The sequence below is a fragment of the Azolla caroliniana genome, unplaced genomic scaffold, assembly GCF_043228905.1.
Source record: "Azolla caroliniana isolate FFs.n. ecotype wild unplaced genomic scaffold, voAzoCaro1.0.p SCAF_21, whole genome shotgun sequence".
In the NCBI taxonomy this organism is placed as follows: Eukaryota; Viridiplantae; Streptophyta; class Polypodiopsida; order Salviniales; family Salviniaceae; genus Azolla; species Azolla caroliniana.
This window is the reverse complement of record NW_028230456.1, coordinates 8,461,827-8,533,915: the sequence shown is the minus strand read 5'-3', so window position 1 is coordinate 8,533,915 and position 72,089 is coordinate 8,461,827. Positions and strand designations below refer to the sequence as shown.

Sequence of the window (72,089 nt, the reverse complement as noted above, 5' to 3'; positions counted from 1 at the left end):
GAGGAATCCTTAGTGCAACTTCCGGCGAAATATCATCCTTACGCCGACGTATTTGACAAGGTAAAAGACGGTACTCTTCCTCATAATCGTCCCTACGATTGTCCCATCGATTTACAACCAGGAGCAGAGCCACCATGGGGACCAATCTACAACTTGTCACCCACCGAGTTAGAAGTCCTTCGAGCCTACATAGAGGAGAACTTGGCAAGCAGGTTTATTCGTCATTCGAAATCTCCAATCAGAGCACCCATCTTCTTTGTCAAGAAGAAAGATGGCTCAGTTTGTCTCGTCGTTGATTACCGCGGCTTAACTAAGGTCACCATCTGGAATAGGTATGCACTTCCTCTTATATCAAGTCTTTTAGAGCGAGTTAATGGTGCCAAGTTTTTTACAAAAATCAATCTATGAGGAGCGTATAACCTCGTTCGGATCCGACGGGAGATGAATGGAAGACCGCCTTCCGCACATGGTATGGGCATTTCGAATATACTGTTATGCCGTTCGGTCTAACCAATGCACCCGTAGTCTTCCAACACATGCCAAATGATATATTCAGAGACCTCTTGGATATCTGTTTGATCATCTATCTGGATGATCTATTGATTTATTTGAACACCCAGGAACAACACGATTCTCATGTACTATTAGTACTAAATCGACTCCATGAGAATGGTCTTTATGCCAAGCTAGAAAAATGTAGTTTTGACTGCAAGCAAGTGGAGTTTCTAGGCTACGTTATCTCCTCAAAGGGCATCTCCATGGATCCAGCTAAAGTCCAAACTGTGCTAGAGTGGCAAATTCCACGGTCAGTACGAGATGTACAATGTTTTCTAGGTTTCGCTAATTTCTACCGCAAGTTTATACAGGATTACTCGAAGATTATTTTACCTCTCACACAACTTACAAGGAAGGGACAAGCATTTCTTTGGTCCAATGAAGCAGACATGGCTTTTCGGCATCTTAAGAAAGCCTTTACATCAGCACCTATTCAAGCTCATGTGGATACAAGCGAACCATTCATCATGTAGGCCGACGCATTAGATTTCGCCCTCGGTAGCATCCTTTCTCAACAAGGACATAAAGAAGAGTTACATCCTGTGGCTTTCCATTTGCATAAATTCGATGTTGCGGAAATCAACTACGAAATACATGACAAGGAGTTATTAGCCATCGTGGATTCATTTGTACAATGGTGGCATTTTTTGGAGGGCTCTCCACATCAGGTCATCGTCTTCAGTGATCACAAGAATCTTTCTTATTTCCATAACGCTCGTGTGCTAAATTGACGGCAAGCTAGGTGGGCTCAATTCCTCACACGTTTTGATTTCAAAATCGCATATCGACCAGGGAAGCAACAAGGAAAGACAAATGCACTATCACGGCGTTCCTATCTTGCACCTCATCCTGGTGATCCAGTGTTCGATAATCAAAAGTGTTACCGGCCGGCAAAGGAGTCCAGAGTGTGAAACGGGGGGTTATTTAATTAGTAGAAATGGTTGTAAGTAAGCTACGAGTGTGGACGGACGGATCGGAATCGGTATGCTGTTCCGGATCCGAACCGATCCCGAACAGGTGCGGATGGCACTGTTCTATAATACAGACCGGAAACCTATTTAAAGGCCCGGATACAATGTAATGAATAGCGGTTAATTAATAAAGCTTAGTGTTGTTATCTCTCTGTGTTAATTGCCGTTCTGCATTCATTGTTATATCTTACGCGTGTGATTATTAAAGACGATCATGCTAAGTAACCTAATTAAGTCGGATTAATCGTTGAGTCTAATCTTGTTGCCGTAACACCCTTTGGTAAAGTGTCTTCCGTAGACACCCTGTGTTAGGCCATTGTTCGGCCCTAAGAGTTAACACAGTTTTTGGCGACCACGATTCCTGTTTTTGCAACGAACGACGGCACGAATGGATGACTAGATCAATGCACGACCTGGTTACAGATCGAACTCGACGCCTTGCCGAAAGGCAAAGGAGACGTGAGGCTTTCCAGCAAGCGGCCCAGGAAATTAGAGCGGATCGCTCGTTTTCCAACGTAATCCGGAGAGTAGCGGAGGACTCCCTCTGGTTACAACAAACATCGCACCCGGACGACAGCAGCAGCCTCCGGGAAACCGAATCCCTTCTCCAGGTGTTGGCAAACGGAGAAGGCGAAGCAGAAGCCTTTCCAGTGTATGAATCGGACTCCGAAGGGGAATACAGCGTGCACACGAACTACCGTCACAGCAACGAAACCCCGGGCGGACCGGAGAACGAAGGATCGGATACCTTACCGACACCGGAACCGGAAGTGCTAACGTTGGAACCCCCGGAACCAGCAGAGGAAGAGCGACCTCTGACACCGGAAGTCGAAGAGGAGAGGCCTCCGTCACCAAAAGAAGAGGAAAAACCACTAACGCCGGAAACAAATCGGGAAAGACCACCGACGCTGGAGAAAATCCTGGAACGAGCACCAACACTACCAGCCCGCGCACCGATACCGGACGATGACATGCCGTTCCAGTACTCCATGTATAGAGATGATCCAGACGCGGAAGCTCATGTGCACGCCTTTGAACAGACATGGGAAGCCAACCATGTGTCCCAGCGATTGACCCCGGATGAAGAGGAACGCTCTAAGATAGCGAAATTTGGTGTCACATTGGAGGGACCGGCAGCAAGATGGCGCCGGACGCAGGACCCGTCTACCATCAACACCTTTGCAGATTTAAGACCTAAATTCTTGCATTTTTTCCAAAAGGAGGTGGACCAGACCGTAATGGTAGGCTTATTTTATACCATCCGGCAGGAAGCAGGGGAGAGCATTCCCCAGTTTGTCATCCGGTTTCAACGGATGCATAGTCAGCTTGCCTGCGCACCCCCGGAGGAGGAATTACGGACTATATTCCTAAACGCGCTCCGGGAACCCCTACGCACGGTTTGCACGGTAATTGACTTCCACACAAGTACCATCGACCAGGTCATTGACCTGGTGAGAGAGATAGAAAAGACAAGCTCCTAGCTCACACTGGGAGCACTCCAACGGGCGTTACCGTCCGATGAAGACCTCCAGTTTCGGCAAGCAATACAGTGCACAACCTGCTTAAATTCCGGACACTCGGCTCTAGAATGCACTATGAGGACGCAATGTGTAATCTATCAATCCAAGGGCCATACGACGGATAGGTGCAAGTATAATCTATTGAACCATCAAGCACCGCCCGTCCGACAAATTGACCCACGCAGCAGCCAGGATGAAGAAGAGGAACGCTGGTGGCGAATGGACCGCGACCGACCGGCACAGGATGTCCGGTATGGCGATCGACGGGAGAATGATGTCCGGTACGGTGATCGGCGGGATAACTATGACCGGCATGATCAGTACCGGGATTACAATAGACGATACGAACATTACGACCGAGAGCACTCCCCCGGGTATCGTTAGCAATGGGAGGAATAGGGCAAATATAACGGGCAACCCCGTCAAGAGTACCGCAATAAGAAGAGCTATAAAAAAAACGGCATTTCAAAAAAGGCGGCTACCCACAAGATCCGGAACAAGGAGCTTCAAGCAGCCAACCGGCCCAAAACCCCGCGTGTACCACAGGACCTGCCTCGGGTACAACAGACAATGCCGAATCCAGCAATACCCGGAAAGCCTACTGCTACTACTGCTGACAAGAAGGCCATTATAGTAATCAATGCCTGGTGAAGAGCTATGAAAAACGACCGGCGGTAAATATGGTAGTCCCTGAGGTGGCAGATCTGCAGCAGGTGACCACAAGGTCGAAGGGCATGGCCAAGGAATGGGAGACGCAGGAGACCATCCGGAAACAAGCGACGGAATGGGTGAAGAAAGCAAACGAGCAGAATGTCACAGACTTACAATGGCAAAAGGAGAACACCGTAGGGCTTGCCAGCGGCAGTCACTCCGAGAACGAGACATGGCAGGCGTTGCAAGAATGCCAGACTACGTTGCCACTAGGAAGACTGCTGAAACTCGTGCCAAGATTCACGGAAGGACTGAAGACGGCCATGACGGCAGGAGAATCATCACCAGCACCGGTACTCTTCTTGAATCCGGAGGAGGGACCAACGGTGGTGGACACCAACAGTCCGGTAATCACTGCCATTGTAAAAGGGAAAGAACTCCCCGGCACAGTTATAAACGGAGGCTTTGGGGTGAATGTAATAAGCCTCCGAACATGTGATGCCCTAGGAATCCACGAGTGGGAGCCGTGTCCGTTCTGGTTGCGGATGACCGATACAAGCTCAGTGCGGCCGACAGGATTAATACGGAAATTAGAAGTCACCGTGGGCGGTCATACATTTCACATCTCGGCAGTAGTGCTACAATTATAGGCACAAGGTGCATACCCGCTATTGCTGGGGCGGCCGTGGTTGAAAACGGCACATATCAAACAGAATTGGAGGAAAAATATAATTACCTTCCGGCGAGGAAAAGCCAAGGTAAGGGTACCAACACAGACAAGGACGAGCACTGGCAAGGAATGTACACCGTTGTATGCAGAGCGCGTCAACATGCTAGAAGGGTTAACTGACAAAGAAGAAGCTCAGTACTTGCAGGAAAACCCGAAGATCATACCCCTCTTCGAAATTGACATTGCCGAAGCAGTAGCACCATACTTACCGCAACCAGAAGAGGCTGAAGCAGAACCGGATAAAGACGCAATCCGGGGGTTACGGCAAGCGCAGGAAGCGTTGGAACCCATTTGAGCAAAGGACCGACACCGATGAGGGAAACGGCAACCACCAAGACAGCAGAGACGGCAAGCCGGTAACTGGGGAGAATGAGGCCAGTAAGGGTCTGAGAGGACCAACGGACAAGTAACGTCACACTAGTAATCATGAAAAAAAAAACGAAGTAATCATGCAAAAGCGAGGAATGAATGGATGAAAGAGCGAGGAGCGAAAAGGTACGTAGTGGGCATTTAAAGCGCCACCACAGGACATAATGCTATTTTAGTACACAACGTGCACACACTCGAAAAAGGCGCCAGAATGCACAGAGAAAAAGCACTGCGCGTGGAGACCCTTTACTTTCGCTAACCCAGGAGCACAGAAGCAGCAAGGCGCTGCAAGAACATCAGATGAGAACCTACGCACAGAGAACCCCCGCCTTCTGAACTCTCTCTCTCTCAATCTCACTCTCATCACCATCCAACCTCGCCACCGCAATCCGACCTCGACACGGACATGGACCCGCAAACGCTGTCGGAAGCCGCCAAGACATGGCTAAAGCAACATGGGCTCGAGGGCTTCTTGATGATGACGGAAGTACCACCACACAAAGAAGCCGACAAGGTGATCAAAGAAATCGACACAGAGGTCATAACGGCGGAGGCGATTCGAGCGTTAACAGGCCTCCCAGAGGGAGGCATACTCACGATTGACAATCCGACCCCGGAGCAACTCATCAGGTATTTTGGTGAGTACTCCCTAGCCAGCAAGGGCTACCGGACACAGGGCGGCGGAGATATGTTGTTCCGCGAGATTGCTCGTGTGCTCCACGAATACGGCCATGTGTACCCTAGACCCCCAGTCATGCCGCAGAACCGGGCAGGGATGATCATCGCCACCTATGAAGGGATCAAGGTGGATTGGCCGGTATTGATCGCAGACGGGTTGTCTGCGGCGATTGAGATCGTCAGAGGCAAAGACGGCAAAGAAAGCCGAGACGGACGGAGGATATGGCACGCCGTAACGCAGTGGCTCACCTTGCTTGTGCCACCCGTCCAGCCCGTCCAGCCCAAGAAGCGAGGAAGAGTGGCGGACGGCACCCCAAAGACGGCTTCCAAACGACAACAGTTGTTGGTCTCTGAGGCCACTAAGGGGAAGGCGGCGGACGCAGAACAGGAGGGAAAGGAGAGCGGCATCCGGAAGCGGCCAACGGATGCGCAGGAGGAACCACCGGCACGGCCCGTAAAGGTTACACTCCGCCGACCGGTGAATAGAGAAGCGGACCCCTTGGTGGCAAAACTCAATGCCGGGACTCAGGAAGAGGAAATAGAGGAGGAGCCTACGGAGCACCTCCAGCGACGGTCGTCGGCAAGGACCGTTGAGGCAGCCGGGAAACGTTCGGACCCTCAGACGGAGGGAACACCGGCTCCCCATACTAAGACTCCCACGCCAAGGGAGGAACCAGAACCGGTGCGCATGGCACCGGAATCAGAAGCCCCGGCACCACCGGCAACACCGCCAAGTCCCATCCCGCCAGAGCCGGAAAGGTCAATGCAGCCTCCCTCGGCCAACCAAGAAGAAGCGCAAGGGGAACCAGGACAGCAGGGTGGTCCACGGGCAAAAACGGAATTGCAACTCGGCGCAACCAGATGGGACCACCCATCTACAAGTGAGCCCATCTGTCAAACCTCCGTGCAAGCACAACAATGCACCGGTAGCCTGTGGCTCCAGTGGATAGGCGAACAGATAGTCGGAGCAGTGGGGTATATTGAGGCAGAAGAAAGAGCGCAAAGCGAACGGTTGCTCGTCATAACCGAACAACTAGAGACGGCCCGGTCCAGAATCCGGTGCCTTGAAAAAGACTTGGATCAGGTCACGACAGAGATGGCCAAAATGGCCTTAATGGCAACACAGATCCAATCACCGGTGACTCCGATAAGTGTACAGAATAAAGAAACGGATCGACCTGTACATACCAATAAGACCCCGGCAACGGAAACCGTTCCGGCAAGAGATGCGGCGCAAGCCCAGGAGCTTGCGGAATTGAGAGATGAACTTGCCGCACAAGAAGCGCTAAGGAGCCGTGAACGGGAATTGAAGACAGCAGTCGAAGCCGAATTAAAGAATACTACTAAGAACCTCCGCCGGGCAGAGGAGAGCCTCCGGAAAGGCCATCAAGCGTACGACCGGCTAAGGGAGGAAAAAGACAAAGTGCTGCAGGAAAAGGACAAGCTGCGGAAGACGGCGGAAACGGAAATTGAACGGCTAAAGGAAGAGCTCCACCAGCAGAAGGACCGCGAGGACCAGGCCCGTCGACAAATCAACGCACGGCTCAAGCAAAAGACAGATGATTTTGAGCACCTGCACCGGGACTACAAACGGCTGGAAACGGAGCATAAGGAACGGATGGTCGAGCTCCAGCAGGAAGTTGATCGGGCCGCGACGGCGATCGCCGACGAACGTGCAGAAAATACAAGACGCTTGGACGAGGTGGAGAAGGTCCGGATGGAGCTCCAGAGGCAGCAGCAGGAAGAAAAGGAGAGAGCGTCAACGGTATTGCAGAAATTACAAAGCACATATCAAAGGCAATTGACGCATTACAGGGAGCAGGCGGAAGACAACGTCAAAATCATCAAGCAAATGAAGGAGGAACGACAAGCGGTGGAAACCAAATCGCAATTGGGAACGGGCCGGATTCAGTCCATTCTTCGGGCATGGTTGAATCAAACAAAACACTTGATTGACGAAAGCTCCGTAAGATGGTGGACAAAGTGGGCACAAAACGCGGCAGACCTCCAATTGCTACGGGCAGACGTGGCAAACCGGCGGAAGGAAGGAGATGATTGTTATACGTTGACTTCCGAGGACTTCACCGCCATACGGGACGAGCTGGCCGACGACTTCCAAGTCTTGGCGGATGAACAGCTGGCGCAGGTCCGACAACTCGTAGCTCAGCTAGACGATGATTGGTTGGACGCTCAAATCCAGTTTGAAAGCTACGAGCGGTCCCGAGTTCGGGAAGCGGCAACGGTTAACCTTAGTGATGAGGAACCGTCGCCGGCCGAGGGCCAGCCCGGAACCAGTCAACCGGAGACCACTACGACGGAGACGCCGGTGTCAGAGCAACAAACGGAGAAGCAGTCGCAGCAGCCACCAACGGACCCGTCGCAGCAGACATCAACAGAGCAGCAGCAACAACAACCAATTCCAGATGAACCATTGGAGACTCTCGAACGAAGCATTCTGGATATTTTGGACGAAGAATAGCAAGGGTCGGTTGTGGATTCGACGTACAAGGTACTGTCCCACGAGCATGCCATGTGTTACCGGCCGGCAAAGGAGTCCAGAGTGTGAAACGGGGAGTTATTTAATTAGTAGGAATGGTTGTAAGTAAGCTACGAGTGTGGACGGACGGACCAGAATCGGTATGCCGTTCCGGATCCGAACCGATCCCGAACAAGTGCGGATGGCACCGTTCTGTAATACAGACCGGAAACCTATTTAAAGGCCTGGATACAATGTAATGAATAGCGGTTAATTAATAAAGCTTAGTGTTGTTATCTCTCTGTGTTAATTGCCGTTCTGCATTCATTGTTATATCTTACGCGTGTGATTATTAAAGACGATCATGCTAAGTAACCTAATTAAGTCGGATTAATCGTTGAGTCTAATCTTGTTGCCGTAACACCCTTTGGTGAAGTGTCTTCCGTAGACACCCTGTGTTAGGCCATTGTCCGGCCCTAAGAGTTAACAAAAAGCAAGTAATCTTGGGACCAACACGATTGCACACAATGCAGATTTTTCACACCCCAATAGATTCCCAGATTACTGACACCATACGTGCAAACTTGAAGACGGACAAATTTGCTCAAGACATTCTGGCGCACATTGATAGCTCTCGGGCATCCTGTTCCCAGTCTCAACAACCAGGTATGGACTACCGACAATTCGAATATCATGATGGTTTGTTATTCTTTAAAAAGCTTGTATATGTCCCCGATTGCTCTTGTCGCCCTCAAATCGTCCAAAGTTGTCACGACACCCATATGGCGGGACATTTCGGTAGCACTAAGACATTGGATCTAGTTCAACGATCCTTTTGGTGGCCCCATATGCGACGTTTTGTCGACGACTACGTTCGGACATGTGATGCTTGTTGCCGAGCAAAGATGCCACGACACCATCCATACGGCTGGTTGGAACCCTTACCGATTCCAAGTAAGCCGTGGCAGTCTATTTGTCTTGACTTTATCACAAATCTACCGGTCTCAAAGGGGTTCGATGCTATCTTAACCGTCGTCGATCGATATACGAAGATGCCACATTTTGTGCCATGTATTAAGGCCATCACTAGCGAGGACACCACCGCCCTTGTCATCCGTGAGGTATTTCAGCATCATGGCCTCCCAGATAGTATCATTAGTGACTGAGGACCGCAATTCGTCTCCAAATTTTGGCAGCATCTCTTCAAGATGCTCAAGGTCTCTTGCAACCTCTCCGCCGGCTACCATCCTCAGACCGATGGGAAGGCGGAACGAACAAACCAAACGCTGGAGCAATATCTTCGGTGTTTCCTAAGTTATCAACAGGACGATTGGGCCCATTTCCTCCACTTTGCAGAGTTTGCGTATAATAATGTTGTTCACTCCTCGACTCGAGTCTCCCCATTCTACGCTTATACCGGTTCTCATCCTCGCTGGTCGGTGATCGACACCCCAGAGCTACCTACCAATCCTCGTGCCGAGGATCATTTGGAGAGACTACGCAAGATCCAGATGGATCTCTCTACTCATCTTCGTCATGCTCAACAGACACAGAAGACTTATGCGGATCGTCATCGAGTATGGCTTTTACGTTGTCACATCAAGACTACTCGACCGTGCGACAAGTTGGATTATCGACGATTCGGTCCTTTCCGTATTACCAGTAAGATTAATGATGTCACGTTCCTCCTTGATCTTCCTCCACATCTTCGGATACATCCGGTCTTCCATAGTTCTCTTCTTGAACCTTATAACGCAAACCCTATTCTTGATCGAGTTACACCACCGCCGCCCCCACTTGAGTTAGACGTCGGCCCGGTGTATGAAGTTGTTGCCATCCTCGACTCCAAATTTGTTCGCAACAAACTTTATTATTTGGTTGATTGGCTTGGCTATACTCCGAGCGAACGTACTTGGGAGCCCGTCGAGCATGTCGTCAATGCTCTTCTTGCTGAATTTCACCAATAGTATCCCGACAAAGCCGGTCCTCAATCAGCGTCGACTCGTTCCACTCGTCATCTTAAGGGGGGGATAGTGTCATGATATGGCAAGACTCGAACCCATGACCTTATGTTATATGGCTCGAGCTCTTGACCATTATACCATCTATTGTAATACGTAGCATATTATTTTCATTTAAGTTTTATTATAGGAAATTAATGTATATTCCAGATTTCTCTGGAACATTCTAGAAGCTTTAGGATTACTCCTGAGAACACTATAAAAGAAGGCACTAGGCATTATGTTGCACCAAATTGGTTCAACGCCAGTCTTAAGCCTCTTCGCCATTTTGTAATTATCCTTCACATAATATATTAGTTGTTATCATCATCATCTCTCTCTCTCATCCTCGCTATCTCTCTCTCTCTCTCTCTCTCTCTCTCTCTCTCTCTCTAATCTTACGCAGTCCCGTCCTCTTAGTACTAATAGTACTTCTCTTCTTTAGTACTAATTCTCTCTTTGCTTTAGTACTATTCCTGACACATAGAGAATACAAAAAATCAAAACAGTTGGACATGCAAAATAGAGAATATGAAAAATCAAAACATACCGTAAATGCGGCACAGTGAATACCTGGAGGTCGTACAAGTTGCAGATGGAATGATGCGAGCCAAGGTCAAGGCAGTGGTACCACACCGCGTTGATTTCTTCACCTTGGGAGCACACCAAGCCGAGGAAATCACCTATATGCAAGAGGTCGTTGACGAGGTCGTGCAGAGGAGAAAAAAAATCTCGTTGCTCAATCACTACAGAGGAGTTCACAATAGGCAATACAACAACGCAGAGGATGCATGTTGGCTGCAGAGCAATCTCTGCATATACAGAGTTAAGAGAACGTAGGGAAACAGCAGGAACAACGAGCACAAAGGGGAAACAACAATCTCTACATATACAGAGTTCAAAGAACATAGGGAAACAACAAGAACAACGAGCACAAAGGGGGAAAAGCAAGAACAACACGGGAAACAAAGAATCAAAGGTGGAGTGAGAGAGAGCAAGAGAGAAAGAGAGAGATAGGTAATATGTGCAATAGAAACTTTTTGTCATTGTCCGACTGACAACTTTGTGACAAGAGAGAGAGAGAGAGAGAGACTAACAGACTTACCAACTGACACGTTGTCGTGATGTTTCTAACACATAGTTTGAAACCACCCTCGAAAAGAAGCAAAATAGTAGTTTAAATAAACTAGTATTATGAAGTCAACTTTATTGGTAGCAAAAATACTTTTTCATTTTGCCAAAGATAATTCCTTATAAATAAAAGGTCAAAGGATTGAACCTTACAATAAATAATGATGAATATTAAGTTAGAGGCGGTTTTCAAAAGTAGACAAAAGTAGAGAAAAAAAAACACGTGTGGATATGAGGAGCACAGTAAAGAAAAAAGCTCATAATTTCCTCTTCAGATGTCGAAATTAGAAAAACAAAGATGCATAAGAAAGCTAACCCAAAGAGCTTTCCAAGAATATCTTGCATGGGAAATTTGGGGCTAGAAAACAGAAATAGTGAGGAAAAGAAAAGTTGACTCATATAGAAAAGCTTTTTTTTAGGGGGGAAAAGGCAAACAATCCTAAACCTATAAATAAGAACCTATTCTAGTGAAGACGGGGGGGAGGGAGATGGAACGCGGAAGCTCTACTCAATTGGAAGGCAAAAGAAGAAGGATTAACAACATCAAGATGCATCATCAACAAAGAATCACCTTCTTCTATATTCCACTCTCTTCTTTCCTCCACCTCTCTTCCCCCTTCCTTTATAAATTATTTCTCATATTCATATCAAACCCATTGTAGAATTTATTCTTATTTTATAAAAGAATCTATTATATTGTAATAAACTTGAAAGGACTACACGCTCTCCAAAACAACGCTCGTCCACAACCGAGTCTAGGATCAAACACAGAAAAACGGGTAATTGATGCACGACACAGTAAAGAGAAGAGTACACAGGATGTTTACGTGGAAAAACCCAAACTAGGGAAAAACCACGGCAGCCCACACACAACAAACTATCACTATATCACAATGTACAATAGTAAAGCACCGAGGCAACAACCTCGAGCTTGCTATCTTCGCCACAAGCGGCGGTTACAACAAAGGCAACGACCTCTTCCTCTCTCTCTCTCTCTCTCTCTCTCTCTCTCTCTCTGTACAAAGTTACGCACAGAATTATCGCAACAACGATAATCACACACCTCTCACTCTAAATTTGCCCTAAGTCATATTTATACTAATATGACTTTTCGGCTATTTACAAATATAGTCCCAATGGACTCTCAGAAACATATTTACGAATATGTCCCTTCATCCGGTGAGCACTCCTCACCGGGCCTGCATCATTCGGCTCTTGTCGGGCACTCGTCATCAGGTTCTCACCAAGTCTTCACCATCCGGCTCTTGCCGGGTACTCATCATCCGGTTCTCACCGGGTACTCCTATCCCATCCAGAGGAATCTGTTTCCTAACAAACCCCCCCTTCACTCTGGCATGGGATGTCTTACTAGTCCGATCCGCTTCCGACATGCATCCAGCTTGTCGGGTATCAGTACTTTGGTCAACATATCTGACCCGTTCTCGGCCGTGTGGATCTTCATGAGCGCGAACTCTCGATCTTCTACTCGCTCCCGAATCCAATGATACCTATGTTGGATATGCTTCGTCCTGGAATGGTACGTTGCGTTCTTAGCAAGGTGGATGGCACTTTGACTGTCGCAATAAAGCCGATATTCATCTTGTCGTATACCGAGGTCACCGATGAAGTCCTTCATCCATAATATTTCCTTGCCGGCTTTAACAGCCGCCATGTACTCCACCTCCGTGGGTGACAACGCAACCGTCTTCTGCAGCCTCAACTGCCACGAAACAGCTCCCCCTGCATATGTCATTACATACCCGGATGTAGACCGGCTGGTATCCACATCAGTAGACATATCCGAATCGGTAAAACTGTCAAGCTGGGGTTTACCGGAGCCGAATCGAAGACACATATTCGAAGTGCCCTTCAAGTACCGGAGTATCCATTTGATCGCGTTCCAGTGCTCCTTGCCGGGATTGCTCATAAACCAGCTCACCACTCCGACTGCGTATCCAATATCTGGTCGAGTACACACCATTGCGTACATTAAGCTCCCGACGGCAGAGGCATATGGAACCTTCATTATATCCGCCTTCTCTGCTTTCGTCTTCGGGCTTTGCTTACCGGTAATCTGCAGTTTGCCGAAAGTGTCAATCCGACCGGTTTCGCGTCTGACATGTTGAACCGCTGATGCACCTTTGTCACGTACTTCTCCTGTGACAACCACAATTGCTTCTTTGGCCGGTCCCGGATGATATACATCCCCAACATTTGTCTTGCCAAACCCAAGTCTTTCATTGAGAAAGTTCGGTTGAGAGCCTTCTTCAGCATCCGAATTTTGGCTTGGTCTCGTCCGACAATCAACATGTCGTCCACGTACAGAAGAAGTATCAGGAAGTTGCCTCCTTCGAACTTCTTCACAAACACGCAGTGATCGGCCTGCGTCTTGTGGTACCCTTGATCGGTCATGAAGGAGTCGAACTTTCGGTACCATTGTTGGGGAGCTTGCTTCAGTCCATACAGGCTCTTCTTCAACCAGCAAACCAGGTGCTCCTTCCCTTTCTCCACGAATCCTTCTGGTTGTTGCATGTAGATCTCCTCTTTGAGGTCACCGTGAAGGAATGTTGTCTTCACGTCCAGCTGCTCTACGTCGAGGTCCATGTTGCCGCTATACTCAACACCGTCCGGATGGAGGTCATCTTTACTACCGGGGCAAATATCTCGTCGAAGTCCACGCCCTTCTTTTGCTGGAACCCCTTCACCACGATCCTGGCTTTGTATCTCGGGGGGTTGCCGGCGTCTCCCAGTTTCAACTTGTACACCCACTTGTTTCGGAGTGCCCGCTATCCTTTCGGCAACTCCACCAATTCGTACGTATGGTTCTCATGCAGGGAATCCATCTCATCCTGCATGGCACTTAACCATTTGCAGCTTGGGCGTCACTTTTAGCTTCCTCGAAACTTTCTAGCTCCCCCTCATCGGTTAGCAGGACATGCTCTGCATCCAGAAATCTCCAGGGGGGCCTTCTCTCTCTGAGAGGATATCTCCGCATTTGGGCTTTAGTAACTGGCTCCTCTATTTGTTCTTCATCCGAATCCGATTCGGGGTCTTGACGGGTTCCGATTTAAGCTTCCTCTTCTTCTTCGGCCTGTCTTGTCTCCTTACCGTCACCGGCCGGTTCATCGAGTGCAAACCGGTCTCTTGCAGGTTGGGTCTGCTCATCGTAGAATCGATCCTTACCGGTCGACTTGGAGTTCATTATCTTCTTCTCCAACTCCCAGTCGGCGAGCGTCTTGTCCTCCATGAAGATAATATCTCGACTCCAGAATACCTTCTTGTCAACCGGGTCCCACACTCAGTAGCTGAACTCATCGTCACCATAACCAAGGAATATGCATGGTCGGGTCTTCAGATCTAACTTTCCTCTCCGGTCCTTAGCTACATGCATGTACGCAAGACACCCGAATACCTTCAGATGCCGGTAGGACACTTCCTTACCGGTCCAGACTCTCTGTGGCGTGTCTCCGTCCAAGGGTACTGAGGGTGATCTGTTTATCACATATATCGCCGTCGACAGTGCTTTAGCCCAAAACTTCTTGGGTAATTTTGCATGCGCCAGCATACTCCGGACCCTCTCCATTATGGTCCGGTTCATCCTCTCGGCCAACCCGTTTAGTTATGGCGTCTTCGGCACGGTAAATTCGAGTCGGATTCCCTTCGAGCGGCAGTACTCCTCGAACTGCCCCCGGTATTCACCTCCATTATCTGCTTGAACCGCCTTCAGCTTCCGGCCGGTTTCTCTTTCCACTCTCGCATGGAGCTCTTTGAAGATGGATAGCACCTGATCCTTCGTCTTCAACAGTGTGGCCCACAGCTTCCGGTTGTGGTCATCTATGAACGTCACGAAGTACTGCGATCCTGCATGTGACTTCGTGTCCACTTGACACACATTAGTATGCACCAACTCTAGTGGTGCATTACGTCTCATCGGTGGCCTTGGTCGGAAGGAGGTCCAGTTTTGTTTACCGGCCAGACAATGAGTGCACTTCTCCAAGTGCACGTTCTTCACTAGAATGAGGTTGTCGTTTGCAAGCCTCTTCATCCCCTTCTCGCTCATGTGACACAACCTCTTGTGCCACAGCTCACCGGCAGTGTCGGAAGCCACGTTCACTTCTTCCGGGCATAACCGGGCATTCATCATGTACAACGTGTTGACCTTCCAGGCCCGAGCCACAATCAGGCTCCCTTTGCTGAACTTCATGACTCCATTCTGGATGTTACCCGTGTAGCCTTCATCATCCAGCGGACCGACTGATATCAGGTTCAGTCGAACCTCCGGAACATGTCGGACATCCTTTAGCAGCAGCTTGCATCCAGTGGGGGTTGTCAACCCCACGTCTCCTATGCCGACAATTCGGCATGTACCTTCATTCCCCATTCGGATACAACCGTGTTCACCGGCTGAGTAGGATGAGAAGCATTTCCGGTTCGGGGTAAGGTGGAACGACGCTCCGGAATCGACCACCCAGGTCACCTCGTCGCTGGCAAGGTTTAGCTCACTCTCCTCAGTGATGAGCATCAACTCTTCTTCACTTGCCGTGATTGCCGTCGTTCCCTTCCGGTCCATTCCCCTCCGATCTTTACCGTTCTGGTCCGATGTTCGCTTCGAATCAGTACCATCAGTTTCCTTGTCTTTTCGGAAATGCCGATAGTTTTTCTGGAAGTATCCTGGCTTGCCGCAATAGAAGCAAGTAGGCCTTCCCCTTGACTTTGATTGTGTCCCTGACTTCTCCCGGTTTTGGGGACTACGGTTCCTTTGTCTTCCGCATTCTGATTCGGTAAGGAGCGCTTTGGAGTCAGAGCTCGTATCCTTATCTTTCCGACGCGCCTCTTCATCTAGCAAGCTCGACTTCACTCTTGTTAGGGATAACCATTTCCCTTCCGGCCCGGCATTGCCCAAAGTGACAACCAACGTCTCCCAGTTATCTAGGAGGGAACCGAGCAGGAGTAGTGCTAGTACCTCATCGGCGAGAGGTACTTCCAATGATGTTGCCTGGTAGATCTGCCCCTGGAAGGCATTCATGTGCTCCTCCATACTGGAGCTATCTTGGTACTGGAGTCTTACTAGCTTCCGAAATACCGAAACCTGATTAACGGCATTTTTGTTCTGAAACATAATGTTGATCTTCTCTAGAGCTCATGAGCCTTGCTCTCTTCATTGAAGTTGTTGTATAGACTCATGTCGATGAAGCACCGTATGTACGTCGTTGTCTTCATGTGCATCACCTCCCATATCATGGCATCGATTTTGTCCGGTCTCTTGTCCCCAAACTGAACCGGCAACCAAAGATCTTTAACCACGAGCATGTCCCTCATCTTCGACTTCCACACTGAATAGTTGGAGCCGGTGAGCTTGAACATGCCTCCAACGAATCGTCCATTTTTTGTGTCGTTTCGATCTGATACCACTTTGAAAGGACTACACGCTCTCCAAAACAACGCTCGGCCACAACCGAGTCTAGGATCAAACACAGAAAAATGGGTAATGGATGCACGACACAGTAAAGAGAAGAGTACACAGGATGTTTACGTGGAAAAACCCAAACTAGGGAAAAACCATGGTAGCCCACAGACTACAAACTATCACTATATCACAATGTACAATAGTAAAGCACCGAGGCAACAACCTCGAGCTTGCTATCTTCGCCACAAGCGGCGGTTACAACAAAGGCAACGACCTCTTCCTCTCTCTCTCTCTCTCTCTGTAAGTTCACTCCGGCCATCGTTTTCTACGTTCTATAGTTCGTTGGAAAGCTCTTTGAGAGAGCTTTCTAAAGAATGTTCATTTACTGAATTCCGTTACCGTGGCGAGAAGTTATGAGCATTTTCATCCGCAGCCATCTTTGCCCCACGGTTCCTCAAACGGAAGGTAGATTTTGAAGCCCTAAATCGAGTGAAAGGTACATTCTCTCTCCTTCCCTCTTTGTCTCTCTTTTCCCGTACGGTTTGTCCCTACAATGGCAAATACTCGTAAAACCGCCGCAAAGTTTGGGGGTATGATTGATAATGAGCCGAGATCACCAACAAATCTTGATTCTAATGCAATGGACAAAATGCTTATGAGTCACTTGATTTCTCTTCAAGAAACCATAAACAAGCAAGGTGAAGAGATTAGGATGTTAATGAAAGAGAATACTAAGCTCCAAAGTGTTGTCATTGAGAATGAAAGTCTTAAACAAGTGGTTGCAAAACTTCAAGAAGAGATTCAAGAATGTAAAAGAGCTTCATTTGAAACAAATGAGCGCCTTAACAAGATTGAGTTAAAGGAAGCATTAAAAGAAGAAAAATTGGATACGATGAGGCGGGATGTAAGTGAGATGAAAAATGTATGTACAACGAAGTCATGGGCCGATGTATGTGGTGGGGATGTGTTATCAAACTCATCTAATATGCATGTGATGCATCAAGAGAAGAATATAGAAAGCATAGATGTCCGAGAATTGAAAGAGCGCGAACGACGATCAAAGAACATTGTCGTCCGTGGGATTAAAGAAGAGAGTATGGAAACACCCGCATCCCTTGGAAAGGCCATTGGTGAATTTTTTAGCATGCATTATGGGATGTCAGATGTGAATGTATATGGGGCACACCGAGTTGGGAAACATGGTGTTACTCGCTCCGGAGAAAGGCCTATTGTATGCACAATGACAGATGATACAAAGCGGCGGATCATACTCGAAAATAGTTGGGTATACCTCAAAGGTACACAATGCTTTGTGAGTGAAGATCGTACTATCTCACAACAAAATGCTCGTCGTAAAGCATATGAAGAAAGATTGAAAAACAAGGTTAAGGATGTGCCTAAAGATGGAAATGTAGGCAAATAGGGACACGTGATCTATGAGACTAACCCACGCCTTTTACGACTATGCTTTTGGAATTGCAATGGATACCCATGGAATGCGGGATTTGGCATAGAGGAGTTCACCAATGACTCGGATATCACACTTCTTGTTGAAACATGGGAGCATGATACTCAAAGGATTCAAGGTTTAGGAAACTATAATGTACACTCTTTGATATGGAAGAAAAATCCAAGACAAAGAAGAGGACAAGGAGGGGTGGCATGTTTGATTAAGAAGGAAATAGAGAAATATGTGTCAATCATAAAAAATGATGAAAATAAATGCTACATATGGCTCAAAATAGAAACACCTAATGATTTGCCCACTTTTGTTGTTGGATGTTACATTCCTCATCAAGATTCTAACTTTTATGCTTGTTTGGATAAAGATCAACCGTTTGCCAATCTAGAAGATGATATTGCTTATTTCAAATCCAAAGGGGAAGTTATTGTCTTTGGTGACATGAATGCTCGTACAAGAAGTTTCCAACTTGATTCACAAGAATCTTTCATGCCACATATCTCAAGGATGCAAGAGGATATGCAAATGTATAACCGCTCTTCTAGCGATGAAAAAGATCCGGACCAATTTGGGAAACTACTCCTACAAATGTGCAATAGTACCGGATTGCTTATTGCAAATGGTATTTCCTTATGGCCCAACACTAATGGTTTTACATGTAGAAAATACAACGGAAATAGTGTGATTGATTATGTGCTACTTTCCGAAGGTATTTTGGATCGTATACATAAATTCTCACTTGGTGAATGGACACCGGAATCAGATCATAGGCCTTTATGTATTGATCTCAAATGTATGCATAGGTTTGATTGTGAGAAGGCTATTGAAGATAATAAACAACCGCACTTGAGCATGAACCTTAAGCGAGCACCCATGTATTCCAAGATGGTTGAGGATATGTTACAAATGACAAAGATACAACATGGTGCCACACTAGAATGCAAATGGGAAGCTTTCAAGAAAGTCATTCTCTCATGTACAAACAAATGTTTTTCGACCAACCGCACATCTTGGAAATGTACCAAGAAACTTAGGAAAAAATGGTTTGATAAAGAATGTCGTGAAGCTCGAAAGTGCCTTATGGTTTTGGATGTAGTTAAGGATAAAGAGAATTACCAAAAGCATTTGCATGAGTATAAAAGGCTTATTCAAAGAAAGAGAAGAATATGGGAAGTTACTCAACAATTTATCCAAACGCAAGAGAAAGCACATGCATGTGCTAAATTTTGGGAAAATCTAAAGGGAAAACGTGTTGAGAGTTATGGTGACTTAACTCTTCACGACTTATCTATGCATTGTAAGAATTTATATGAGTTATCTCTTGCCGGAAAGATGATGTGTTATGGTTCTCTTTCACATATGCCTTCCTTCTTTACAATTGAAGATATATGCATAGGACTTAAGAAATTGGCCTCTCGAAAGGCAAGCGATCTTCAATGTATAAAGGCTGAAATGCTCAAATGGACGGGAAAGGAAGCACATATATGGATAAGCGATATGTTTAATGATGCATTGCAACATGGTATGCCGTACGATTGGACTACAAATTGGATCAAACCTTTACATAAAGGTGGAGATATAAATAATGTAAACAATTATCGAACCATCATGGTTGGCTCATTAATGGCAAAACTATTTGGATGTATAATGGAATCAAAGATAAGTGTATGGGCTGAAAAAAGTGGTAAGAGAGCTTATGGGCAAGCTGGCTTTCGGAAACACCATAGCACCATTGATCACCTTATCACCCTTCGAGTATTAATGGAGGAAAGTCGCCTTAGAGGTAAAGGTTTATATTGTTGCTTTGTAGACTTCAAGAAAGCTTTTGATATGGTACCTCGTGAGCATCTTTGGAGGCGAATGGAAGAACTTGAGGTGCCAAGTGAATATATGCTTGCAATTTCCCGAATTTATGAGAAGGTTATATGTTGTGTGCGCATGAAAGATAAACTTTCAGATTTTTTCAAAATCACTATTGGTGTTAAGCAAGGATGCCCACTCTCACCAACACTATTTGGTCTATGCATTGATGAATTGGAAGAAATGGTTACCAAGTTTGCAAAGGAAGAATGTGTTGAAGAAGTTGCCATTGGGAATGTTGTGATTATGCTTTTGCTATATGCAGATGACGTAGTGCTTTTTGCAAATACTTTAGGAGATGCACAAAAGCTTATGAAGGCATTGGAAAAATTTTGCATGCATACTAAATTAAGTGTCAATAGCTCTAAAACAAAGATTATGCTTGTGAAGAGCCAAAAAAGAGATAAACCATGCATTATGTACAACAATGAGCCACTTGAATGTGTGGAAAGCTTCAAATATCTTGGCCTTGAAGTTCCTTCAAATCATAGATGGAATGAATGTGCTACACGCTGTCCTAGTGTAGGTTGCACACTATGTGGAAATTATATTTTTGTCCCTCCGGATAGAGAATGGAGTGCTCGGTGAGAACCGGAAGAAAACGGCATACCGGCAAGGAAGAAAACGGCATACCGGCAAGGAGGAAAACGGCATACCGGCAAGGAAGAAAACGGCATACCGGCAAGGAAGAGCCGGATAAAGAGACATAAATGTAAAAAGAAAGGAAATACTCACTACTACGCAGGGCGTGATTTGAACTCTGCACCTCCACGTTGACAAACCCCAACCTTACCATTACATTAACTTATCTTAAGTGTTTTAAATATAGATTTAATACGTATAAGACCTTTATTTATGCATACCTTTATTAAAAGGTAAATCGTGTATTTTTTTAATATATGAAAAAGAAAAACACGAGACACTAAAAATAACTCATGCACATCTAGCGTGCATGAGCCCTATACTTAGGAAATAAAAAAGCATCACATGCACATTTAGTGGACATGAACACTTTTTGTAAAAAAAAAAAAAAAAAAAAAAACATGAAGCCATGCTTAGCTCTTCCTCCCTTATATAAGGAGGAGAGAAATATGTAAAGGGTTGTTGATTATTTGGATTAAGAATTAATCAATACAAAAATTATTCGTGGGATTCACGATTTATACGTCTACATCTCTCTTAACACCCTAAGTACCAATTAATATAGTATACTCGCGTGATTCACGAGTTTCTTATCTTTCTCTTTGCTATTTACTCATAATTAATCTCTATCTCACGAACTTCTTTCTCCTAGTCCAAGACCTCTGTTTTTCCCACCCGACTCACGCAACGATCCGGAGTCGAAAGGCACGACACAGTTGGTGAACCCGACGTGAAAGCGGGTGGCAAGGAGATGGAGGCTCAACAAGCTAACAATATGATGGCGATGTTCGAACGGATGCTTCAAGAACAACGCACGATGTCGGAGATTTCGGCATCAGTAGAGCGGCTCGTGCAACGCAACGGGCAATTTAATGGTAAGGATGTGTCGCGATATTTGCAGGACTACAAGGCGGAGATGCTCCGGTGCCGGGCTTCGGAAGGACTGCAAGTGACATCCTTTAACCGGGTGGCGACCGACGGGCTTCAAGGGAGTATCCACGGGTTGTAACAACAAAATCCGACGTGGGAAGCATTCGAAGAGGCGTTAAAGACCACATTTGCCATCGAGGACTCCTCCAAGGCAACGCGGAGGGGATTCGAGGATTGGGTGGAAACGTCAGGTAAGGGGCTGAAGGTCCTCGAAGTGTTTTCGACATTCGAAAGTCGGTTCGGGAGGTTGTCCGCGAGAGATCAAACTATTCTTGCACCGGACAAAGTCATCATGTTTTTGCGAGCTGTGGACGTCCGGGACCGGAAAGATCTCGGAGTGCTTCTTGAGGACACGACCACCGAAAGCGGCCTCACCGAAACATGGGAAAGCGTGCGGGATATCGTCGCGCGTTACACGAAGAGGGGGCAATGGCTTGCCAACGAAGAAAAGAGGGTTTCGGAACCGATTCCGAAACCGAGAACGGGACTGGAAGACCATCAACCGAGGGCTCGAGAGATTACGGCCGAGAAGGGAGTCGACGCGTCTACGGTGGAGCAGCTGCTGAAGGAGATGGAGAATCTAAAGATCGCGATGGTGAAGAAGTCGGATGACCGCCCCACAAGCTCCAAATATACGGATCGACGGTGCATATGGTGCGATAGCGCCGAACACGATCGGAGGGATTGCGACGACCATAAGGAGGCGCTACGATGGGATCTCATCTACTACGAGGGAAACCGGATTCATTCGATGGACTCTCGGAAGCCACTCCGACCGAACTTCCGGAAAGGCGGCATGAAGAAGGTGCTCGAGGAGGAGTTAGCGGCAAGAAGCAACTATGCGACAACCGCGGGAATATGTGTCGGGGAGTCAACGGGAGCGAAGGCGTCTTTCTGGCCGGAGGTGCTAGGAAACACCGAGAAAACCGACTCCAACGATATCCGAAACACCGTGGAAGGCGTCCGGGAAGCTACGGGATGGGAGTGCCCTGTCGACAAGAATAGCATATACGCCCTGTGTCAATTACATGAGGTGTATGTGGACGAGAAACGACGGCGCACGGAGGATGCGGCCGGACCATCGAAGATACCGGAAAGCTGGAACTCCGGAGGTAAGGGAAAAGAAAAGGCGACTCCGGCATTCAAGCTCGCCTCGGACATAGAACAACAAACCGACTTGAAAAGAGTGTTCGAGGAAAGAATCTTGGATAGCCGGGTCGATTTTTCGCTGCGGGAACTACTCGGAATAGCGAAGAAGGAGTTTCACGATCTTCTCATGGATCTTGTGAAAAGGAAGAGACAAAGTACGGAGGAAAATGCTCCAAGGGTGAATGCAAATACCGTTTCAATGAACGACACCGAAGTGGAAGGCGAAATTCCGAACTCCCACTATACAAGGCCACACTGGGCACGTGCGACTACGGAGACTCCGGTCCGAATCGGCAACATCAAAGAACCCATGCTAGCATTGATTGATCACGGATCGGAGATCAACTTGATGTCCAAGGAGTTCTACCGAAAGGGGAAGTGGCCTATAAACACCAACCATGGATGGAAGATTCGGGCAGCCACGAAAACGACAGAAGACCTATTTGCGGCTTGTCCGGATGTGACGGTAAAGATCGGGGATGTCGAAATTGACCAAAATTTCTTTGTGCAGGATGAGGTTTCACATTCTGTCATCCTCGGCCAACCCTTTATCACGGCTTCACGGATGGAGACGAAGGTGCTCGATAGTGGTGCGGCTTTTGCGCGAATTCGGAGCCAAAACGGAGGGAAATCCGTCCAATTCCTAACGGTGCCGGCAAATCACGAAAGGAACAAGAGGGAACTCTTGTCCCAAGTGAGAATGGATTTTTAAAGCGGACTATTGCGAAGTGGGGAAGTGATAGTCCGAGAAGCCCTGATACCCCACACAGGAAGAAAACTCTCGGAGCAAAACAAGTACGAATCGGCCCGGATGGGGCATCTACGTACACGGCCGTAACCGAAGGAATGAAGAAACAATACCGACAAGTGGAGGATAAGTTACGGTCGGCATCAATAATAAAAGAAGACGAAGAAATCGTGGGAGTGATCAAGGAAGTGTTCTATGGGAATACACTACAACGGCTTGAAGAGCTTGCGGAAGATAAAAGCCAAGGGAACCGGGTAGTCCCGGTGGAATCGGTCGAGATGTACGAGATCGTTGCGAAAATGGGGCCGGATGCGCTCCGCAAAGAAGAAGCAATGGTAAGTACGAAATACAAGACCGTGGAGAAGAAGGTGAAACCGGCCGCGGGACCACTACCCGCCGATAGCGAACAAAAGAAGAAAGAAGTCTCGGGAGATCCGACACTTCGGAAGTCCGTGGATATCGGACATGCCTTCACAGATGAGACCCGGAAGAAACTTCGGATCGGTGGAGGTGGGTTCCTCTTACAAGAAGAAGAAAAACGGTTTCGAGAGATGTTGGAGCAACATGGCAAAGCATTCGCGTTCACATCGAGGGAGATCGGATGCATTGATCCAAAGATAGTGGAGCCGATGGTGATTTTCACGATTGATCATGTACCGTGGAACCTGAAGCCGATTCCGGTGCCACGGGCGCATATTCCGAAAGTCATCGACTTGCTCAAGGAGAAGGTGGCGATGGGGATTCTAGAGCCATCAAGTGCTCCGTACTCAAATCGATGGTTTACGGTTCCGAAGAAGAATGGGTCACTCCGATTCATCCAAGACTTGCAACCGGTGAACAAGGTCACGATCCGGAACTCGGGAGTCGGTCCGATAGTGGACGAATTCGCGGAAGCTTTTGCCGGACGTGCGATATACTCCATCGGGGACCTATACTCGGGGTATGACCAATTCCAACTAGCCGTGGAGAGCCGAGACATCACTACCATGCGGACACCGATAGGACTAGTTCGAATGTGCACACTACCACAAGGAGCGACAAACTCGGTTGCACATATGATGAACGCGATGAACAAGGTGCTTCGAGATTGCATCCCGGAGATAACGATGCCGTTTCTAGATGACATTCCGATGAAAGGATGCGCGGTGGAAGAAAAAGATGAGACTATGGATGATCGGGGATGCCGAAAGTTCGTGGTCGACCATATTCATGATTGCGAGAAAGTGTTGCGAAAGCTAGAAGATGTGCACCTAACACTTTCCGGGGAGAAATCGGCATTCGGGCAAGAAGAAATATTGGTGGTCGGACATCTATGTGGACCCTACGGCCGAAGACCGTCACCAACAAAGATCGATGCGATTCAAGCTATGAAGGAAGTATGTGAGTCAACATCGGAAGTCCGAAGGTTTCTGGGTGCGTGTGCATTCTATCACATATGGATTCCGCACTATGCACATATAGCGGACCCGCTCTATCACTTGTTGCGGAAAGGTAAGAAATTCGAGTGGAAACCGGAACACACTAAAGCCATGAGGAAGCTCAAGAAGACACTATGGAGGGCGGAATCACTTAAGAAGCCAAGCTACGAGCGGCCAATCATAGTAACGGTTGATACAAGTCCAACCGGTATCGGGTGGGTCATCAATCAAGCCGACTCGGATGGTTCGCGGTATCCGATCCGATTTGGAGCAAAGGTCCTCAACGAAAGGCAACGCGGATATGCACAAGTCAAAAGAGAATTGTGGGGAGTCGTGTCGGCGATAAAATCGGATCGGGATTATTTGATCGGAGCTGAAGTGGTGATCGAGACGGATTGTCTTCCGATACTCGGGATGATGCGGTGTTGTACGATACCGGATGTGGCTATGCTAAGGTGGATTGCATATGTCAAGTCACTTAATCCGGAGGTTCGACACATCTCGGGGAAGGACAACGCGGTAGCGGACATGTTATCGAGGGCGCGGTTTGAAGACGACATAACCGAATCAGATAATGAAGAAGTTTCCGAAGACTACTTCACGTCAGAACACATATGCCGAGTGAACGTGATCCGAGAATTCCGGGAAGAAGAATACGAGGGGGAAACCTTGATGATCGGGAAGATGCTACAAGAGGTCGAGGATTCAACCAATGATAAAGAAAGGAGAGCCGAGATCCGAAGGAAGAAGAGGCAAGTCCAAAAGTTCTTCTTGGAAAACGGTTTAATATGGAGGGCGCCGAAAAGACCGGATGGGATACCACTTCGAGTAGTCGGGACGAAAGAGCAACGAAACCGGATAATGTCCGAGTTCCACGAATCCGATTGGGCTGGACATCGAGGAACATGGGCAACTTTTGTGAAAATCAAGCAAAGATATTGGTGGAAGAACATGTATAAAGATGTCGCGGAGTTCACAGAAAGCTGCGAGAAATGTCAAGTCTACTCCGGGGTCCGACACCGAGATGAGCTGCATCCGACATTCTCACCGACAATCAACTTCAAGTGGATGGTCGACATTGTAGCTATGCCGACCGGGATTGGACAAAAGAAATACTTGGTGTTAGCTCGAGAAGATCTCACAAACCAAGTTGAAGGTCGAGCGCTTCGGAGGAAAACGTGTGCCGCGGTGTGCCAATTTCTTTTGGAAGAAGTGTTTTGTAGGTACGGCTGCGTAGGACAAGTGATTGCGGACCGGGGAGAACTCGACTCGGACAAAGCTAGGGGATTCTTCGCCAAACATGGAGTTCGGTTAACGTTGACAACGGCCTACAATCCGGAGGCCAACGGGAAGATCGAACGAGGACATAGTCCGATCGTGAAAGCACTTGCGAAGGCATGCGACGGAAGGGTGAAGGATTGGCCACAAATGCTTCCGTATGCACTATGGGCGGATCGGACGACGCATAGCTCCGTGACCGGTTACATGCCGGCAGAACTCATGACCGGACAAGCACCGGTAATGCCAACGGAAACCGCAATCGCGACATGGACAATACTACCGTGGAAGGAAGAGATGAGCCGGGAAGATCTACTAGCGGTCCGGATACGACAACTGGAGGGAAGACCGAAAGATGTAGCGGAAGCGTCACGCCGACAACAAGAAGCACGATTCCGGAACAGAAGCCGGTTCGACACAAAGCACCGACTACGACCGAGGAGGATTGAAGAAGGAGATTGGGTGATCGTCTATGATAGTAGCTTGGACCATCAACATACAACGATGCGGAAATTCGCGAAAAGGTGGTTCGGGCCGTACGAGGTTCGGAAGGTCTTCGACAACGGGACGTACCGACTGTCCGAGTTGGATGGAACAATACTATGAGTGCCTATAGCCGGGAAGCGGGTGAAGATTTTCAAGAAGCGGACCGACGACAAACCTTATGTGATCCAAGTCGAGGCCGACAACGAGGAGCAATCGGACGAAGACCACAATGATGCGGGAAGCGAAGAAAGTGGATTACAACTCATAGTCGACATAAGGGGAGAATCGGAGGAAGCTTCGGATGAAGACGGATACGAAGAATCAAGAACTTCGGCACATACCGGAGGATGTGCGGGTTTGGAGGGGGCGAGTGTCGTAGTGTAGGTTGCACACTATGTGGAAATTATATTTTTGTCCCTCCGGATAGAGAATGGAGTGCTCGGTGAGAACCGGAAGAAAACGGCATACCGGCAAGGAGGAAAACGGCATACCGGCAAGGAAGAAAACGGCATACCGGCAAGGAAGAGCCGGATAAAGAGACATAAATGTAAAATGAAAGGAAATACTCACTACTGCGCAGGGCGTGATTCAAACTCTGCACCTCCACGTTGACAAGCCCCAACCTTACCATTACATTAACTTATCTTAAGTGTTTTAAATATAGATTTAATACGTATAAGACCTTTATTTATGCATACCTTTATTAAAAGGTAAATCGTGTATTTTTTTAATATATGAAAAAGAAAAACACGAGACACTAAAAATAACTCATGCACATCTAGCGTGCATGAGCCCTATACTTAGGAAATAAAAAAGCATCACATGCACATTTAGTGGACATGAACACTTTTTGTAAAAAAAAAAAAAAAAAAAAAGCATGAAGCCATGCTTAGCTCTTCCTCCCTTATATAAGGAGGAGAGAAATATGTAAAGGGTTGTTGATTATTTGGATTAAGAATTAATCAATACAAAAATTATTCGTGGGATTCACGATTTATACGTCTACTTCTCTCTTAACACCCTAAGTACCAATTAATATAGTATACTCGCGTGATTCACGAGTTTCTTATCTTTCTCTTTGCTATTTACTCATAATTAATCTCTATCTCACGAACTTCTTTCTCCTAGTCCAAGACCTCTGTGGTTCCCACCCGACTCACGCAACGATCCGGAGCCGAAAGGCACGACAACGCCGCTTAGAGGCGGGCAAACGAGCATACTATGCATTTGAGAACACATGCAATCTTGGAGATATTAAGTGTTGGGTCCTCAAGAAATATCTTTTTGACACTTTGGTGACACCAGTTCTTCTCTATGGGGTGGAAGTATGGGGCGGTAGCATCCCTAAGTCTATGTGGAAAGAGTTTGAAAATGTCCAAAAGCATTTTCTTACCAAGTTTCTACAAGTTAAGAAACAAACGCCCTACACCCTCCTCCTCCTTGAGACGGGATCGCTTCCCATTGAGATCATGGCCATGGAAAGGGTTGTTGAATACATGCTTAAGGTTCAAAAAAGTCCCTCACATCGACTTCCTAGAATTGCGTGGGAAGCAAGCAAAAAGATCCAAAAGACGCATAAAAGCAAAATTTTGTGTTCCGGTTGGATGCAAGATATAGAAAAATGGTTTGGTAGATGGGATGCGAGACACTTGCTTCATGATGCATCATTAGATTCCTCTGTAAATGAGGCATTTTTGCAACGCCAATGTATCATGACATGGGACAAATGTGGAGGCTCACGCTTCACACATTATACTACACATGTTGCACCTAACTACAAAACCATATTCTTTGCGGAACGGGGAAATCGTACACATCCATACATGTTAGAGCCCATACCGTTATCTGCCATTCGAACCATTGCTTCCATGCGACTTAGCTCACATGCATTGCGATGTGAAACAGGGCGTTGGGGTACAAGTGATGAGAGTGGTCGGCTATGCACACTTTGCCCTAAACAAGTTCGCGAGTCTGAGTATCACACTTTGATACAATGCTCTGCCTTTGATCATATTCGACCATGCTTTCCACATCTCTTCAATCGAGCCCAATCTTTGCATGAATTCCTCTCACAACCACAATGTGCACTCTCGATTGCAACATTCATTGGTAAAGTTCTTGAACATCGAGAGTCACTACTCACTTTCACACGTATCACGTGAAATGTAATATTTTTGGTCTCATAGGTCATATTTGATCTCCGAAGACGATAATATAATCTATCTATCTATCTATCTATCTCTCTCTCTCTCTCTCTCTCTCTCTCTCTATACACAGTTACGCACAGAATTATCGCAACAACGATAATCACACACCTCTCACTCTAAATTTTCCCTAAGTCATATTTATACTAATATGACTTTTCGGCTATTTACAAATATATTCCCAATGGACTCTCAGAAACATATTTACGAATATGTCCCTTCATCCGGTGAGCACTCCTCACCAGGCCTGCATCATCCGGCTCTTGCCGGGCACTCGTCATCCGGTTCTCACCGGGTCTTCACCATCCGGCTATTGCCGGGTACTCGTCATCCGATTCTCACCAGGTACTCCTATCCCATCTGGAGGGATCTGTTTCCTAACAAAACTAATGTTTGGTTTGACCTACGTATCTTATATGTTATTGTCATTTGTGCTTATTTGTTTGTGTGTCTTGTGACAAGGGAGCGTTTCAGGCTAGCCCACCGGGTCTTCACCATCCGGCTCTTGCCGGGCACTCGTCATCTGGTTCTCACCGGGTACTCCTATCCCATCCGGAGGGATCTGTTTCCTAACAAAACTAATGTTTGGTTTGACCTACGTATCTTATATGTTATTGTCATTTGTGCTTATTTGTTTGTGTGTCTTGTGACAAGGGAGCATTTCGGGCTAGCCCATGCACCCCTCCTTTCACAAAGGCATTCAAACTTACGTATCTTATATGTTATCATCATTTGTGCTTTTTTGTTTGTGTCTTATGACAAGGGAGCGTTTTGGGCTTTGCCCATGCACCTCTCCTTTCACAAAGGCATTCAAACTTACGTGTCTTATATGTTATTGTAATTTGTGCTTATCTATTTGTGTGTCTTGTGACAAGGGAGCGTTTCGGGCTTGCCCATGCACCTCTCCTTTCACAAAGGCATTCAATCTTTCATGTCTTTCGTGTTAGTGTAAATCTTGCTTGTGTGATCCTGAGACTTGTGGCAAGGGAGCATTCGTGCTTTCCCATGCACCTCTCCTTTCACAAAGGCATTCAAAATTGTGTCTCCCGTGTGTAAACCTTGCTTGTGTGTTCGTGTGTCTTGTAACAAGGGAGTGTTCAGGCTTGCCCATGCACTACTCCTTTCACAAAGGCATTCGAAACATTGTCTCTCGTGTGTGTATGTAGCCTTTTCCTTGTGTGTCCATGTGTAAGCCTTTCTCACGTGCATTCGTTCACCTTGTGACTAGGGATTGATTTGGGCTTGCCCATGCACCTCTCCTTTTCACAAACGCATTCGAAACTTTGTCTCTCGTGTGTGTAAGTAAGCCTTTTCCTTGTGTGTCTGTGTGTAAGCCTTTCTCACATGCATTCATTCACCTTGTGACTAGGGGTTGATTCGGGCTTGCCCATGCACATCTCCTTTTCACAAACGCGTTCGAAACTTTGTCTCTCGTGTGTGTAAGTAAGTGTTTTCCTTGTGTGTCCATGTGTAAGCCTTTCTCACGTGCATTCGTTCGCCTTGTGACTAGGGGTTGATTCGGGCTTGCCCATGCACCTCTCCTTTTCACAAACGTGTTCGAATACTCATGCCTTGTTTGTGTAAAACTTCCTTGTGTTGTGCATGTGAGCCCTATTTCCTTCTCGTCCATAACCCCAGCAGTTCCGCCTCACGATCTGCTCATAGTGACGGATTTTCACGACAACGTTCGAGATCTTCTCCAGCTTGGCTTCCACACAACTCTACCTAGGAGAATGAAGTTATAATTAATGTATTAAATTCAATCAGGACACTTTGACTGTGAGCTATAATATCCTTGTACATTCGTATAGTTCTTACATTTGAATTTGTTATTTGAATTTGAACCTCGTTCAATGGATGATGATCCACTATTTTTTGCAGTAATTGTTTTATTTTCAATTTTTAATGTTTATTTTCTTCCTTGATTTAGTACTAAATTTTTGGCCAAAAGTTGGTACAGTATAGCGTGCTTCCACCTAGTACACACAGACATATGTGGGTTGATGCTCAAAATATTGCTAGGAGGTTCTTAGTACTTCATAACATTTGTAGAATATGTACACGGAAAGTGTGGGCTTACTCGATTAAGTCCAAAGATGAAGCGATTGTGGTCTTCACTCGATGGATAGTTGAAGTGGAGAACTATTCCAGACACCGGGTGAAGACAATCTAGTCCGACAATGGAGGTGAATACACCTCCTAAGCCTTCAAACTGTACCTGACCGACAAAGGGATCTGGCACCAAAAGACTGTTCCATATACCCCCATGCAAAATGGTGTGCCGGAACGGATGAACCGAACAATCCAAGAAAAAGTGATGGCAATGCTCTAGCAATCCAAACTAAAGCTGGAATTTTGGGTTGAGGTGTTGCAGACAACAATCTACTTGATCAATCTATCGTCGTCACGAACAATCCGGCTCCAAGTGCTACAGGCACTTTATTCAGGAAAACAATCGACCTACGATAGGCTCCGTACATTTGGATGTGAAGCCTATGCATTCATTCCAAGGGAGAAAAGGACCAAGCTAGCACCCCATTCGATAAAGTGTACTTTTCTTGGCTATGGAACTAATGGGGAATTCAGATACATGTTATGGGATCTAGAAAACTGAAAACTGATCTGAAGCACTGATGTAGTCTTCAATGAAGATTCAATCCTGTTCAGCCGATCCCAACTAGCAATTGGCAAAAAGGTCACCTTCAACCTTTTTGAGAAAGAATCAGAAGTAGACACGTTGATCATTGAATCCGAATCATCCATTTGGCAAACTGTCGAAGCTAACTCAGCCAACAAACCCCCTGTCGAATCTATATAAGCAAATGGTTCAGTAGCCGACTCTGAATTGGCTACACAATTGACAAAGCCAAAGTGGCCAAGATGCCGAATGACCGATCTGAACTAGCCAAGGCATCCATACACCAGTCAATCACTCTCGAGGAAGAGGATAATCTGACACATACGTGTGACAATTGGCATAGCAGATCAACTCAACGGACTCCTTGTGACAATGGTTCAAAGAATGTTGATCGGCCACATGCCGATTGAAGAATCTAAACGGATAATATCGACACCAAGGAGATCTAGACGAGTTTGAAGGCCAACAGAGTTTTATCAACTGGGCCTTGACTACGTCAATTACGTGGATGTAGGCGAACCAACCTCCTACGAGGAAGCTATAGTTGCACCAGACACCGACACATGGCTAGAAGCCATGCGATCTGAGATGGACTCGATCAAGGAAAATACCATATGGGAGCTGGTCAAAATACCCGCCGGAAGGAAGCCGCTACCCTGTAAGTGGGTCTACCGATACAAGTATGAGAGGATCTCTAACCGGCCACAACTAGTCTGCACTTATTCGAATGCAGGTGCAAAGATTGAACAGACAGAAATCACAGAGACGGTGGAAAACAAAAGTATAGAGACACAAGTATTTTTACATGGAAAACCCTAATAGAGAAAAACCACGGGAGTCCACAGACTCCAAGAATATCACTATATGCAAGAGAAATACAACTAAGAAACTCTAAGGCAACTACCTTGACTTCTTCGTTATACGACGGTTACAACAGAGTTACTATACGCTCTCACTCTCCTACACACTCACAGCTACAAAGGCAACTACCAACTATAACTATATATCTATCATCATTAGTGTTTTGCCCTAGTTATATTTATACTGATATAACTATGATATAACTTTAAGGCTATTTACAAATCTGACCTAAATAAGCGCAACACAAAACCTATTTACATACATGGCTTTTTATGAATGCCTATCCAGACAGCGATTCGGATCAGTATTACTCATTGAGTGTAGAAATTGATCATTCATATGATTATTCTTATTCTTTTGCATATATTTCTCTTTTGCATGATGTGCCCTTCAAGTAGCTTTGGCATGTTTGGTAGGTTGTTATCCTATCATATAGCATTAAGTACATAAATGTTGGGTTACTAACACTAGTGGCTATCATCTTAGTTTCGTTCCACAACTACTTAAACATATTCATCTTACCTATATTGTATATCCTTTTTTATACATTATGGCCTTCTAGCCATGTATATATTTGTCAAATCATGGTCAACATAAGTCGTGTTAGATATTTAGATATTGAATTTTTATAGAGTATGACAACTCGAAACTACTAATACCTTGTCTTCTTCCTAATCCTAATATTAGCATGACCAAAAGGTCCCATCAATAAATTAAAGTTGTCAAAAGTATTGGAGGTTTCTTGTTAATGACAAGGTAAATGTAATTGTATGCCCTTTCATGTATTACCACCATATGTGTTGTATATATGTATGTGAACTTCTTAAGAAAGAGAATAACTTGGTTTTAAAAAGCATTTGGTGCTTTAAAGTATTCACTCGATATGTTGGGATGTGAGACTCTAATATATTGTACAAATCGATAATGTTTGAAGACAAAGAAAGCCATGAAAACAAGGTTTTGAACAAGGGATGGAATGCTTAGCATGTGCAGTATTTAGGTCATCTTGTCTAATTGTCCTCTTCCTCATCTCTAAGAAATCACACTAAGCCATTTCATAGAACTACCTCATTGTCACCAACTTTAGTAAAGAAAGTCATCAACCATTAGGAGACTCCTACAACCCCTTCATAATCACCCATATAATCATGTGCTTCACACATAATAGACATTTAATGCATGCATTGTTACAATTTACAAATCCAACATTCATTCTCCTTTTAGCTAAGATCACTTACATTAAAGACATATTTTAAAGAAACTCTATCATGTGTTGCAAATTATATGAAAGAAATTCTTATTTGCACTTAATATAGGACGATGACTTACACTAATATACTAATATTTTATAATAGATATTGACACAATCAATGGCATGAGTCATTGGCTTCAAGTTACATGATCAGTAGTATTACCATTAGGTTACTTTTTGTCTTGTATGACATGACAAGGGCATGCAATCTCTTTAATATGTATGACGTTGTTAAAAACTTTTTCTATAAACAAGTATATGTATGACGTTGAACAACATACCTATGATATTTGCTCATTGATTACTTCAAATAGTGATAGTTACTATCATAATGCATTCCATACATGCATGCATGGTAAATAACTTAAAAAAAGAAAACACTTAAAGAGTGTCATATATTGTTAGTTTAAATCATTGATTACGTCAAAAAGGGATAGTCACTATCATAATGTATCATAGATGCATGATAAATCATTTAAAAAAGTACTTAAGACTACCATGTCTAATGTTTGTTAATTTATAACGCAAATTTTCAATCAATTTTGTGAAAAGATGTATCCTAAGCACAACTTTACTTACTCAAAAACAATTGGTTCAAGTATGATGCCAAATTTGTTTCGCAATGGTCAAGTTGTGCTACAACTAAAACATGAACCATTTGCAACTTAAAAATATTTATCTCTTTGACAAAACCCACAATGATTCGAAGTCGAGGTTGATGTTTAATGAGATTAAACTATATAATAATCTCATAAGAAAATGTTAATCATCTAACATCTTATTCCTTGTCCCCTTTTTGAAGCATACATTTTTTTCTATCAATTTCTCTTTATTATGTAAAATAGTTACTTCACGCTTGAAAACCATCATTTTATATGTGCTTTATTGTACAAAAATGGTTCCATTGTTCTATATAAAGACAAATAACCTGCACTTTTTGTTGTATCATTGGGTTTTTCGTATACATGTGAATTATTTTTGTAGATGACATGGAGTTAGGTTCAAAGATAAGTGTTTCATCAAGAAAAGCTAGTCTATTGAATACGAGAAGGTGATGCAACGGCAAGCCTATCCATTCGAGCAATCCTCAACCCATCCATCTAATACAATCATCTTTCTTGTCTTAATAATTTGTATCCCCATGCTTCAATATAGAGCCCTACACTCACTTATTGTTTAAATATTCAAATATATTTTATCATAATTAAAATTGATCGAGAAAACACGTCAAAATAAATGTATTCACTTTATGTAAGGGAAACAAAAATGCCATTTTGTTATTGACGCTTCTCAAGATAATGTAGGCTTTATAATAATTTTTTGTTTTGTCTCTAGATAGCCAAGAATATTTAATAAACAAAAAGATATTTCTTTTTCAAAGTTGGGTCGTCATATATGACATAAGTATTCAAGATTTTCACATATGCGTTTACATGTATAGATTAGGGAGCGAGATGATGATGTATTGTTGTCAATATCACAATAAAATGATCCATGGCACCCATAAACTTCTACTACAAGATTCTCCTTTGCTAATGGAGGGGGACAATATGTGTCTCGTGCATTTTTTATAACATGGTGTTTGCGTTAAGTACATAATGCATAATATGCCTATGGGGGCAACGATGTTTTTGTCCAAATTTAAGGAGCTCTATGAGATTGATGCATTGGATGATCAATGGTCAAAAACTAGACATGGTTCAATCTCCTTTTTTAGCACATCTTACAACTAGGTCAACCATTATGCCCATAGGCCTTTCCTCTCTTAATTTTTAAACTATCTGTGATTTTCATGTGCCTAAGTAGAAATGTAATCTTTGCTTTGATGTCTTCTAAATTTGGTTGAAAAGTATTGCAATCCTATCAATGAATGCTAGAATCATAAAGTCAACGTCACACGTCATTATAGATTGGCAATATTGTAAGCACTATAAGGCCCGAGGACCTCAGCAATGCATCATCATATGTCTATTCTTTCATGTTTGAGAATGTGCCATTTAAAATTTAGACAAGCGTACATATATTTCGTTAGGAATTAAATAAAGTACATGTGTATAATTTAAACTGTATATAAATATATATGTTGAAAAATTATATGTATTGGCATTACATGGTTGGATGTAGGAGCAATAGTTAAATGTGAAAAAGTTTCAATTTGTATATTCCTTGTTTCTAATCAACATATAAAGTTAACAACACACACAACTTAATCGTAGTGGAGACGTTTGCCTTATTCCTAACCAAATTGCAATTTATTAGCACATATTGTGACACATACACATAAATCCCACAAGTGAAGTATGACCCATGCAAAACAAGGTGTCCCCAATGTTAAATCCAAGGAAGCTAGTGTAAATCAAGTTTGGATATTAGGAAGGCCTTCTATCCATGAAAAGATTGCGAACACATGGACAAAATTGTAGTTGTCTATAACATATTGGATGGTCATTCATAACCCTTCATAGAATTTTTGGTAATTATGCTCGCAAGGTCTAGGCCCTATTTCATTGATTGTAATCGGTCTTTTGTGGACATTAAAAAGATCGATCAATCCATCTATCTTTGTAATCAGTCTTTTGGTGAGATCCCAAGTTCGATCCTCCAATGGGCTAAACCCCACCTCATGGATCGCAATCGGTTCCCATGGAGGTTACAAAGATATATATAGATAGGTAGGTATGTAGATAGATATCACTTCACACGTTATACTAAAAATGTTTCACCTAACAACAAAATCATTTTCTTTATTGACCTGAAAACCACACACATCAATACTTGTTGGAGCCCATCCCGTTATCCACCATCCGAACCATTACTTTCATACAACTTAGCTTCCAAACCCCATGTTGGTACACCCTGATATAGTCATAACCTACCCACTATAAAGTGAAATGACAAGCTAAAATGAACCATCATGCATAACAAAACATGGTAGGGCCATGAGATCAAGGAAAACATTTATCTCAAATCAAATATGTTGCATTTGCTGATGTCAAGGCAAAGCTCCTCTCCATCAACACATGTTGTGCAACATTCTCCTCAAACTCCTATGAGGGGCTATAAGAGCAACATAAAGGGAACTCCTCTAAGAACAAGGCATCTACAAAGCTCAAATCCTTCAAAATCCAAATTAATTTTCCTTTCAACATGCATACTTGCTCTACTATTTCATGGAGCCAATCAAACAAGAACTTGTTTCTCATTCTCCCATTATCTCATACACCCCAACACCAAGGTAGTTTAGAACTACTTTATATAACGGAGATAGTAAAGCTCTAGCTCATGAATATGTTTATACAATGACAATCTAAGTCATTATCCCAAAAAAAAACTACAAGAAAGACTAGGATTTCACAAAAGAGTCCCCTAAATAAGAAAGTACTAAAAAATATAACATGGTTTGCAAAATTCCACAAGAGCAACTAACCTATATTGAAAACAACGAAACTTCACCCTTTCACCTAAATATGTAAATAAGGTACAAAGAAGTGGTGATTATCATTGGAGACCTTACTTAATGAACGACAAACATATTAAACTTGAGCTATGTTGTTATTAATCATACAACTAGGGAAGGCTTCCAAATGAATGGAAAGAAAGTTGCCCAATCTCATATATATACGTAGAAACAAGAATGAGCTTTCTAATAATGACATTGCGTTTGGAAAATTCCGAAGGTAAAATTACAAAGTGGCTATAACCTTTAGTTTGGTGTTCTCTCATGGCCCATGGGCCAAATTTGGTCTTAGAAAACTTTAATATCTCTCTCTCTCTCTCTACAACATTCTCAGTCAGTTCCCAAGTACGGTCGCTCGGACTATATCCTAGCCAATCCACCAAAATAATATAGTTTGTTGTGAACCATCCTTGAATCAAGAATAGCTACTTAACTTACAAGAGTTGCTACTCACTTTCACATGTATCTGTGAAATGTAATATTTTTGGTCTCATAGGTCATCTTTGACCATCGAAGACAATAATAGAATCTCTCTCTCTCTCTCTCTCTCTCTCTCTCTCTCTCTCTCTCTTTGCACTCTTGGTGATCACTATGGACAACTTGAGGATAATATTTATCCCGCACAATTAATACCACACATGAATAATGATTACTAAGATGCCTTGCATAGAATGATTAATATCCACGTAAAGGAATATTCGATCTGCTAACTCAATGACACTTACGCTCAAGTGCATATAATATATCTCATTCTCTACTTACAAAGTTTCTTGTAATATATACTTCTTCTAAGGAGAACATGCCCATGTCACATTTCATGTTACCACTTTCATTCAATTAGTAATGATATGGATACATTTAGTCCTTCAAAGCAACCAGTGCCAAGAAACTAGTCAAAGTATTTCCAATGTTATATATGGGTTTTCTACACCACCTTATGAAGAAATCAAGGGTTTGAAGCATTTACAACCCGTCCCATTGAATCAAATTGAAGTTGAAGGGGTAATCACTTCCAAACTCCTTCTCAAGTTCCTAAACTCCCTTGCAAAGTAGTATCATGAGTAGTGGCAAACTATTACGTTGCATATTCATTAATTTGTCCTTCGACTTGCCTTCTGCATTATTTCAATCTTTATCAACCACAGCATTGATACTAGGGTATCAAATTGTTTTTTTTCCCCTTATTCATAAGCGCTAGACTTTGATTTTCCATATCCATAGATTGATTTCCCTTATTCTTAGGCCCAAAACTTTGAAGTGAGGCCTCTTTGTCACCTAATACATATAATATTCCTTCATCCATACCAACCACAATATCTGGCATACCAACATTTCTCCCAACTCCTTCCTTACCACTTCATTCATTAACACCTCCATAAAATGGTGTTTGCATTCCACCATAATAGGACCTCATTCAAGCAATGACCTACAAATGTCTTCCACTTCAATTTTAAAACAAAGTCTTCTCATACTAGGTGTGCTTATACACACCCTTCATCTTAAGACTTTATATCCCATAACACACAAAATTTGCATCTATTTGTAGCATTTTTATGTGGGGATATCAATACTTTACCCATTTGACTCATCAACTATGGTAGAATAGACTATAAAACTGCATGCTTTTCAACAAAGCGTGATAGCCCATTGCGGGGAACCATTACATTACATACACCAACCCTTGATCAAAGAACACGACAACTTGATCCAACAATACTTGGATGTTCAGGGGAACGGAATAGAACATCATAGAACCTTTGTGGGATTGCATATATATTCTCAAGACAATTTGGTGATACGATTGTGTCAAACCATTATTTAATCCTATTTATGAATGGGAGTTTCTAGTAAAAAAATAATATAACCACACAATCATAGAATAATTAAACGACTACAAAATTGCCTTAGCATCAACTTCCACATCATACACATCCTCATTAATGCATTCTTTTGCTTCATTTTCATTTTTCTCCACAATATCAAAGTACAAGGTATTAGCAATCCCCATACACCATAAATTATCCCAATTATGATTACCTTTGTGACCCTTGTTTAGACTCGACATATTCTTCTCACTAAATTCCTCCGTACCCTTAAGTCTCTTAGAGCTCCCCAATTCTTCCCTTGCGCGATTGCATTCAAACATAATATTGCTCTTTGTTGGAGCAATTGTTTCCATTTCTATGTCCCCCACAGATTGCGAGGAAGTCCAATTCATGTCCTCTATTCTTAATGTCATATCGCGCCAAGATAAAAATAGATTTTCCATGAATAAGAGAGAAAACCAGAACTCACCCAATTGAAGAGAACGATGATGATGAAGACATTAAGAGCCCCTTAACGCATGTTGAGTAGGTGTATGTTGACAACGCGTGGTTCTTTATTTCTATTTCTATAACTTATCGATATCACCAATTTAAATTTGCAATCTATCTTATGAAGCTATGATTGAGGTCTTTCCAATGCTTGTCTCTGTGTAAACTTTTGTTACCGATGGAGATTGTCGCAGCAAAAACAAACTCTCCTCTTCTTTTGCTTCTTCTCTCAGGTTGTCTCATCTCTCTCTCTCTCTCTCTCTCTCTCTCTCTCTCTCTCTCTCTCTCTCGTTCTTGCTACCGCCTCCTATTGCCGTTGTCACCTGTTGTTGTTGTTGTTGTCGCCGCCGCCACCTGCTGTCGTTGCCGTGTTGCCACCATTTGTCGCAGTGTTGTTGTCACCGCTTCTCTAACTCTGTGTTTTTGTTGTGTTGAAGTCTATTGTTGCCGCTTGCTATCGTGTTGTTGTGTCATCGTCGTTTGCTATTGTCTATTGTGTGGCTGGTATCGGTTGTCGTGTTGGTGTATGTGTTTCACTTTGAGTGCATGCCTTCTTTTGTGGATTCTTTCAGCATGCTCGTCGCGTGCTACATGCAAACCAACAAAATGTCAATGTCAATGCGACGTCCGCATAGGCTCGGTTAAGTCTTCCACCCATTACTTTTACATTTTTTTTATACCAGAATGACGTCTAAACGAAAAGATCATAAGGAGACACAAGATGAGGCTATAAGTAAAGAAGACTTTTTAGATATGTTTAATCACTTAGCAAAAATAGAGAATGATATGGGAAAATGGGTGAAAGAAGCCGAAACCCAAAAGAAAAGAGATAGAGAGGAAAAAGACACAGTTAAGGCCAAAATAGAGAAACTTAAAGTAGAAAACACCAACCTTAAGAAACAACTTAATGACCTTGAGGTATCTAGAGAAAACGATGAAATATCCTCCATAGAGGATATAAAGGAAGAGATTAAAAAAGTTAAACGACATGGCGTTAGCTAAAACGGGTTAGGTAGACGTAGTAAAACGAAACATTAAGAAGGAAATAAAAGATGAAAATATTGTTAACACTACCCTTGAAGAAGAGAAAATGTGCCAAGCCCGACGCTTAAATGTACGTGTGACTGGACTCAAGGAAGGTGCATCCCCCGACGAAGATGCACAAACACTTGGGAAAATGTTAGGGTACACAGAGGCCCTACCAATCACCAAAACTTGGAGGGTCGGACATGACACAACTAGGAAGAGAGCTTTAGTCTTGCAGTTTAGAGAGTTGGAATCTAGAATCACATTTTTTAAGAAGAGACCAATTCTTCGAGGATTAGGTGGGGACGCTATCTATCTAGATGAAGACCTCACTAAGATGCAAATTGAGCACCACAAAAGTTGCATGTCATGAGTCATGCAAGCTCGTAAAGAAGAGCATCGCGCCTTTTATCGCAACGGATGAGTATTAATAAATGATCGCACTACTAATTGATGGCGTGCGGCCCATGTGATAAAAAATACACTTAGGATCACCTTATGGAATTGTAATGGCGTACTCTAGACACACCCTAGCCACTTAGAGGAGATATTAAAGGTATCATATATACTTTTCTTGGTAGAAACACACCAAAGCCCAAATAGAGGACTCCCACGAGTCGAAGAATTCCATTGGGAGTCCGTATTTAGACAAACCTCACATCGACGCACTACCAAAGGATGTAGAGGTGTTGCAATATTATTTCGGAGAGAGCTACATAATATGATAGAAATACTAAGGACGGACCCAGACACTCGTTTTATGTGGGTGAAAGTCCTCACTAGCAAGGACCACACGATATTTTTCGCCATTTGTTACTTTCCCCCGAAAGGATCCCATTATGATATGGCTGGAGAGGCGAGATTAGTTGATGAAGGAGCGCCACATGGGCCTTCTCCATACGAACCTTTATCGGATGACATAATCCGATATTCTTCCTAAGGAGAAGTCTTCTTTGTAGGAGATTTCAACGCGAGAACCCAATCCCAACAATGCACAATATTTCAAACGGATAGAAACCTAGAAATGGTAAATGTTGATCCTTTAGACATAGGCACTACACGTAGATCAAAAGATCAAGGTCAAACGCCACGAGCTTTGGCCATCATCTACTAGAACTTGGCAATTGGCACCGGATGATCATATATAACGGTTTAGCCAAGTGGACAGGCTCGAAAGAGCTCACATGTTTCCCACATGGAGGAGGGGAAACCACAGTTGATTATCTAATAGGACGCCTTGAAGCTATCCACATGATTAACTCCTTCCGGGTGGCCCCATGTCCTATTGGCGCGGATCATAGTTTCTTATACTTTGAACTAAAATGTGATATCTCCAACGTCACCAACTCTAGTCAAGCCATCACACCACAATTCATTTCACACATGAGCTCTCTAACATATACTCCAGACATGTTAAGGCCCATCTCTCCTCTCTTGATTCCTCCTTGCCTTTAGAAAGCCTTACTACGGAACTCACACACATCCTTCACTCCACAGCAATTAGCAATTTCCCATATACGAAACACTCCAATCAAGGTAGAGTAGGGTCTATGCCACATAATAGATGGTATGATGGGGATTATAGGGACTTACATAGACAACTTAAAGTATCGTACCTCTGTGCTACTATCACCTCATTACAAGCTCGCAAAGAAATGCGCAAGATGACACGTCGTAAGAGAACAACGTGGGAGGCATCCCAATATTGGGAACTCTAGTATATGCTCATCAGTAGCGATTGTGCCACTGCGTGGAAGAGACTACATGAACCAAGGCCACAAACACCCATCGAGGATCCCAACACTTTACACACATATACAGAGAAACTTTACCAAGTCCCAAACCAGCCACCCATTCCAATGTCATCTACACCCTGACCTACAATGGGGACACTTTTCATGACCTCTTGGGTCACGAAGGTCATTAAGAAATTACAACATAGGAAGTCCATGGACCACACAGGATTGCGAGCAAAACACATCATATATGCGCGAGAGTGCCTAGCTCCCTTTCTAACTCTAATATTCAATCGTGCCCTCGCCAAGGGTTTTCCACCACAATGGACTATGAACATAGTGGGCCCTATACATAAAGGAGGAGACCCCATGGACCCAAATACATATAGGACCATTATGATAGGTCATACATTCACTAAATTATATGGTACAATAATGGAAGTAGTGCTTAGCGATTATATGGAGACCTTAAATCTTTGAGCACCTGAACAGGTTGGCTTTAGACGAGCCTTCTCTATTATTGATCATATCTTAACACTTAGATGCTTAATTGACAAGACAAAGGCTCGCAAGAAGAAATTATATTGTCGTTTTGTGGGCTTCCACATAGCCTTTGACAAAGTCCCTAGAAAGCGGTTGTTTGATAGGCTTAAAATCTTGAAGATACCAGATGACATGATTTGGGCCATCTACGCACTATATGAACAAGTCTTCAGGTGCGTACGATGCCCAAGTGGCCTATCCAACCGCTTCACTAGCACTATTGGTGTAAAACAAGGTTGCCCCCTATCACCAACTCTTTTTGGGATCTACACTGATGAGATCACGGATTTTATTGCACGTAAGGGAGGCAACGGAGTAGTCCTTGGGGGTACACAGGTTCGTATCTTGCTCTATGTAGACGACATAGTTTTGCTCTCTGAGCCCGAACACGACCTATAAAGGCACCTTAATGCCTTAGATGACTTTTGCACACAACGAGGATTGGTAGTGAACCTAGGGAAAACTAAAGTCCTTATCTTCCACACATCGGCTCAAGTTAGAACTAAGTGTCACCTAACCATCCCCCATAGCCCAATTGAGGTAGTTGGATAATATGTATATCTCATAGTCACTTTCAGTGCCCGCTCAAGTAAATTTTCTATGACACAAGCAGTGAAGGATAGACTTATGAGAGGACATGCATCCCTCTCACTCTTAGAGAGACAATGCCACCAAGCATACTTTCAAGAACCACGGACTAAGGGGTGGCTCTTCGACTCATTAGTGACCCCCTCTGTTACGAACACTTATCCACATGTATAGAATACTATGGTAAATTCTCACCACAGGATATTATATGGTCATGCCCATAACACCTTCCCTCATGTATGCATCAGTGGTTTGGGCTCTAGGGCTACCGTCTTTCATGTGGACGCAATTAGAGAGACCATTGGTGATGATGTTATCATGCCAACTCTGAGTACCACATGACATTATTAGAGTTGAGTTCACCTTACCCCTGATGTTAGTAGAAGCACTTTTTCAACTTGTAGTCTTTATTCAAGGATACATAGCCAACCACATGATAAGATATCTCATCAAGCTTTTGAGGCATCTCAATCTCTATATGAGTCCGGTTGTACTAGCTCATTGTATGGCATGATGGTGAGTTGGCTTCTCGCAAATGGTCTAGACATTAATAACCTACCTCCCCTTAGGTACAACCACGCAATTGATAACACTTTAACCTCTCATGAGGACCGTAATAAAGTAATACGCCAAGAAATATGGCAAATTTACACTCGGTATAAATGGATCTCCCCATTAGAGCCACTCTCATCTAAAATTTTGTACTATAAGGATCACATCATGCACGTCTTTAAGTTAGGTTTTATTACACGACCAAAATGTCTCATTCATACCAAATGCATGTTGCCATTGGACAACTTAGAATATCATCTCACCAACTTGGGATTGAGAATGATCGTACTAATGGAGTCCCTAGAGAGAAAAGGATATGTAGATTATGTCACATAGAGATAGAGGATGAGTACCACTTTACATGCAAGTGTTCAACTTACGCCGAGATAAGGGCAAAATATCGGGACATACTCAGTCCCTCTCCCACCCTCCCCAAACTATTAGATACTCTAGATATAAAGAAATTAGGTAGATATATTTTAGAGCTAAAACAACATAGAGAGAATATACTACAAAATGTTGACAATAACGTTTTTAATATTCACCAACATGTGACAAATGAAGTTTTCCAGGAACAAGGGGAGACAACGAATATGGACACACATGCACCACTCAGCCTCTTCCTTGATGGAGTACAAAACCAAAGAAGAACCAAATGCCCTCAGATGCCAGGTTTCAAAGCAACTCAACGTGGTGTAAAAGCAATTACGAAAATAAGGGAATGTGACCTACACCGCTTGGAAGCCATTTTTGGGGTACCTTCCACATCGAGACCACAAGTCACACCCACACCGAAACCCTTTGACCTCCCACTTCTTTTCGAGAGACTTGGATGGAAATGAAACTAGGCCTAGTACAAAGTAATTTCCTTTATTGAATATGTTACACCATAACACGTTTTGTACGAATACTAGAACTCTTTTAGCTTAAGTTCTATTTTTATTTTTATTTTTATTTCGATGATTCGGTAGACACCCTATTTTATTGTACACCAATTGTCTCATGGGCCAAATTTTGGCCTTAGAAGACGGTAATATATCTTTCTTTCTTTCTCTCTCTCTCTCCACTTGGTGGTTTACACTATAGCATCAAAAGTCATGAAATTGAAAATCTCTCTCTCTCTCTCTCTCTCTCTCTCTCTCTCTCTTTGTTTGGTGGTTTACATTGTAGCATCAAGAGTCCTAAAATGGAGAAACCCCAAGTTAGATCCTCATTATGGGTTATGTTTCATCTCATAGATCGCAATCGGTCTCCCTGGTCATTAAAAAGATAGCTATCTATCGTGTTTTCATTTCTACAAAACTATGTTGGTAAACACGAAGAAAATTAATCACATTAAACTTCGAAACCTAATCTCAATTTGTATCTCATGGACTTGACAATCATCGCCCTCTCGAATACTAGACATGGATACATGCACAATTCATCTATGTATATGTGTACATGTAGACATATTCATAAAATACGTGGGGTATAGAAATAAAAGAGACATGATTGTGTAGTATAAAACCAACACACATAATGTTGCAATTATGGAATCTTTGTGGGGTGTGGCTTTTATACACACATGTTTAGATATGCATATAAATATGTATGTAGCTCCTTTAAAATAAAGAAAGAACAATCCACATTGTGTACAGAGAGGATCCCCTAAAGCTGTCTCCCTCTTCTTAACTAACAAAGGCAGCATTCATAGGCAGAGACCCTAACCCTAATTCAGGATTTTGCACATGTTTACATACTCTCACACATGCAAGATGGATAGATAGATTGATAGATTGATTTGATTTATTGATATAGAGGCCTATATAAATCACATATATAAAGGGGAATTGGATTGAAGAGCATGATGAAAACCTCGAGAACCCGCAAGTATGACTTTGGCCCCACACTAGGGCAAGGCATCGACGGAGTCGTTCGGCTATGCACCGACCGGCGCTCGGGCTGCCGCCTCGCATGCAAATCCATCCCCAAATCCAACCCCTCGTCCGTCCGCCACATCCTCAACGAGATCTCCTTCCTAGAGAACCTCCTCCGCGGGCACCCAAACATCCTATGCTTCCATGACCAGTTTGAGGACCGGGATCACATCCACCTAGTCGTGGACCTATGCGAGGGCGGAGACCTTTGCGAATACATACAAGAGAACGGGCCGCTCTCCGAGGCCCAAGCCTCGGAGGCCATGGCCGCGATCCTCAAAGCCGTGTCATTTTGCCACTCCCGGGGTATCATGCACCGAGACCTCAAGGCGGAGAACATCCTATTCCCTCGCGAGGCCTCGCCTTTCTCGGAGCTCAAGCTTGCCGATTTTGGGGCCGCGGCCGACTTCTCGAGGACCAAGGAGTTCCGGGACCTTGAGGGCACTCCATGGTACCTCGCACCCGATGTCTTGATGGGCAAATATGATGAGAGAGTGGACATTTGGAGCCTTGGGGTGCTCCTCTACATTATGCTATCTGGATACCCACCTTTTAGAGGGGAAGAGACTAGAGACATCTTCGCCGCCATTCGAAGGGGCCGGATCGATCTTCACAAGGACCCGTGGCCTTCGATATCCGACAATGCCAAGTCTTTGCTTCAGGGCATGTTGCAAAGGAACCCTCATAAGAGAATGAAGCTCAAAGACCTGCTTTTCCATCCATGGATCCAAAGAGCTCACAAGTTCTAGTCATGTCTATAATGAATGTCCACTCACACTCGTCATCACTCCCTAACACGTTGCCACAAGGACCTTAGCATTATGAGCTTATCTATGCCATATGTTCAACCCCCCTACCCCAATATACCCTTATATGATTACTACTTACCAATGTTTGCTCCTAAGGCAAAATTAATTTGCCTAGAATAACAATTGGACAACTAAAAACTAGTAACCGTGTCTACACTACAAAGGATTGCCAATCCTCCTTCCTGTCGAAGGGCTTCGAAAAATAGAAGTTAATTCGCCTCTTCTTGAAGGTACCAAGGTCTCGCACTAAGAGTTATCGCAAAGGAAATTCATTCCTTATGCTAATGAAGCGTTATTAATTGGTACTTCGAGAAGATAAAAGATCTTATGCAGTGATGTCATTGGATTAGCTTCATCACATAGATAACATTCAAGTTATGCGTGCATATGCAATGAAAGGATACAAGAGCATAAGTCTACTTATTGGGGCCAATGTGCATAACCTCGTAATGCTACAACATTGTATAGAAACGCAAGGAAGTATGTGCTCTTTATCGCATGCAAGCATCAAAATCTACACTTGGCAATCAATGCAATGAATATTTGCATAACCAAGGGGAAACAAACGGAAATTGGCGTTTTCTTGTTGTAGGAAATAGTTTGTGGCTTATTTGTGCACATATCATGCACATTGATACTTCTAATTTAACACAAAGATGACACAAAACAACAGCATATGTTTCCTCACACAGTGTGCATAATTTGGAAAGAATTATAGAAAGTTGTCTCCTCTCTCTTTTAGATGCTTCTCGTGGTTATATTGTATTTGTTGTATAGTTGGATCAATATTCCAACATAAGCAAGCTTTTCTACAATATGTAATCTCTTGGGGCTAGTGTGGTTATTTTCTAATCATACCGAACATTAGAACGTTTTTTTCTACGATATGTAACCTTGTCAAATGTTGCACATCTTCCCACATATATATGTTGTCATTGCATGTAAATTATGCATATTTTGAAGCGATGAAATATATTTGCTTTTTTAATTTGTATGGCATTTCTAGGGTAACTTTTCAAGTTATGTAAGCATGGGGGCGCTCTTGATTGAGGTTGAAGTATTGTGATGGTTGAATTCCCCTTATTGTGTATGGCATCCAAATAAGATAGTGAATTGCATCCTCTTGAGAAGCTGAAATTGTATGTACAATTATGTTTTCAAACTATGTTTTTGGAACCTGAAAATTGCCTTTAGAAGGTAATCTTGTTTGAGTTGTGATAGATTTGTTGAAGTCCTTCCATTTCCTTGTTTCTTTGGCCATGCCTTTGACGTAACATCAAATACCGAAAAAAAGGGAATAAAAATGAAATGCTAAGAACTTTCTATTACAATACTTGAACAAGTTCATTTGTGTCTTGTGAACCCAACAAAAGTATGTCTATCTAAAGCCCATGCCACGTAAACATAAAGCAAATGAATAATGGTAATCATAAGTTATTATGTATTAAATGAACATGTGACTCCATATCTCATGAATCCAACAAAACTATCTCTATCTAAAGCCCCTAAAATCAAATGAGCATGTGATTCCACGTCTCATAATCTAACAAAAGTGTTTCTATCAAATGCCCCTACAAGTGTGCCGTATTGAGAGTAACTAAAAGCGTCCATGTTAAATGAACATATTGCTATTCATCTGTCATCTAGCTAAAAAGGTCATCATCTCTATAGCAAATGTGAGTTGTCAAGGGACAATTGTCATCACCAAGAGATGAGATTGATTTGGATGGTCATCAAGGGATGAGATTGGTTGCAAATTTGGAATTTAAATTTTGCAAATATTACAATATATTTCATAGGTAAAAATGTGAGATGCTTGGTTTGATTGACGATATAGTCTTGGACACTAAGCCTATTTGATCATTTTTTTGAAGTAAATGATTTTTTATGATCAAGAAAAATTCAAAGGGCCTTTTTCTTTGATAAAATTATTTTCAAAAAAGTCACGTGAAATTTATATGAGTTGGAAACAAAAATACTGTGTGCATAAAAGAGGATAAAAATCAAGACTTTACGTCATTGTGCCCAAGGCCATATCGTGAAGATAAGTATTGTGCACAAATTAATACTAACATATTAAAAATAGAGTCGTCTTTACATTAAATTCAATTCTTTGGCACATACAAATGAATACTAACATAATCATGAGAGTATTCCTTAAGAGTCAAGAGACCCCACCATCAACACCATACCTTCATAAGGAATCGCTATCCCATAATGTGAGCTAGACACATAAGCCAAAGGCCTTGCCAAAGCTAAAGCATAAATATAAAATGAACATGTATGCCGAGGTCAATCCCCTAGCATGAGAGCAAACTTCAATGCATAAATGTTAAGAGTGAATGTGTGATTAATTCACAATCTTTTTCTTAATACATTAATAACAAGTTTGAAGCTTTTGAGGTCATGCCCTATGGTCGTCTTATTGAATTAAAGCTTACTTTTTAAGAAGCACAGAATCCGAGCCTTTGGATTGAGAACTTATGGAAGTTAACCATTATTATTTTGTAAAAAAAAAAATGTTTCGATTGAAAGAAATTCCATAAACATCTACAAATCATTTTACATATGTACTTATTACTTTTATAAAGCACATAAGATGTTATTTTAAATGACCAAAAACACAAGGAGACATACACACAAGATGGAATGGTGGTGCAAGGATGTACCTGATTCGTTATGGTTTTGTATTATATATGGGAACTAGTGTATCCATACTTGGGTACCTCAAAGGGGCAATTGTCATTGTCCTTAAACCCAACAAACTCCACTTAAATAAGGTATATGCATAACTACCCACACAAACAATATTCAAGACAAATTTGAGGTTCCATTGATACACAACATATTTAGTGCTATGCTCCTAATATAAAGATCTAAATAATATCCATCTAAAGATATCTAAACTAGCTCCATGCTCTTGTCCTCTAAACACTTTGAATAAAATGATTCTCAACTTCGATGTCCTTCATATTTGTATGAGAATCTCCAAGAAGAATGTGAAAGGGAAAAGCAAGACCATCAAGAACCTCAACCAAGGAAGATGGAATGGATACTTCAATTTGCCAATCAACGTTTGTGAAAATTATGCAGTCTATGTGCAAAATAATGTGGTATCATGAATGAAACATGCATGGTTCTCCATTTGCAATTTGATTTGAATTAACAATCATTCATGCTAGAATGTGTAAATATGTGTGTTTAGCTTATTGGTTGTGGTGCATGTGTTTGTATTGCAATGTGTGTGTTCACACATGAGTATGTGAATGTATTCATATTCAGCAAGTTTATGTTTCGAGATGTGAATATATGGGATGTGAAAACGTTGTGCAATTGAATGTGCATAATTTTGTGTGTATGTGTATGCTTGCGTTCGGCAAGTACATGTGTGAAACAAGATGCATGTTAGTGTGTCACATGTTGACTATGTGGATGTCTAAGTGAAATTGTGTGAAGGATTTTAAGCAAGAAGATATAAATAAAATTGAAGATGTGAATGTAAGAAGATACCAGGTGAATTGTGGTTATAAATCACATGAAATGACTACAGTGTTGGCAAAATAAAGTGAATTAACCAAATTACATCATTTGAAACCCTTTTGCATAAGGTGAGAAGGGATTGGAATACAATATTGTTGGGTGGATATCTTTGAGTTTTGGTTTGACAGGTGTACAATCGACAACCATCTCACTTCAAACATCATAGCCCTCCCAAATGCCCTCATGATTCGTTATCCCATGATTTGGTTTCTTGTCAAGCTTAGGAGTTCAAATTCATAAAAAATAGTGAACCCAATGAGCTCTTGACCACTATACATCATTTTGGAGGTCTCTTCTCATATAAAAATAGAATTATCTCTTTTAACATGCACCATCACTTTCCCTTTTGAGCATGCACTTCTTCAAACATCATAGGCCTCCCAAATGCCCTCATGATTCATTATCCCATGATTTGGTTTCTTGTCGAGCTTAGGAGTTCAAATTCATAAAAAATAGTGAACCCAATGAGCTCTTGACCAATATACATCATGTTGGAGGTCTCTTCTCATATAAAAATAGAACTATGTCTTTTAACATGCACCATCACTTTCCCTTTTGAGCATGCACTTGTCCTTATCCTTGCATGGGTCCTTGGTTTTGGCAAAATGTACATCAATATACTCACATTTGCCATATGTTTATCTAGTATCTACCATCATTTTTGCCACATGCATTGTAGCTCATCTTTCCCCCCCTATCCCCTTTAGTGGGTATTGAACCCTCGACCTTTTCATTCCCATGGTTACTCTTTACATCTAACCTATGTCATATAGTTATATTTAATCTTCACCAACTATTGCCAAACTTGACTTCTTGGTAGTTTTCTCCCTTTGCACATGCCATATCACAACAATGTTGTATATCGTGAAAGGATCATCTAAGTCCATGCCCTCTAAGCATTGTTTCGAGCCATTGGCAATGCGGATTTCATGCATTTGTAAACGCCATCTTTGCATTGTCCCACTTCTACCAACATTCATAGCTAATGATATTGACTCATGCTTAGATATCAAGTATAACTTGATTGGTGATACCATTTACCATCAACGGTAGTAACTTGTAAGAAACTAGTGTCACTAGCCTCAAAGTGTGTAGTTTCTAGTGCTTCTACTTGGTCATGTTCACCATCAGGTTGGACCTTTTGTTTTGCAAGGTGTGCCATGATTCTAGGTAATGGCAATTATTGTTCCAAGATGACTGATGGGATTGGTCTTCTCATATGAAGAGACAACATAGGAAAGAGTATTTTTGCCCATTAGGGGCCTTCCAATTGCTTTCAAGGCCAAGCATGCCCAACACCTTAAATCAATCACCAAATTGCCATCGTCGTTATTGTAATAATGAACACTCTTGCCCAATTCGGTGGCCTTGACACATAAGGAAACATTATGTTCTCACAAATGGCATATTCATAGGGTTATTCTACTTTCTTCGTTTGATTCATGGTCATGGACATGGCCCATGGGAGGATGCAAATTTGTCTCCTATGATTTCTCGTTGCCTTAATAGGAATTTTTAATGTTTTCATTGAGTCTTCAAACTTCACGAATACAAAACATACATCATTAGAATTTTGGCAATGGCTAGCTATTTAGGATGTTCTGTAGTGTGGGGGCTAATAACCCAGGATCAACTAATTTATTTGTTTTTTGTCAATTATCTTGTCAATTGTTTCACACCTATTGTGTAGATTTTAGTTCGGTGGATATAATCTTAAACCAACTATTTGAAATTTTTCCTTGAGAGAGAAGAGTTGATCAATGGGATTCTATTTGTTTCTCTTCTCATGAAGTTGGTTAAATTTCTTCGATTTATGTAAAAGGAATTCATTCAAAAGGATTGAAAACCAAATTCCATCTTGGTTCAATAACATGAGGCCAAAAGAGCACGATTCTAATTTCTTATCCCGGCTAAGATTGGTCCATAAGCTAGTGTCGTATGTTTGAACTATTCTATGTGTCATAAGCATCACTAGCACTCATAAAACGAGGTGCTTTTTTATTGTTGTTGTTGGCATGACTATGAACGGAGTGCAATCCATTAGAGTCAACAATCTTTCTATGGCTATATGTTTGTGACTAGTTTTGGAGTGGTTGTTTTGGTCTTCATTGTTGTAGTCTCCATATTTTAGATTTCTTGTGTGTGGATCTCATGTCTAGCCTATTAGCATGGGAATCTAGTTAGCAATTAGTGGTGTCATTACCAAAGCCAAAGGCTCGCATGCTTGTTGCATCTATGAGGGTTGATGTGCACACCTCCTGGTCATGTTCATGTGCTTTGATTTGGTCTAATTCTTACACTTCCATGTACACTAATATAATGTCGTTATGGAATTCCGAGCACTCTTCTAGGAATATCTATATCTCTATAACATCTCTCTAGGGTGCCTTTAGCTCATTTGGTCGATAGGTCTATCTCTTTAGTCACTGTCACACATTGACATATTTGCATTCATGGGACATCCCCCACGAATGCATGCAAATACGAATATGCATGAAAAAGTATTCCTTCAAAAAACAAAAGTTCATAAACTCCTTGCTTTTCCGTCTCATAGTTATAAAAAAGGGGATATTTCTACTTGACAATAAAAAGGGGACTTGCCACTAATCATATTTTTATAATAGATGTAAAAGTATTCGTTTTATTTTTAATAAATAATAAATAATAAATAAGATAAAATAAAGGTTCATTAACTCCCCCTTTTTACTCTCCTAAATTTTATGGATATGTTTATCTTATATTAAAAAGGGGACTTGACACTAATCATATTTCTATAATAGATGTAAAAAATTTTGCTTTTTTAAAAATCAATAAAATAATAAATCAATAAAATTAAATAAAGGTTCATAAAAGCCCCCATTTTTAGACTCCCAAAATTTAAGGATATTTTTAAGGGAAAAGTACCAGGATACCCTTAGAAGTTCGTCTATTTACCAGAATGCCCTTAGAAGTTCCAAATTTATCAAACTACCCCTATGTCCAAAAAAAATACACTTTATAAAGTAATTATACACTCAAATCTACAAGCCCTATTTACCAAAATACGCTTCAAACACAATTTTCTTTACTTAAGGGATTCTTCCAAGGGTATCTTGGTACTTATTTCTGCAACTCATCTGCTCATCATAATTATCAGACTTTCCTTCCATAATTACCTCCTCAATACTTCCGCCTCCACATTCTCTGCACCTTTGAGGATCCATGGGAGCGACTTTTGTGGGCACGGATTCTGATTCGGGCGGGAAATTATTACGCTCTACAATATCGCCATTGGTGTATTGATCTATGTAGGCAGTTCCATGGAAGAAAAGATCGGGTCTTCTCCGAGACATCTGAACGTAGTCGTTGCCTGAATGCCGCCTAGGTCGGCTAGAGCTTTGACTACTCGCACAGCCCGAGCTCATCCTCCTTGAGCTCCCATAATCTTTATAGTCAAGCTCCAATACTGATGTTGCCTTTGCATAATGTTCCTCGTCATTTAGGTCAGAGCCAGTGAATTCGTCCCCAGCAGGTCCACCATGGTGATAATGATGGTGATGATGATAAATGTGGTGATGGTAATGTTGTAGTTCAGGCACCTCCTCCTCCATCGTTGCATCGCGGCATCGCCATCTTCGTCGTAGCTGGCTCCATGCCTGTGCTGTGGGAATTGACGTCTTCCTCACCCTGCAGATTGGGGCAGCCCTATTCCATTCTATGATTGCGGATTACAATTCGATCCTGCAGGACCTTGTCTTGGACTTTATTTGAATGGGGCTGCGAAATGGCGAAGAATCTTTTGGAAGGTGTCAATCAATGCCCCATTAGGAGTACCAAGCTATTTGTGAATGGGATCACAAGAGGCGGCGAGACGTACAAGCGACGGCGGCCGCAGGCATGGGCGAGGGAGATGCGCCTCCACCATGCGAGCATTGAGGCTGCATAGGTCTAGTTCATCGAAGAGCGATGGCAATTGATCGCGGGGAGGGATTTCCGGATCAATAATTGTAACTTCAATTTGGCGGAGATTGGTAGGATTCTAAGTCAGGGATGACACCTTAGTAGTGTTACTGATCATTCAATCCATGGCTTCGGATTTGAAGCGGGAATCGCCGGCTGTGCTGCTGATGCTGACAGCCTTGAAGGTCCAGGGCGGCCTGATCACATCCTCATCAGTCAGACTCTAAACGATGGCGGCGTTGTTAAGGCTGGTGAGATTAAGCATAGCATTAGGCGACGACGGCGATTGGAGGAGATGAAGATGTGCAGGGTGGGCGGAAGCATGATTCAGATGGTGGTGGTGGTGGTGGTGGGCAGAGGAAGCGACGGGGGAAGGGCTAGAATGGCGGCGGCCATGGAGCCATTGCCATGCGGCAACAAAGGCAGCACAATGGCGGCAAAGTTCACACTCAAGCTTCCATTAAAGCTGCCCAAGTTGTCTATATTGTTCTTACTCACATGGATTAAAGGCTGATTATATTTCTTGAGATCATGAGGAGAAAAGCAAGCTAAAGAGGAGTTAGTGTTATTATGAGTATTATTAATGATGTGGAATTGGAAAGCTTCTTCCCAATCTGTGGGAGTTGCTACAGTCGTAGGAATAAGTACCAGGATACCACTAAAAGAATCCCTTTAAGTAAAGAAAATTGTGTTTGAAGGGTATTCTAGTAAATAGGGCTTGTAGATTTGAGTGTATAATTACTTTATAAAGTGTATTTTTTTGGACATAGGGATAGTTTAGTAAATTTCGAACTTCCAGGGGCATTCTGGTAAATAGACGAACTTTCATGGGTATCCTGGTACTTTTCCCTATTTTTAATTGAGACTAAAAAGGAGATTTGGCACAATCATATTTTTATAATCTATTAATAAGTGATTGTTCTTTTTTTAGTGAATTACTTCATTTTTATTATATAGATTTATTTTGCAAAACGAATGGTTTTATAATATTCTTAAGGCCATTTTTCCACAATCCAAGGTTTAAAATAGTAGTGTTGGAAGACCTCAAGAGCGGGTGCAGCAGAGCGGCGCGCCAACCCCCGACGGAGGTTTGCGGTGTGGGCGTCTCACCAGGAGACCCGCCCGGCACAGCAGAGCAGCAGCGCTAGAGGGCTGACTCGTGCCTGTAGGCAGCGGAGCAGGAGCAGGGATCGGAGCAGGAGCAGGAGCAGGAGCAGGAGCAAGGGCTGGAGCCGGAGCGCCTCTCCTCACCGCCGCTGCTGCATCACCCTCCTCAGTTTCGTGAGGAGGCCATCCTTTAGGGTTTCCTCTCACACCTCCCCCACTGTTCGAGGAGGAGCAGGTTTTGAGGAGTGAACGCCCCCCCCCCCCCCCCCCACACACACACACACACAGTTTGAGGAGTGTAGTTAGAGGCTCCCCCCACACACATTGTTCGAGGAGTGAACCCAACCTTCGAGGAGTGTAGTTAGAGGCCCCCCCACACACACACTGTTCGAGGAGTGTAGTTAGAGGCCCCCCCCCACACACACTATTCGAGGAGTGAACCCAACCTTCGAGGAGTGAAACTGTAGTTAGAGGCCCCCCCCCACACACACTGTTTGAGGAGTGAACCCAACCTTCGAGGAGTGAAACCCAACCTTCGAGCCGCACAACAGGATGACTCCATGAAAAAGGTAACAATGTTGTTTCCTGGACTATCCTTAGAATACAACATGCTACTTCCTACCTAGGCCCTCCCTCTATCCGCCTCTTGGTGCAGGACATCAATAAACTTCCCTCCAAGATCCTCATTCCTGAGAAAAACGGAATGCGAATTGAACGCATAGAAGTGATTGGCGCACCGGGGCAATGTTTTGCATGCAAAAAACTAGGTCATTTAAAAAAGAATTGCCCCACAAGACGTATTAAAGATCCTACAAAGGAGACTTTGGAAGGTCAGGATACCATAAGACATCAAAAGCCTCCCCCTCCACGACCCAACAAGGCTGTGATGGAATGGCGAGTGGTGGAAAAAACCCATGTCCTTCGGAAAACATCACCGGCACAAAATCCTCCATCGCCTATGAGCCCCAATCGCTTTGATCTACTACAAGAGCTCCCCCCCCACAGATGAGCATTCCCCTAGTTCTTTCGTAAGCCCAAAGGAACGACCTAAGGTGACACCAAGCACCCAAGAGAAAGTTCTCGTTAAAGCTTACAAAACAGGGAAACGCAGACGAATAAGTCATGTAAAGACCCTAATAAGGAGCTTGAGTGGAACGACACCCACTGCAGAAGAAGCAACCCAAGGCAGAAGTCTGAATGTCACGCCTCAAATCATAGTCGTCCCGGACACAAATGAGTGTGCTTCCTCTAGCCAATACCCTTGAACCACACCCACAAAACGCCTTGAAATGGCTAGGTATAGGGCCCAAGGCAGTGGAAAAAATAAGGGTACATGTATCAACGGTGCACAATAACGGAGTTCCGACGACCTCAATCTCCTTTCCACTCTTGCTTTCGACTCAGGAAGATTGATCGAAATCCAAGATTAAAGATATGTTATGTAACCAAGCAGCGTGCTTTGTAGCACAAATAAGAGATGAAGAGCTCATGAATGAACTAAAGCAACATTGGCATAACACTGAATTCTGGTGCACCATGGATGAAGAGGACCCCCATCTTTGCCACATCCACCTGCGGACTATCATAAACACCCAACTAACTCCAAGCTTTATCTATTTCTATGAGAAGCATGAAGGGGCGATTGAAGCCCACAAGATAGCCCACAAACTCCAATCATGGATGTGGACCACTATTCCATCCCTGGAAATGTTTGGATGTCTAAAAGGTGAGTGCTCCCCACTCACGACCTGTTGTACGAAGCACCAGGCACAACTGGCAACCTCCCACCCCATTCCATGAGTATGAAGATTATAACATGGAACGTGCAAGGACTCAGAAGTAGACTAGACCAACAAAATAGATGGAAACTGAGAAGGGATCTTGAAGAACATTTACTACGGAGTGGTGCTGACATCATCATGTTGCAGGAACACCACCTCGATAGCACACAGTTAAAGGAAGTCGGAGACCTTCTACCAAGATCATGGCGAACGATTTGGGAGCCAACAATTGGGGAGGATGGAAATCATGGTGGTATTTGCACTTTGATTCGGGAACATCTAGCCCAGGGATTAATACACCAAGAATCACTTATACTTGGTAGGGCACATTTTTGCACGCTGACCATCCAAGGGCAACGATGGAACTTCATGAATGTTTATGCTCCAAACAACAGAACAGAAAGAGCAACATTCTGGGACCACATCCGCCTACAAGTAGTGGGTGCGGAAGAGTGGTGCATTGGAGGGGATTTTAATATGATCGAATCCATTCATGATAGTTCCAACAACAACCCCATAGTCCTACAAGGAAGGGAACGCAAACAATGGGAGAAGCTATGTGTCCACCTTAACCTACGAGACATCTGGCATTCTGCCAACTTCCAACGAAAAAGGGACTCTCTCCTATTCTCCCGATCAGACGGGCAGACTAGTAGACCCACCCTATCTCGCATTGACCGCATTTATGTGGGGGAGGCTTTAGAAGCGAAGGGAGGGTGGTGTCGCATAACTCCAGGCACGACTTTCTCTGACCATTACCCGGTAGCTGGTCATTTTCAATTGCACAGAAAATGGGGCCCATTCCAGACTCGCATCCCACACACTATTTACACACTTATAGACGTGAAGGACCAACTATCCAACCAATGGTCATTACCCGTCAATGGCTCATCAGCATCGGACAAACCTTTAGCTAAATTAAGAAGAGCCTCTACTCTCCTACATGAGATTGTCAAGACCAGACGCATGGATGCTCAGGAGAAGCGACAGAGGACAAAACGGGGACTAATAGCCTTACAACGCCTCCAACAGAGATACCCATCCCGTAGTTGGATCGCAGGACAAGTCGCCACGGCCAAACAGGAACTTAGCATGGCAGAAAAGGCAATATATGGCATGGAGTTTCATGGCAGCATGGCGCGATGGATTCGAGTAGGGGACAAAACCACAAAGGAATTCTTCCGCTCCAAAGGCCCGAGACACGCTAGAACTGTGATGCACAGCCTCAACCGGGAGGATGGAACAACCACTGAGGATGGCGACGAAATGAGGAATATTGCCACAAGGTTATAGCCGCCTACTTACCGAAGACATGATAGCTACAGAGGAAGACATAAGCGATGATATTATCCTCCAAAGCATACCCGAGAAAGTCACACCGGAAATGAATACCTGGCTTGTGCGCCCTCTATCAATCATTGAGATATGGGAGGCCCTCACTTATTTAGATGTTGAGAGCTGCCCCGGAATTGACGGTCTCACCCCACACTTTTTCACATGCCTTTGGGGCACTATTAAAGAAGACCTCCTCCAGGCATATGAGGAGATCATCACCTCTAGAAGCATGCCAGAGGAATTTGGACAGGGGATGATACATCTCATTCCTAAAAGTGGTGGGAATGCCAACGACATTCACAAATGGCGGCCCATTACTCTTCTCAATACTGTCTATAAGCTGCTTGCAAAAATCGTGGCACGGCGTTTAACTCCACTTCTTCCTCAACTCATTCATCCGTCACAGACAGGTTTCGTTAGAAATCGGAGCATCCTAGACAACCTCTTCTCATTTTGGGAAGCAGTAGCCCTTGCCAAGCAAACCAACAAGAAGGTAGCGGTGGTGCTACTAGATTTTGAGAAAGCCTATGATAGGGTATGCTGGAATTTTCTAGAAAGTGTGATGAGGAAACTCGCCTTTCAAGAGACATGGATCAAAGGCATTGCAAGATTTTATAGGAATGGCAGCAGTTGTGTTTCGCTAGCAGGTGAAAGGGGCCCCTTTTTCCGAATATCCCGCTCTGTACGGCAGGGATGTCCACTAGCTCCATCCTTATTTCTATTATACGCCGAAGCACTCTCTTGCTTTCTCAACTCGCGGCATCTCAACCTACGTGGTCTTCCCATACCTCATTCTTACCAAAGCATCCTACATATAGAATTTGCAGATGACACAGCAGTCTACCTGCAAGGGGACCTGGACAACCTCCAAAAGCTAGAAAGTGGGTTAGTTCTATTTTGCAAGTGATCCAACGCCATGATCAATTGGCACAAATCCTGTGCAATATGGCTTTCTCAGGAAACACATCCGGCGTGGCACCCTCACCCCGCTTTCAAGTGGATCAATCAAGGAGCGAGCACCAAATATTTGGGCTTCCAAATTGGCTTCAACATACCGCCGAAGACTATGATTGCACCCGTTATCCTCTCCATTCGACAAAAGTTGATACATTGGAGCTCTAAAAAATTGTCACTAGCGGGTCGCATCATAGTGGCAAATCAGGTACTCCTCACAACAGCATGGTACAATCTATCATGATGGACAATCTCCAAGGAAAGTATACATCAAATTCAACGACTGGTCCGCAACTACATTTGGTTTGGTAAGGAAGACCATGTAGCTCGCGCCAAGGTGGCGTGGCCTATACTCACAACGCCTAAGTCGAGAGGGGGATTGGGTCTTATTGATCCCCTTTCACAATCGAAAGCCTTACTTGCCAAATTTGTGGTGCGAGGACTCCAACCAGGAAATGATTGTTGGAAAATGCTACTGAGGTTACGTTTCGCTTACTTTAAGCCACGAAAAGGGGTCAATTGGGCCCCCCAAACGGGATGGATTCTAAACATGGATCTCAAACCGAGTTTCTCCTGCCATTTGGAGGACAGATTCAGTGCATCCATGTGGAAGGCATGGTGTGACATTCGTCAGGGGCTCCAGTGTGATCAACCAAGATCCAAACCTGCCTGGCTCAGTCAACGTATCCTATGGAACCCATGTCTCAAGGATGAATCTAATCAACTACTGGGATCACGTAAGGGGTTGTCATGGGGATACATTGCAGAAGGTCCAGGCAAAAGTATTGAATGTTGGCGACGGTTTATGTCAATGCCACTACAAGATTAAGCGAACATATTCCATGGAATTAGGGGCGGATGGACTATGAGATCGGAAATCATTAACGCGCTACTGATTAGGGACTCTGCTACTCAAAGGACGACAATGGAGAAATGGATAGGCCACAAGGAGGAGGGCTCTTTGATCCCGAGAGGTAGGGGATCACCAGACATGCTCGAAGGCCATGAAGTGAGAGACACTGAGACACCCACACAGAACAACGCCATTCGAGTACTCGCGTACATTGGTCATAAATGGATTGTAGATCCTGATCCGATCAAAGTACAACCCGATTGGCATATATGTACTCATGAAAACACATGGCTGCGTAAGGTCAGTTGGGACCCTTTGCAATGGACATGGCGTGATCCCTACGCGGGGCAAGGAAGCAAACCCATCCCTTTCTTCCAATTCACAACTAGATTGGGTCGCCACATTCTAGCTGCTCAAGCCGCCCGAGAACCGGCTGCTGCAAAGGTCTGGCACACATTTCAAGTTCCCTCCGCAATAATCACCAAGTTTTGGCAGAAAATCTGGAAGCAACAACACGCGAGGCGAATTACCACTTTCCAATGGTTGTTAATACATAAGTCCCTACCAGTGGGAGCATGGCAACGTGGGAACCTTAACTCTCCTAATTGTGTAGAGTGCCCACATTCAGTAGAATCCATACGACACGCTCTGTGGGACTGCCCAACGTCCCATAGAACATGGCGGGGGGTTGGCCGCTTATTGCAATTATGCCAGGTGCAAGGTTCAATCAAGTGGGGAAATATATGTTGGCTATCATGGCAGGCTGCAATTGGCCGATACAAGCATCAGGAGGAGGGGATGACTTTGGTGATAAAAGCACAAGAGGTTCTTTTCTCCTCCAACAACAATGTCCACTATTTTCCTCTTAATGACCAATCTCAAGAGGTGTTGGAATTGGTCAGCCCAATAACCCTTTGGATTCTATGGAAACAACGATGTAGGCGAGTCTTCTCCAACCAAACCACCCATCCAACAAGGTTACTGCAAGAGATATGGAGTGAAATTATAGCCACTCTGAAGAGCCAATATGATGGCCTTAAAGGTGGCTCCGAGGGAGTTGAAAGACAACGCATAGCCTTCATCCAACAATGGTCGTCCTCTCCCTTTCTTGAGTCAGTGGGCTTCCACATTAGATGGAACTATCGCGTCCCTTTAGGGATTTGTACATAATCGCCTCATTTGTAAAATTTTATAACTAATGGAAGGAGTTTTTTTTTTGGAAAATATATATATATATATATATATATATATATTCTTAAGGCCATTTCCTATTCTCGAATATTACAAATATCACGCATGGAGAAGATCACAAATAACACACATGTGTCAATCAATGGTCACTACGTTGAGTTCCAAGGTAATCTCTTGTTAAATGTGCATGAGGTCTTCTACACTTAACTCTAGCCAAATTTTTGTATGGGAGAGTGAGGTGGGACATGTTAGTTTTCTTTCTCATTGTATCCATGGTTTTCTTTTAAATTGATGTTTTCTCATTTGTCTTTTTATGTTTAGGGATTATAGGAGATGCACTTGGTGTACTTGGTGATGAATCTTGCAAGCTCCTAAACAAAAAGTTGTTCCATGAACCTATTGGTAAGTGTGTTTAATGAAGTGCAATCTTGTTCTACTGGAAACGCCACAATGAGGTGGGCATGTTAGTTGACGGATTCTTTCCCATTGTATCCATGGTTTTCTTTTAGATTGATGTTTTTTCGCTACCTCCCAAGAGCATCATTTGTCTGTTTATGTTTAGGGATTATTGGAGGTGCACTTTGTGTACTCAGTGATGAATCTTGCAAGCTCCTAAACACAGGTGTTCCATGAACCTATTGGCAATTGTGTCTATTGAAGTGCAATCTTATTCTACTAGGAGCAGCACGTTGAGGTGGGCATGTTAGTTGATGGATTCTTTCCCATTGTATCCATGGTTTTCTTTTAGATTGATGTTTTTTTAGCTCTCTCCCAAGCGCACCATTTGTCTTTTTATGTTTAGGGACTATAGGAGGTGCACTTTGAGTATTCAATGATGAATCTTGCAAACTCCTAAACCCAAAGTTGTTCCATTAACCTATTGGCAAACATGTGCAATCTTGTTCTACTAAACCAGCACGGTAACTTTCCTACAAGAGTTCTACACATGGAACTCTATACAACAAGAAGGGATGAGTTCCTACCATGGCATAACCTATGGAGTCTTTCCATGACAAGAATTGTTGGCTTTTCAACGTGATGAGAATGAATTCCTCAAGATGAAAAATGCAATTCAACATAAGAGAAAGAAGATAGTGACCTTCTCCTTTGACCATTATTAGCCTCTCTACATGAGGGAAACTATTAAAACTCAACATTGACAATCCCTCCACTATAGGAGTTAGTAAATGTTCACCCTAATAAAAAGAAGTTTTTCTCTACATGATGGACGCAGTTGAAGCCGACACGAGAAAGAATCGACCCTCTCCACTATAGAAAGTGTTTGACAACACTAAATGAGAGCTCAAGAAGATAGGAGTGTGGTCCATGTGGTTTGTCCATGCCAAACCTTACAGGCTTTTATGGAGAAATTCCTTGAGATTATTTTCAAGTAGTCAATGGAAGCTCCTTAATGTACCTATATTCTCTATCCTACTACCTCATTGCCTTAGGAGAAAAAATAAATACGATGCCTAACTATCAACTAGTGTTAATGGATAATAAGGAATTTTCTTAATAGCCACTAGGGTAATTATGAAAATAATTAATCACTATAAGAGATTAATCAATGGGTTGAAAATTAGGAATTTTAAACGTGAAAAGTTACTAAAGTAATCGACACAATAATTATGCACACACAACATACAAAAGAACCTACACAAGCAATGACATAGAAAAGAGAAAAACTGATATTGGTAGGTGGTTGCTCCTCACCTCCTTCGCATATTCTTGATTGCGAGAGCTTACGAAAAGTTCATAGTAAGCTTCAAGCAGTGATTCTGGTCCTTGTAGTGGCACCAAACATAATGTAATGTCTTTCAGTATTTCGCCAAATACTACTACGTCTTACTCGGATGTTCTTCTTGAAAACCACTGCAGAGCTCGATCTGCCGCCATATCACCCTCTACACTCTTGTTGGGGAGACATAAAAGAGTGGGCATCAACCACAGTCAAGCTACTAACATATAAATTAAATGCGAAGCAAACTCTAATATCACAATCACAGGATTAATCTTCGTTACAAGCAAGAGAGAGAGAGAGAGAGAGAGAGAGAGAGAGAGAGAGAGAGAGAGAGAGAGAGATTTCCCATGTTTGTAGAAAATCACCAACACATCTGAGCTTCCATTAGTCCATACAAGAAGATTACAAGTCTTTTAGTTAATACAAAGTGTTTAAAGACTTGAGCTTAGTAAGAAAGTGATGAGTGACAAAGAGAGGTTTAAGCTTGAGTTTTAAAGGGGAAGAATGAAGAAACCCCCAAAACAGTTTTTATACTACCCCACTTTATAGTTATTTTACATTGTGCACATTTAGTAGGGTATAAAGGTTTGTATATATGTATATGTATTACCTTTGTCTCCCTTTACATCATTTGGTAGGAGTCGAAATTTAGCCGTATCTCTATTTTTTACTTAGTTCCTTTGGCTTTTTTGTATCTCCTTGACATTAGCATGGGATATGGGATGTACAGTATATACTTAACAACATCAACCCAATAACAATAAGGAAAGCATGAATGAGAAGAGACAAGTCACAATACATGAGCCTTTTGAAATCACGAGATACAAGACTTGCCCTCAATTATAACTCACGATACATTTAGTAAACATGATATTGGAACCTACCAAAGTAACAAACAAGATAAGTCATGAAAGAGTGTCGAAATCATAAATGAGAAGGATATATATGACGGGATGAAAGATCTTTACGTCACATGATAGATTTGTAAGTCACAAAATGGCAAAGTCGCAAAAAATCTACGAGGCACAATAGAAAAGCCAACAAACATCATGGTACACGTTCTGGACATGAAATGGGTTCACAGGAGTATTTCACACTGAGCTACAAAAATATCAAAGGAGTACCAACACACCATCGTTATGCGAGAAGATGTTGTCCCGATTCACCAAAGCTCTAGATTGATGAACCCTCACTTCACTCAACTCTCAATTGCAATGCATCTTGCTCAACAAATCGACCGTAACTATCCACTTCTTTCTCAACCAATAGGAAAGTGGCTTGGATTGGGATTTATTTTTACAGAAAAAATGACATCACTCTCACAACACAAGTTGAGCCACCCTTGGTGCCTTGGATTTCTCTCATGAAGATCTTTCAAACACTAGGTCCTATGATGAGGTTTTGAGAACATCTACTTAAACCATTAGCCATCCCTCAATGGAGAACTATGTTCATTAGACAATGTTTCTCGTGCTTTTTTTCTCCAAATTTAGCCTAATGTTAAGTGACTGATGGAAGGGAGACAGAGAAAGTGTTGATCACGATGATAATGCATCATCATGACAAATTATTGGTATCTAATTGGAGGGTAAAGAAGAGTTTATGTAGATATTTATCCATGCATTGCCCTTGGTGTCGTTGCTTTAACCACTCAAGTGTCATAATTAAAGAGTTCTCTATAGTACAGATGTCTTTCGACAAAAAGTCCCACAAGAAAGATTGATAAGCGTAGATACTAGTAGCTGGTGTTAACATGCGGCTAAATATATCCAATATGTTAATATTCTAAAGGATCAGAAGTTATCAAGCACAATCCAAGACCACATGAAGAAAGATAAGATTGGAACGTATGTAAATTACTAACATGTTCATAGGAATACCTTTTGGAAATCTAAGAATGTGCAACCTAGACATTAATCGTTGTTATAAAAATTGAGCATAACAAAGATTCTTATCGGTATCTTGGGTATCTTGTGTAAGTTTGCTAAATAAGCAATGTTCATGTTGACTACAACATGTTTGGCGACCACAAAAGGCATGCAAACAAACTTACAAGTGGCAAGGGTCTTTTCATCATCACAAGAGGACACATCTCAGAGACCCTCTAAAGGATGGGCAAGGGAAAACTCTCGTTGTAACCTATTGTGACCCTAATAGTGGTGGGGCATGTTTTGGTGGGATTGGTTTTCGCCTACTAATGAAGCAAGCAAGGTTATGTTGTGTGCATGTGGGAGAATCCTCTATGTGTGTTAATTAGCTAGAGCAAGTGAGTAAGATGAGCACATGGCTCAAAAATGTGACTTAGTTCAGGCCTCGTCCGTGGTGATGTCGAGAGTGTACCCACAAGACCATAAAGATTGACACGTAACCGCACTTGGCCAGATGCTTAGTGATACAAAGTCACCACCATATTTCACAGCCCCCCATGACATGTACCAATTCTCTTTGCTTGTAGGATTTGCATTATTCTATGCCCTCATTTGTTGTTTACCTCTTCTCACAATTCTATTAGAATCTGAAGAAATGCCTCTTCGAGTGTCCCATTTTTCTTAGAGTGTATCGAAATATTCCGGAGCCTCCTTTTGACCTCCTAGACTTGTGTCCCCTCGATTTTCATGCTCAGTCTCCTCTACCTCTCACCACATTTGCATCTTTCACGAAATTAAGCTACAAATACTATGAAGAAGGTCAACATACCAGTGGGGTCGAATTGCTGATAGACGCGAAAAAGCATCCCAAATTTGTGGCAATAAGGAGCAGCACCAAAGAAGAATGGCCTTCATAGCCATGTCAAGCTTGCATTTTAGGGGCTCCATTGGTTGAAAAATTAGAGAAGAGGCATTCCCAGACATGCCACCTCTGTCTCTGTACTTAAGGTTGAAGAGCTTTAGCATCAAGATGACCTAGTTGTAAATGGTTGGCTTCTCTGAAGCTGCACATACCTCATCCCATAACACCTTTGAAGTGACCTTGTCCATTACATTGACCACTCTAAGTATATAACTGGTGGAACTTGGAAGTGCATCAAGCTCCTCCAATTCAGCATCTGGCATGGCATGATTGTAGGTTTCGCATACCATCCAATAACGCCAGTTGGTGTTGTCTGAACATATCTTGGATTTTCTGCATCTACATGGTGAAGTTTGAGCCATTGAAGCAGTGCAGTGCATATATATCTTTCTCTGAAAACGACACCACACTGCAAAACAAAATGATACAATGATCAGAAAACAAGTGGCAATGCAAGCTCAAAGATCAAATTCACTAGAATGCCAAAAACTATGGCCAACAATGGCTCATACAACCCAAAACAAATTCACACTTTGCCATCATTGGCTCATACAATCTCAGCAAAAGCAGTTACAAGCTCAATGATGTCAAAAACCATAGGCAGCTAAGAGACCCTTTCATCCAAAAGATGAACCTTGCAAAGATGTCGAAAAAGAAGAAAGAATTTGAAGTGCAAAGAGAGAAAAGAAACATTTGAATTGATCAGAGAATCCTAATGCATAAGCAGATGTTGAAGTTGACTCATGGAAATCTGCAAAGAAAAAACGTTAATTCATCTCCAAATCAGTGAAGACTTTCGTGTCTGTTGATTGTGAGAGGCCGAAAAAAAAGATAAAGAATGTGATTCCGCTTCAACACAGTTGCAAACAATTTCGCAAGAATCAATTTCAGCATAAAGTATTTTCTTAGTTCATTGTTCTTCTCTTCTTCTGCACACTCACCCCTAAGCTTGAATGGGCAGCGTCTCTTTCCTCGTCTTCCGTTCGTCTTTTCCTGAAGCATTCATGACAGTGATCCTCTTCATCAAACCTCCCTTGGACTCTGCTATCAGGTGGAGCAATCAAGTCCTATTACTGCTCATTTTTCTACGTTTATGATTTGAGTAGCAATAAATGGCTTGACTCCTTATTAGATTATTAACTTATAGTTGAACTTTAGAGCATACGCTGTAAAAGGACAATTCAACATGGCCATTTAAAATGTCCCCAGTGATGAAACACTGAACATACATCCTACATATGACAATTATGATCTTGAATGCTCATATTTCATGACCAAAAACTCAAGAAGATTCCACTGCATGTATCAATCTCTTGATATACAAATGTTGACAAGTTCTATCAATGTAGAAGGCATTGGGATGTATACAAAGGCCCTGTGCTCCATTACCATTTCCTTGCAATCTTGCAAGAGAGACATTAGGATTATGTATCTAACCATCACCAACATATGTTCTCATCTAGTTATGAAACTACAAGAGACTAGTGTAAGAATGACAAAAACTTACAAGCATTTTCCCTCGGAATTTTAGGGGAAATACTACGTCAAGCAACCATATTAAGCATGACAATGACAAGCGAGGTGTTTTTCCTTCTTTCCAACATGCTTATAAGTTATCGTGTGCTGCAATCTTAATTTTTCTTAATGTGGAGCCTTTTTTTACATTCCCAGCAGGTATTCACATGAAAAATATCTAAAAATAGAAGAAATTTGAAAGTACTACACAAATTCTTTTCAGTGTGGTCTAGATAGACACACCTCCAAAGGGTAAAAAGCCAAATCCAATACATGGAGCTCGTAACATTAACTTAAACAGTAAGGATTCCTCTGTTCCAATAATCACTGAATGAGTTTTGAAGATTTTATCAAGCTTAAAAGAAGCTTTCTTTTCCAAAAATTAAATAATAATAACAATGCTAGAATCTGGCCACAAAATACTGTGCCAGATCTTTTTTCTCTTTCTGTTTGTTATCTTTTTTGATATATACATACAAGTCATCAACCATGTAAACAAGTATATGACATCCATTCAATTGTTTACAATGTGAAACCCAAGCGCTGCAATGGAGGTTGTCACATGAACCTACAAAGAGACCATTACCCAGGTCTAGAATTGCAAGTTGCAACCACAACTAGGATGCTATATGGTTGCAAGCACACATCCCACATCAGATAACCTTTTTTCCATTGCATGTGAAACTCCAGAAGATGATTGGTTAACTCAACATTATAACTGATTTCAACACAGGCATGGAGAATCAGTGCCCACAAAGTGTACTTTACTCAATACAATAGAAATCCAAGAGGTAGTTATACCATAGACCCACCTTCGCTACTTATATCTGATCTCTGCTCCACCCTTTTATGATATCCATCACCCAAGAAACATCATATATTATGTATGCTGTGTGATATGCATCACTGATCTGGATTTATCAGCGGACGTGCTCCAAACCGTCGGTTTCTCTTTTGATAAGATAGCAGTGCATCTGCATAAGATGTTTCATTCACCTCCGGCCAACATTCAGTCATGAAGTATAATTCAGAGTAAGCGAGCTGCCATAACAAGAAATTGCTAAGCCTTAGCTCACCACTTGTTCTTATCAATAAGTCAGGGTTTTCTATTTCCTTCATCCAGCTTGTACCAAGCTCTTGCTGAATATCGGACTCTACTATATCCTCTGGTCTTAGTTTCCCTTGCTCTACCTTCTTTGCTACTTTTTGACAAGCTTGAAGGATGTCATAGCGACCACTGTAGTTAAAAGCAATAGTAAGCTTTAAGCCACTATTTTCGCTGGTCTTATGTTCAACTTCATGAATAAATGATTGCAATGGCCAAGGGAGTTGCTTTAGATTTCCAATAAAACGAATTAATATATCTTCCCTGCCACCACAGAACAGTAAGTTCACTTATTTTTATTCTTGGAAATGTATAAGGACCTTAGAATGTATAGAATAACAGTACAATAAAAGACGCTCTTTATTAAACATAAACATATAAATTTGAAAAGAGAACCTCTAAAATGATTTAAATCAAAGGGATTAAGGTTTCGTAATGTTCTAAAAAGATTAGAAGAGTTGAAAACTTTTTAGCAGCCACTACTAGATCTCATTGTTGATTTGTTGATGATCCAAAGTATAGGTTGAACATGAATCGTCTGGACCATCTAGAAAAGAAAGAACTATTGGCATCCTCTCTTGCAATAAGAAACCTCTGGACCATATTCAATGAAGTGTATATTTCGGGTTGCATTTTCTGAATCACAGGGTAAAGAGTAGCTAACACTATAATTATATCTAGCATTTTCCTTTGTGATTTTGATATGATGCAACATGGTCACTAGATTCTACATTTCTTTCACCGTCATAGTTAACACTTATGACCTTACAAAAGCTAATGAATGGTTCACACCTTAATAAACTGAGTGATATAATGCTTGCCAATAGTAATCTCCTTATAACTTATTTCTTTCTAAACAAGCCAATCATTGACAACCCAGAAAACCATCAAGAGATGATTCTATATAGCTCACCAATATTCATAAAATCATTACTTATCAGACTCTCACCAGTGAGGTTATGGATGTTTTCCATGAATTTTTCATTCCACCTCCTAAAAGTGACTCAAATCTCCCAGCATTTCCTCACATCCATTATGTGTGGGGTATTTTGAATTCTCATATCATGAATAGCTTTAAATGCTTCCGTGCATCTTGATTTTCTTTACAATAATCATACAATGCACAAGTTCTTCATCATGTAACCAAAGAGTCCTACAACTCATTTCTATACAGTTTACGGCTGCCCGGTGATATATACATTATTCAAGGGCTTTTATATTAGTTGGGCAATGTTTGCTTTGTTTTGAAGTCGATTTTGAGTGTAATCGCATAAACAAAAATCAAGTTTCTCCGAAATTTACCTCATTAAGATGGGAAGTTCTTCTCTGAGAGCCTTTAGAAAGAGCTGCATTAGGAAAGAGACTTCCACCTACCAACATTCACACAGTAAAGCTTTAACATTTATCAGATCCACACCTCATTTGCTGATAAAAAAATGAATATAAAGAGTTCATTAAATCATATATATATATATATATATATATATATTCATAAAAAAGGGTGTTGGAAATTTCCTTTTACCATGAGCTACAACGATAATGCATCAACTAGTCAGTATACTGGAAGCCAAACATCTAGTCATCCACCAAACATGCCATAAACTATAATCACACTCAACCAACGTGATGAAGACCATAAATTGGAAATCAAATATCCAATCGTTACTATTAAAGTAAATAGTCAAACATATGCATTGATACAGAAGCTATAAACCATAAATATTCAGCCATTCATATGGCCATCAAGCATTTAATTGTCGATCCTCTAATGAAACAAAGTGTCAAACCATGTGCAACCACTCATGTAGTGGAGAACATAGAATGAAAAGCAGAAACCTGTCATACATTCCCTTTCAAAAAAACAATGGACTATGTACATTTGATTGATAAGAAATAGAGAATGTATATTGTAAACCAAAAATGTCCAATAATCCATCCAGTTCTAAAACAAATAGTGAAAACCACGTGAAAATTGACCATAAGCTACATCAGAGAATGAGCATTGGACATCAAACAAGGCCAATCATCCATCCCCATTTTAAAAAAATAGTGAAATCGTTTATATTTTTTGATAAGCACAACCACTCACACAGTGAAGAATGAACATTGGAAATCAAACATTTACAATCATTCATCACCTGTCCAATGTGAAGTCAATTGGTAAGCTACAATCACTCATTTGATGAAGATGGTACAATGGAAATCAAACATGTCAAATCGTTCATCAAACAAGTACCGAAACATATGTATTTCATTGGAATGAGGGGAGAGAGAGAGAGAGAGAGAGAGAGAGAGAGAGAGAGAGAGAACCTTTGGGCGGTTCCAATTCTCGGTGGAGAATCCAAAAACAGTGAGAGCTTGGATACCCCATTTAGCTGAAAGTTCGACGATTAGCTTTAATGTCTCAACACCAGCTTCATGCCCTGCACTCCTTTGCAAACCCCTCTGCATAGCCCACCTCGAATTACCGTCCATTATAATTGCGACATGTCTCGGCAAGAAACCTGTATGGAGTCCGTGTGGGAGCTTTTCCTCGTTCTCGTTCTCATTCTCATTGTTAAAGGAATTCACGTGAGACCCATGGCCATGAGTCTTAACACTAACATCATTACCATCGTGATTAACTACATCAATTTTGTCATGATCCTTATGGAGAACATCAAATGAATTCATGTGTGCCTCGAGAAGATGTGTCTCATTACTAACGTCATTTCCATGATCAATATCAACAACAACATCATTGTCATCATGGTGAGCTTGAAGGATATGGCTCACATGGCAGAGGGGTTCTTCTAGCAGCTGAAATCCCTGTCTTTTAGGGCAAATACCACCACCAAAGGAAGGAACACAAACCTTTTTAATACCTGATGAAGCCCAAGACAAGTCCTTGCTCCTAGGTTCTATGCTCGGATATAGGAGACAAGGTCGTATGGTGGCTTTCTCTGCAAAATCACCGACATGGGCGGGTCCAGGCAGGCGGGAGAAACTAAAAGAATCCATCTTATCATGGAATGGGGCTATCTGTAGACTATTTTAGGACCATCTGTGACAGAATCACATACCATGGCTGCAGCCTGCACAGTGGGAAACACCACAGAACAGAACAGAACAGACACTCTGTTCTGTGTCTCTTCTGTGTGTGTATGTGTATCATGTATGTAGTGAGGGGCCATTTTTGTAAATAAAAATGAGAGAATTTTGTATGTATAATGTAGTGAGGAGCCATTTTTGTAAATAAAAAGGAGAGAATTTGTATGTATGTGTATAATGTAGTGAGGTGCCTTTTTTGTAAATAAAAAGGAGAGAATTTGTATGTATAATGTAGTGAGGAGCCATTTTTGTAAATAAAAAGGAGAGAATTTGTATGTATGTATAATGTAGTGAGGAGCCATTTTTGTAAATAAAAAGGAGAGAATTTGTATGTATGTATAATGTAGTGAGGTGCCTTTTTTGTAAATAAAAAGGAGAGAATTTGTATCTATAATGTAGTGAGGAGCCATTTTTGTAAATAAAAAGGAGAGAATTTGTATGTATGTATAATGTAGTGAGGAGCCATTTTTGTAAATAAAAAGGAGAGAATTTGTATGTAGTGTAGTGAGGGGCCATTTTTGTAAATAAAAATGAGAGAATTTTGTATGTATAATGTAGTGAGGAGCCATTTTTGTAAATAAAAAGGAGAGAATTTGTATGTATAATATAGTGAGGGGCCATTTTTGTAAATAAAAAGGAGAGAATTTGTATCTATAATGTAGTGAGGAGCCATTTTTGTAAATAAAAAGGAGAGAATTTGTATGTATAATGTAGTGAGGAGCCCTTTTTGTAAATAAAAAGGAGAGAATTTGTATGTATAATGTAGTGAGGAGCCATTTTTGTAAAT

The 72,089-nt window shown here is 42.6% G+C and overlaps 1 protein-coding gene and 2 pseudogenes across 1 annotated transcript; 2 read left to right on the top strand and 1 right to left on the bottom strand.

The window, feature by feature from the left end:
- Positions 1-41,764: 41,764 nt before the first annotated feature.
- Positions 41,765-42,430, top strand: LOC147850588 (uncharacterized; annotated as a pseudogene).
- A 2,775-nt stretch (positions 42,431-45,205) lies between these two features.
- On the top strand, positions 45,206-47,239 carry LOC147850587 (calcium-dependent protein kinase 29 pseudogene; annotated as a pseudogene).
- Positions 47,240-67,350: 20,111 nt separating this feature from the next.
- LOC147850586 (uncharacterized) lies at positions 67,351-71,287 on the bottom strand. The gene is made up of 3 exons (XM_087336578.1): positions 70,523-71,287; positions 69,515-69,582; positions 67,351-68,476 (listed from the first exon to the last, which is right to left on the bottom strand). The coding sequence occupies exons 1-3, from the start codon at positions 71,210-71,212 to the stop codon at positions 68,011-68,013; spliced, it is 1,224 nt and encodes a 407-aa protein (XP_087192704.1). The 5' UTR covers positions 71,213-71,287; the 3' UTR covers positions 67,351-68,010.
- Positions 71,288-72,089: the final 802 nt, after the last annotated feature.

What these genes read in the sequence shown, in the direction of transcription:
- LOC147850586 (XM_087336578.1), bottom strand. Translation starts at nt 71,212, where the DNA reads ATGGATTCTTTTAGTTTCTCCCGCCTGCCTGGACCCGCCCATGTCGGT. An exon ending in AGAATTGGAACCGCCCAAAG is followed by an intron (nt 69,583 to 70,522) that starts GTTCTCTCTCTC and finishes GAATGTTGGTAG; the next exon opens with GTGGAAGTCTCTTTCCTAAT. An exon ending in GAACTTCCCATCTTAATGAG is followed by an intron (nt 68,477 to 69,514) that starts GTAAATTTCGGA and finishes CTGTGGTGGCAG; the next exon opens with GGAAGATATATTAATTCGTT.